The sequence below is a fragment of the Terrapene carolina genome, unplaced genomic scaffold, assembly GCF_002925995.2.
Source record: "Terrapene carolina triunguis isolate 2854851 unplaced genomic scaffold, T_m_triunguis-2.0 Scaffold378, whole genome shotgun sequence".
In the NCBI taxonomy this organism is placed as follows: domain Eukaryota; kingdom Metazoa; phylum Chordata; order Testudines; family Emydidae; genus Terrapene; species Terrapene triunguis.
The window spans coordinates 1-52471 of NW_020664729.1; the positions used below are offsets into that span (position 1 = coordinate 1).

General features: G+C 50.0%; 1 protein-coding gene across 1 annotated transcript; it reads left to right on the top strand.

The window, feature by feature from the left end:
• Positions 1-11711: 11711 nt before the first annotated feature.
• On the top strand, positions 11712-40561 carry FCRL6 (Fc receptor like 6). The gene is made up of 13 exons (XM_026658000.1): positions 11712-11742; positions 12356-12370; positions 13017-13274; positions 14685-14951; positions 20855-21133; positions 22713-23000; positions 29265-29567; positions 30516-30626; positions 31057-31084; positions 33375-33472; positions 34338-34406; positions 40290-40321; positions 40430-40561. Exons 1-13 carry the CDS (start codon positions 11712-11714, stop codon positions 40559-40561), a joined length of 1911 nt encoding a protein of 636 aa, XP_026513785.1.
• The last annotated feature ends 11910 nt before the right edge of the window (positions 40562-52471 follow it).

The following is a 52471-nucleotide window of genomic DNA, read 5'->3' on the forward strand; positions in this document are numbered from 1 at the left end:
AAAATAACACTCGCTTCTCTCTCATGGGTAAATGTATATAATGTAAGGTTATGGTAGCAGTAGTATTAGTAGCAGCAGTAATGTCAAACTGTTAATGTCATAGGACCTAAATTATTTAACTTCACTCCAACCGTTTACGTTTTTTGCTGGCCTGCTCCACAGGAATATACTCCCAGTTCAATAATGGTGATCACATTACCAATACCCCAAGTAATTTGTCCTTTTGCACTCAATTGTCTGATGGGGTAAGGTCTGGATACCTCAAATCTTTTTAATTGACTCCAAGCAATATATATTAACAATCGGGGCGCTGATGGGGCTCGGAGATTAAAGTTTATAAAACTTCCATTATTCATTTGGAAGGATTCCATTGTGCTTACTGTAACCACTTATCCTGTACGTTTTTCTGTAAAAAAGCACAAAACATGTAATATGCAGTTTAACCCGTGTATTCCTTTAATTGCATGGCCTGGTTCCACCGAGGCTGTTCCTCTATTTCAACCAAAGGGGGGCCAAAATTTATCCAAAATTGGCCAAGGACCTAACCACTCTCCTTTGGGAATTTTTTTCTTGGGAGCTGGTTCAGTTTTAACCATAACATGGCTTCCAATTTGCCATTGTTTGATATCACTGCTTTCATCAAATGCCTGATTCATTTTTTGCTGTGCTGCAGCTGCTCCTTGAACGGTGCCCAACCAATATTTAAAGCTGTTCATCCAGATGGCGGTTGCCAGTGCTGTAATCGTTTCCCAATCTGGGGGATACCACAAGTTTTCCCAGTCGGGCATAGGTCCCCCAAAGAGTATTTCATAGGCACTAAATCCTGTCATGCGGTTTGGATGGCTCTGGATCCTCATCAGAGTCCATGGAAGTACCATGTCCCAATTTGTTCCCAGCTCCTTACACACTTTAGACAGTTCAATTTTAAGAGATTTATTCATTCTTTCCACCTGTCCCCCAGCTTGAGGGTGGTAGGGGATGTGTAACGGTAGGGGAATACCAGCCAGGTACCCAAACTTCGGTATCCCTGTCCGATAAAAGCGGGACCATTGTCCGAATCAATGCTGCGTGGCAGCCCTCACCTAGGAAAAATTTCAGTTATTAACACTTTTGCAGCTGCAGCACTATTTCCTTTTCTAGTAGGGAATGCTTCTACCCATTTGCTAAAACTATCCACAATTAAAAACAAAAATCTGTTTCCCCTCGGCGTAGTAGGCAAGGGTCCTACAAAATCAACCTGTAAACGTTGGAGGGGGCCTTTTAACGCTTGATGCATTAACTCTCCACGTCTTTTTCTTCTAGCAGGGTCTTGCTTAGCACACGTTAAACAGCTATGAACATGCCGGTTTAAATCCTCTTTCATTCCAGGCCACCATCCCAGTTTTTTAAGTTTTTCTAATGCCTCTTCCTGTTTTGGGTGACCTCCCAAGATTGAACCATGTATCCATCCTAAAAGGAGGTATTGCATCTGCTGAGGGATTACCAGAACTCATTCATTTTCTGGTTTTGCCAGAATTAGGTCTCCCTCCTTTCTCAACGGGACACCCTGCCACTGGGAGGGGCATTCCACTCTCCATTGCTGGATTAAGTCATCTTCTGCCTGCAGGTCCTGTAAAAGCTGTAACTCTTTCTGGTTGTTCCCTTCACTTTCTTGTTTTTGTTTTGCCTGTGCCCGGGTGATTACTGCTACAGGCATGGGCTCCCACAGTGTTCCAGTGAGTGCTGCTTCCTTAGCCAATTTATCTGCTTGTTCATTTCCCTTTTTCAACGGACCTGTCTTCTTAGGGGCTTTTATTTTAACCATCTGGATCCTCTGATACTGCCCTGCCAATTGCTCTGTTTGCTGCCATAAGGACTTGTGTTTAATTTCAGATCCGTCAGTTCCTGTAAAACCTACACTATTTCACCATAGTAGGTAAATGATGGTTCCCTTGTAAACATAATCTGAATCAGTTCCCATTATTAGCTCCGTTTCCTTGTTCTTCATTCTAACTAAAACTTCCAAGACCGCTGACACTTCTGCAGACTGTGTTCCTCCCTTGATCAATTTGTACTGGAAGAAGTTAACGCTTTGCAGGTTTCCAGTTAAACAAATCCCTGCAAAGCCAATGACTCGTCTTCTTTCGGTGTAAAATGAGCTGCCATCCACAAACCAAATGGTTTTTCCAATCACTTGTTCAATTGGGGTTGCTTTAAAGACAGGGTGTGCTTTGGATTCCCATTGGGGTTCACAAACACGTTCTCGACCGCTTATAGTCAACCCCCATACAGATATTTCAGGTTCTCTTAGTGGGACTAATTGAACATTCTCGGAAATGAGAGTAAAGACCCATTGAATGGTCTTATCTACTCTCTCATGTCCTTTAGACAGATTTTCCTGACTGAGTAATTTTCCCAGCGCATGGTGACTCTTTACAATCCCCTTACTTGCTCTGATAATTGCCTGAGCTTTTTGTAGTGTCCAGTAGGCAGTGAAAGCAGTTTGCTCACAAATTCCCAGTTTGCTTTCTGGACCTGTTAATGCTCTGCTATAATAAGCAATGGGTGTCTCCCCAGCACCAGTATCCGGTGTAAGCACACTAACAATACAGAAATTCTTAATACTGGGGTACAATACAAAGGGGAATTCGTTGGTAGGGGCGGCCAAGGTAGGTGCCTCCATTAACCCGTTTTTCAGGCTTTCCCATGCATTAGTTGCCTCTGCTGTCCAGGTCCACTGTGGTCTTTTAAGTACCTCGTACAGGGGACCTGCCTTCTCTGCGTACCCAACCATAAATTCTCTGCAGAAGTTAGTGAGCCCCAAAAAAGATTGCAAAGATTTAGTATCTACCGGCATTGGGAGGTTAACAATACACTTCACCCTTTCCTTATCCACAGACCTTCCCCCTGTACTGAGTCGAATTCCAAGATATTGCACTTCTTTCTGTTTAATCTGGGATTTAGAGGGGTTACGTTTTAAGCCGTACGCTGGCAGCAAGTCAGTAACTGCCGCATTAACGCTTCATGTTCCTGTTCTGTTTCACTGACTATTAAAATGTCATCTACATAATGGACTATCCTTCCCGTTTGTAACAGTCCTCCCTTCTCTAGCATATTTCTCACTGCAGTATGAAATATTGTGGGTGCGTCACCGTACCCCATTGGCAGAACATTCCAGCAATATTGAATACCCTGGAATACAAAAGATGTTCTGTATTGAGACTCTGGGTTTAAAGGTAAACTCCAAAAGCCATTTGCCACATCAAGAACTGAGAACCACTTCAGGTCAGGGGTTACTACCTCCAACAATTCTGGGTAAACAGCCACTACTGGTGCTCCCTGCTTGGCAGTTCTGTTTAACCCCCAATAGTCAATAGTTAATCTCCATGTTCCATCCGTGGGGAGAGATAGCTCAGTGGTTTGAGCATTGGCCTGCTAAACCCAGGGTTGTGAGTTCAATCCTTGAGGGGGCCATTTAGGGATCTGGGGCAAAAATCTGTCTGGGGATTGGATCTGCTTTGAGCAGGAGGTTGGATTAGATGACCCCTTCCAACCTTGATATTCTATGATCTGTTTTTTTAACTGGCCAGACTGGTGCCGCGTTAGGCGTTGAACACCTTCAAATTAATTTTCATTTTTCCAATTCTTCTATAACTTGCCTTAAAGATTCTTTTGCTTCCTGAGGTATTGGGTATTGTTTTATGTCTGGGGGTATGTCTCCTTCTATTGTAACGGAGGTTTGTATTTTTCCCGTATCTACGGAGTCCACTACCCAGACGGTTTGAATCTCAGCGCACCAGCCTTCCCAGCCTTCTGGCGCAGGAGGTGGCTGTTTAGGCTTTATTGCTCTCACCGTCTGAGTAGCGAGTCCCATTGGGATCAGGTTAGCGTTGTTTCTCCCGTTACAGTGAGAGTTTGTCTGATACACATATTTGGGAAGTCCAGGATTATTCCCAACCGTTTGATAGTTTCTGCCCCAATTAGATTTTCTCTCCCTGCAATAGCACACTTCTCCGGAATGGTATGTACACCATACTGGAGAGGGAGGGTTTTAACACCATATGTTTGCTTAGTTCCTGATATGCCCTGTATTTGTTCGGAGTCCACAACTCGATATACATTAAATACATCTTTTACTATAGGAATTCCAGCCCCTGTGTCCAATAGAAAATCTGCAAGCCCATCCCCGACTTGGATGCTTAAGTGGGGGAGTCCTCAGACATCTATTGTCATGGGTTGCTGGAAAATGCATTCCAAGTTGCAGGGAGGGCTGGCCTATGCTACTGAATTACTAGCAGTCGGATCATTCAATCCAGACACCAAAACAGTCGCCTTAGCCACCTTCATCACTGCCTTTTCTTCCTCCTTTTGAGACTCCTTGCCAATCATGCATGCCTGTAGCTGCGCCCACAGCTTCTCATTCTCTCCTTTAAGATCTAGATTCTCCTGTTTCAACGTTTCAGGCAACACCCATTCACTCTCTCTATTTACTCCTCTACCTCTGTTCATTCCATGACTTCTAAACCCCAGCCACGGCTACGGGGAGAGTATCCAGGACCCTCTGTTTTCCACTGTCCTAACTGTGTCCACAACTCATTGACAGGAGTTCCTTCCTGCTGTTTAACCACAGTCTCCACTTTTTCAATCCATTCATTCCAAGGTACATCTCTGCCTCCATTCTCACACCAAGCGTTCATCCATTCTATCACCCCAGAAGACAGCACTTCCAAAACAAGTTGCTTCAGATCCTCGAGATCAGTATCCCCTGCTGTTAACCTAACATACATTCTGTCAGCCAGCTTGGCCGGAGACTCTCCTGGCATTCTTGTAGTTCCTTTAAGTGCAGCTAATCCACTGGGTAACTTAAAATGCTTTTTAGCCACACGTTTAACCATTTGCATAACATCATCATCAAAACCAAGGGTATGACAATTCAGTCGTCCCAACAGGGTTTGTACTAGAATTGGTTCCTGTTACATGTCAATTGCCACCGCTTTTAACAACTGTGAGCATTTATGTAGCCATGCCGTAAACTCATTGAAATTCTCAGAAGGCGGGGGGCCGACAGCTCCAGCTAACACAGTTAATTAATTTTTAAAGCGTTGAGCCTGGCTGTTAAGCCTCTAGATCGAGGTGGGGCGTGAGGTGAATATGTATGGCACTTGGGTGCCTCCATTTCCCTTTCTGCACAATTGCCATGGGGCCATGGCTGTTTTAAAGTGTCAGTTAATTTTTTGTTGCAGTTTCCACTGTGTTCCATAACCTCAATGGAGATAGAACACTAGTTTGTGGGGTAGCGCCAAGGGTAAAGTGGGGTATAAGCAGGGTGTCAGGGTCAGGTTCTGCGGTAAGGCTTTCTCTCCCATTTTCCCCCCATTTCTCCTGTTTTAACAGGAATTGATCTAGTTTTGGGGAGGGTTTGTCCAAAACCTGGTTCTCATCATAAGGTAGTGGTTGCGGTGGAGTAGCCCCTGCCCACAGGTCAAGAGAGGATGATCCAGCTGGGGCATTCCACATGTCCCCAGTGCAGCATCCATTACAGTTGTCCCATGTTCCATCTTTTAATTTAGCTAGGGCCACCTGTTTCCATTTCTGCCCCCATGCTTCAGGCACTGTAAGAGCACTCAAAGTCTTTTGGACAACAGAGGACGGTACCTTTTTCTTCTGCAGGTTTTCCACAGCTGTCTCCAATTTTTTGTTTTCCTGCTTTATCTATTCGATCAGATCGTGAGTCTGGACTGCCTGTTACCCTGTTAAAAGAGCTTGGGCTTCCCAGTGCTCGACTGCCTGGGTTGCTTCCAAGGCTTTAGTTATCTTTTCTACTTCCCTGGTTTTCTCCATTACTTGCCTGGCCAGTATGTCGGCGTGTTGTTTAAGCCATCTTACTGCCATAGACATTAACAGCTGGCTGCGTGTGTGTGTTTCCTCTGCGTGCTGGCCTGGCTCCGCGCCTGGCTCCGCGCAGACCCCAAGAGAAACCCCAATGACCACAGAATCCGATAAGGTACGAAGGCACCCGGCCAGGTTTATTGCCAAATGAAACATAGTCTCTAGCTCCCTGGATCAGATGTCTACAGTTCTGCTAGTACATACATGCTCCCTGACAATGGACCGGCTCAGTCAGTGGTGGGACTTACCACTGTCCCCTAGGCCAGACAAAGACAACCCCTCAGAGGTCCATTTTTATACACAGGTACAAACAAGTTACACCTCACTCCTGACGTATTGAGGTACAACCCCTCTACGTGTCAAGGTGCCGCCTATTACCTTGTACATGTTGGTTTGAGCAAAACAACTCTATCCATCATATTATCCTTTTAACCCTGTCTTTCGGATGGGTCAGTATGTTCCTGTTATCTGAGGGGGAATGTGCTTGTGCTGGAGTGTTCTGGTACCATCCTGGCACGTGTTTACATCCCTTGTGCCCAGTACCTTTTTAGGTATGTGTGTTTTTGCAGATTCAGCCCTCTTCATGCCAGATTCTGTGAGCAGGGCCTGCCTCTTGCTCACAGCTTAACTTTGTTTTATCTCAGCAAAGTCTTGACCATTACTTTAGCTCAGGCCTTAGGCCTCATACCAGGCCTCTGATACAAGGACTTATGTTTCAGAACCTCATCTTACTACTAACTTGCTGGCAAGAATACTGTAGGAGACCGTATCAAAAGCTTTGCTAAATCAAGATATATCACATCCCCCACTTTCCCCATAACCACAGAGCCAGTTATCTCATCATAGAAGGCAATCGGGTTGGTCAGGCATGACTTGCCCTTGGTGAATCCATGTTGACTGTTCCTGATTACCTTCCTCTCCTCCAAGTGCTTCAAAATGGATTCCTTGAGGACCTGCTCCATGATTTTGCCAGGGACTGAAGTGAGGCTGACCAGTCTGTAGTTCCCCGGGTTCTCTTTCTTCCCTTTTTTAAATATGGCCACTATATTTGCCTCTTTCCAATCATCCGGGACCTCTCCTGATTGCCACGAATTTTCAAAGATAATGGCCAATGGCTCTGCAATCACATCAGCCAACTCCCTCAGCACCCTTGGATGCATTAGATCTGGACCCATGGACTTGTGCATGTCCAGCTTTTCTAAATAGTCCTTAACCTGTTTTTTCACCACTGAGGGCTGCTCACCTCCTCCCCATACTGTGTTGCCCAGTGCAGCAGTCTGGGAGCTGACCTTGTCTGTGAAGACCGAGGCAAAAAAAGCATTGAGCACTTCAGCTTTTTCCACATCATCTGTCACTAGGTTGCCTCCCCCTTTCAGTAAGGGTCCCACCCTTTCCCTGACCTTCTTCCTGTTGCTAACAGACCTGTAGAAACCCTTCTTGTTACCCTTCACATCCCTTGCTAGTGGCAACTCCAATCATGCCTTGGCCTTCCTGATTACACCCCTGCATGCTCAAGCAATATTTTTATACTCCTCTCTAGTCATCTGTCCAAATTTCCACTTCTTGTAAGCTTCCTTTCTGAGTTTAAGCTCACTGAAGATTTCACTTTTAAGCCAAGCTGGTCGCCTGCCATATTTGCTATTCTTTTTGCACATCAGGATGGTTTGTTCCTGCGACCTCAATAAGGGTTCTTTAAAATACAGCCAGCTCTCCTGGACTTCTTTCCCCCTCATATTAGCCTCCCAGGGGATCCTGCCCATCAGTTCCTTGAGGGAGTCAAAGTCTGCTTTTCTGAAGTCCAGGGTCCATATTTTGCTACTCTCCTTTCTTCCTTTTGTCAGGATCCTGAACTCAACCATCTCATGGTCACTGATGCTTAGATTGCCACCCACCTCTACTTCCCCTACCAATTCTTCCCTGTTTGTAAGCATCAGGTCAAGAGGAGCACGGCCTCTAGTTGGTTCCTCCAGCACTTGTACCAGGAAGTTGTCCCCAACACTCTCCAAAAACTTCCTGAATTTACTTTGCTGAGTAATATACATTTTTAAACAACAGTTAAACCTGGTCCGGCTAGTGGTTTCTATAATGTCTCTGTAGATGACTGCATACTCAATTGTCCATATATGGTACACTGAAATTGGTTGACCAGTCTGCTACGCCTGAAGCCTGGGCGTTTCTTCATTGTATACTGATATCTTCTGGTGTCTGGTGTCTGTGGGATGCACCCTTAAACAACTTATGGTTAACATAATAAAGTTTTTGCTTGTTTGCTGTACATTTCTCTTGTTTTCAATAACCCACATTTGATATACAGATTAATTTAGCTTGTTTACACTGTAATAGGGACAAGGGACCTCTTCTATAACGCAAGCTATGCTTTTGTTCTGATTTTTCCCAATTATTAGCACAAATATAATTGTTACAGATGCTTTTGCAATTTTTGTATATTGTCAAGTATCAGGGGGTAGCCGTGTTAGTCTGTATCCACAAAAACAAGGAGTCCGGTGGCACTTTAAAGACTAACAGATTTATTTGGGCATAAGCTTTCGGTAGTAAAAAACCACTTCTTCAGATGCATGGAGTGAAAGTTACAGATGCAGGCATTATATACTGACACATGAAGAGAAGGGAGAATCTCACAAGTGGAGAACCAGTGTTGGCAGGGCCAATTCAGTCAGGGTGGATGTAGTCCACTCCCAATAATAGATGAGGAGGTGTCAATTCCAGGAGAGGAAAAGCTGCTTCTGTAATGAGCCAGCCACTCCCAGTCCCTATTCAAGCCCAAATTAATGGTGTTAAATTTGCAAATGAATTTTAGTTCTGCATAACAGATTTAAAAGTAACTATTCTTGAACAAAAAAACTTCAGAAACAGACTTCAAAGAGAAACAGCAGGCTGAATGTCCCAAAGCCCACCTTTAAAGTCATGTTAGAAAGGTATGCAAATGATAATTAGGGCCATTCAAGCTAAATAGGCTAGAACTTTGAAATGTAAACCTATATTGTTAGAAGTAATACTAATTGCATGTATCTTAGAGGCTACCCCTAAACAGACAGTTTCTGTCTGTCACTATAACTATTAATTCAGCCATCAAAAGGGAATATTAACATTTGGATGAATCTTGGGTAAAATAATGTCATTGTCTATATGTCTCTTTGACGTTTGCAATAGACTGCCTAATGGATAAATTGCCCTATATTAATTTGTGTAACTAATTACTGGTGGTGTTTAGAAAGCAAAAGGTTACATCAAAAGCCTATTGTTTAACCAAGACTGTTTGGTCAAGGGGATGCTAGGACACTGTATAAAAAGACCATTGGGTCCTGATCCTGTTCATCTCAGATCTGCTTAGGATTCATCGGGGGAAGTTTTGAGTCGCAAGACTGAGGTTCCAGTTATGCTGGTACACGCTGAATATGAGATTTGGACGTTGGACTAGAACCTATGAACTATTTCTGAAAGAAATCTTTGCAACTACAAAGCTCACCATCTCTCCTATGAATTTGAACCTCAGTGAATTGAACTCATGTCTGTATGTATATTGATCTTTTAACCAGGCTCCCTCTCTTTTGTTTTTTAATACATTTTAGTTTAGTTAATAAGAATTGGCTGTAGCATGTATTTGGGTAAGATCTGAAACATTCATTAACCTGGGAGGTGATGTGTCCGATCCTTTGGGATTGGTAGAACCTTTTCTTTTATATGATGAAATAAGATTTTCAGAAATCATCATATTTGACGTGGGTACCTGGATGGAGGCCTGAGGCTGGATCACTTTAAGGGAACTGTGTTGTTTGGAATTCTGAGTAGCCAGGAAGGTAATAAAGAAGCTATTTTATGCTGGCTTGGTAAATCTAAGTATTGGAATATCCACCAGAATATGCCCCATTCTTTGCAGTTCACCCTAATTGAGTGACCATAGCTGGCTCCCCACTAGGACCCCAGTCACAGTGGTGTAGTCATGCTTGAATGCACATTACCACAGGTTAATTGGGTTCTTGGATCAGAACTGATGTCTTGGACGAAACCTCCCTATTCAGTATTCTGTCAAACCACCTGATCTTGTACTAGGCTGTGGTGACTCTGTACTAGCTGCAATATATTTACATAAATATCTAGTGCCTAGAATACTAGCAACAACTCTGCCAAGTTCATGTACTGGATGCTGATCTGCTTTAATACATGGCCTGACTTTGGTTCACAGCCTCAGGTCTTGCACCAGGCTCTCGCTCTCTCTCTCTATTACAAGGGGAGGGGAGCTCAGCGGTAGCTTGGGTCCCCCCCCTTTGGGACTCAGACCCCCATGCTGGCTCTGCACCCCTTAGTTCTGACGGGAAGCAGGGAGGTAGTGAATTAAAACTCTCACTTTCTGCAAGTTCCTGCTAGGACCAAACAGGTGTTCACAGAGCAGTGCTCGGCTCCCACGGTGGCAGTTCTGCTTCTGCCCCCAGGAAATCCCTTGATTTGCATAGTGGAAAATCTGATTCACCCAGCTGTGTTATGGCCTGACCAGCACCCAGCCCTGATTGCACAGGGGCCAGTGACTTGTCACCCTTGGCACTTAAGGTCTGTGGTAGCTGGTGATAGAGGAGGGGTGTGCATGGAGGCAGACAGATACGTGCCTATGGAGACTGTCTGGGGGTGGGCTCCAGTCTCTTTGGGGACATGGGTTTCAACCCCACAGCTGCCTAGGTAGGGAGTGTGGCCTAGCAGTTAGGCACTAGACTGGGACTCAGGAGCGGGGAGTTCAACCCTAGCTCTGCCACTGCTCTGCTGGGTGACCCTGGGCAGGCTGCTTCCCTCTCTGTGCCTCAGTTGGCCCATCTGTAAAAGGGGGGGTAATGCTTTGGGATCTAATGAGGAGACACTCCGCCCAAGCAGGGGGTTATTGGAAAGAAATGTGGCCAAGCTGCATTTTCAATGTATCATTCTTAACACCATTTGCTGCTTTGTTTTGACCAGCCTCCCGTGTTTGCTCCTCACTTGAACTAGCATGGCCGAGTGCCGCTCGCTCCCCTGGGGGTAAATCAGGAGCGACTCCATGGCCAGTCCCGAGAGCAAACCCAGAATGAGCGAGATTGGAGTCAGGCCTGTAACGGGCTGGCTGGGAACCCAGCATTGTTACTGGCATTATAGACGGGGCAAACTTTCTGGGAAGGCTGGGAGTGTCGGGGGATTCGGGGAGCTGGGGGGGGGGGTTGCAGATCCTCTGGTGTCATGTGCAGGGTCAGCAGCTGAACGCTGGCAATGTGCAGAAAGACCAGAGGGAGATGAGCACCCTGGGCCAAATCCACAGCTGGTGCAAATCACTCCATTGACTTCATTGGAGCAGAGACAATTTACACCCACTGGGGTCTGGTCCTCTGTGTCTCGCCTGGTATATACAAGAGCCAGGATGAGGCTAAACCAAGATCCCCTGCCTGTGCCTGGGGGCGGCTCCATATGGGGGTCAAAGATCTCCTGGCCCCAGGAGAGGCGATGGGTAGCACCCCACCCCTAGGGCTGCAGCCGCATCCCAGGCTGGCTGTGAGTGAGTGCTGAGCTCCCCTCAGCTGGCTCCGGTCCCTGGGTTGGGCATAGGGTGACCGGATACCAAGTGTGAAAAATTGGGATGGGGGTGCCCATATAAGCAAAAGCCCCAAATATCAGGACTGTCCCTATAAAATCAGGACATCTGGTCACCCTAGTTGGGCGAAAGGGGCAGCCCCTGCGGCAGCAGGAGTGGAGCAGCCCTTACGCGAAAGGGAAAGCCGCTTCCTTCCTCTTTCCCCAGCAGAGACGTTATGCAAAGGGGAGAGTGTTTTGCTGCGGTGCGTCAGCAGGCCCCTTTTACAGCGCCCAGGATGCCGGGGAGAGCAGCGCTGCTTGTGCTGGGTGAGTAGGGACTGGGGGGCTGGGTGTTGGGGGGCCGTGGGGGTGGGCAGGAGGGCTGGGTGATTGTACTGCAGTCCCAGGCCGCTGACAGCCCATGCAGGCTGCAGGGGGGAGCAGCTGTCCCCGAGGAGTTTAGTGAGATTCAGAGGGGGTAGCTGGGATGTGCTGCCAGCAGGTGTCTCACGTGTGACAAACCAGGTGCAGGTTTGAATGCACATTACCACAGCAAACCCCGGCAGCACTTTGAGTCCATGGACTCACCCTGAGCCCATCCCAGCCGGGTTCTGGTCTGTGCTTAGTCCTGACGGTGCAGCTCTAGGAGTCTGGATGCCTGGGCTCTCTTCCCAGCTCTGCCCCAGACTCCACGGGAGGCCTTGGAGGAGCCCCTGGCCCATGTGGGCTCCATGTCCCCATGTGCAGGGGAGGTGAGGGCTCTGACCGCCTGGGGAGCGGGCTCCCTGCCTAGATTGTGACGCGAGAAGGGACCTCTGTGATCCCCGCATCTGAGCAGCTGCTCGACACAGGCCAGGGGGCTTCCCGTAACTGCCCCCGCGCTGGTGTCGGGGGAAACAGGCTCTGCACTCAGCCTCGCTCCTTCTCGTTTCTTTTGCAGCCCTTGGACTAGCTGGTGAGTCCTGCTCGTCTGATTATTCCTGCTAGCATAAACTCCAGGGGCCCCAACCCCTAATGTGCAGGTACCAGGGGGTACTGCCTCTGCTCTCTAATACTAGACAGTACCTGGGTACCAGGAGGTGCTGCTGGGACATTACCCCTCTGCCCCCTACCACCAGATGGTACCTGGGTACGGGGGGCTGCTGTGACATTACCCCACTGCCCCTGCCACCAGACAGTACCTGGGTACTGGGGACGCTGCTGTGACATTACCCCAATGCCCCTAGCACCAGACAGTACCTGGGTACTGGGGGTGCTGCTGTGACATTACCCCACTGCCCCCTAGTACTAGACAATACCTGGGTACCAGGGGGGCACCACTGGGACATTATCCCACGACCCCCTAATGCTAAACAGGACTTGGATGCCATGGGGCGCTACTAGAACATCGCCTCCTCCCCAATGCCAAACAATACTTGATAACCAGGGGCACTGCCCAGGCGGTCAGGTGCCTAACCCCTTTGGCAATCCCAGCCTAGAGCGTAGCCCTGCGCAGTTCCCTGGCTCCGGCCTCCCGTGCTGAGGGCATGGGGCTCATCTCCTCCTTTATGCTAAGGTCGGCTCTGTCCTGTTCTCTCCCTCCCTCTCCGCCGGCCCTTCAGCGACTGCACAAAAGCCCACGCTGACCCTTGACCCTCCGTGGAGCACAGTGTTTAGGGGGGAGAGCGTTACTCTAATGTGCAGCACATCCCACCCTCCTGGACGGGGATTCACATGGTATCACAACGACAAGTCACTCAGAAGCACAATAAAAAACAGCCTCAGAATTGAATACACAGAAATGAGTGATACAGGTAGATACCAGTGCGAGGCTCCTGGCTCCGGGCGAAGCGATCCCGTTCTGCTGACCATTTCTAATGGTGAGTAACATAAGAGCAGGTCGGAGCCATTCTGCTCTGCTCTGACCTGTGGGGCCCTGTGGCGCTGCTGCCCATTCTGCAGTGGGGCAAACCCAGCCTCCTGAAGCAGTGAGCGGAGGGAAATGCCGCCAGCTACCTGCCCACAGCTCCACTGGGGATCTGGCAGGGATCTAGCCTGCAGGTGGGGGGGGGGCACTTTTGTTGAATGGAAATTGGGGGAAACCACATGAAAAATAAGGGACAATTTAGGGAAACACCATTTCCCTTAGCAGACCATGTTGTTCTCTCACGTGTACATTTCTACTGCCCTCCGGAATACAGTGCAATTGTCGTAAGCTTCAATTTAATATTTCAAATGCTCAAGGGGTGTTCCTTAAAGTAAGGGACGGGTGATCACCTGGAGGCCCCCTGGCTGCAGTAGAAAGGCCTTGGGGCACCTGACCCCAGCTCGCTGGAGCCGGAGCAGCAGTGGGGCAGGCATGCTCCCGTCCCTGCAGTCTGGGGAGGCTGCTCCTGGGTTGAGCTGTGGTGGGGGATCAGTCAATAGAATCTGGGTTTGCTCCTAAATTCCACGGTGCAGGCCAGCGGGCACAGCCCCCTCCTTGCCCCTCTGGGAGCTGCCATCCCACCTCCTCTGATGCTGTTCCCTCCCGCTCGCTCTCTCCAGAGCCCTGACCCTGTCTCCTGCCTGCCCCTCGCTTAGCCTGGACTCACCCCTCGTGCTGTTCTCTGGCTCGCCTGCCCCGCCCTACCAGGGCAAATTAATGTCTGACCTTCTCCTGGCTAGAAAGGATTTTCTTGTGGTTCACTTTTACCTGCGGCCGGGGGAACTTTTTTGCCTGACTCTCCCTCTCCCTCCCCACAAGGGGTGAGTGCGACTTGCAGCCCACAGCCTGCAGAACCGAGTGCACTGAGTTCCCTGGTGCCGCGATCTCCTGGAGCTGCTGCTCTCGGCAGAGGCGGACTAAAGTCTCTCCTGGGGCCCTGGCTGGAGCAAGTGGGGGGAGGAGCCAGGTGCCAGAACCGTGGCCCCGCCCCTTCTACCTGCAGCCCTGCCCACGGCCCCACCCCATTCTGCCCCTTCCCACATGGCCCTGACCCCGTTCCACACCCAGCCCAGCTCTGTCCCTTCCCCCTGTGGCCCTGCCCACGGCCCCATCCCATTCCGCCCTTCCCCCATGGCCCTGCCCCCCTTCTACACCCAGCCCAGCTCTGTCCCTTCCCCCGCGGGCCTGAGACTGGAGAAGTTCTGTGCCCTGGGGCCATGGCGGGCAGCAAGAGCTCCTCCAGCCCCATGGCCATGCCAGGGGGAGATTTTTCCGGGGGCCCCAAACTGGCTGGGGCCCCTGGGCACAGGCCCTGTTGGGCCATGCGGAAACGTGCCATTGGCTCTCGGTGTCTCTCTTTCAGATTGGCTGATTCTCCAGGCCCCTTACTATGCCATGTTCGAAGGGGACCCGCTGCGCCTGAGGTGCTACGGATGGAGGGGAGCAAAGGTGTCTGGGATAAGCTATTACAGAGATGGAGCAAATGTTGAACCATCCCATGTGAACTCAGAGCTGTTCATCAAACAAGCAAAGACACGTGACAGTGGCAGATATCACTGCACAGGATCAATGAGAACTGAAGTCATAGTTACTAAAGTCAGTTCTCCTAAGGTGTCTATTTCTGTCCAAGGTGAGGAATTTTTGTGAGTGAGGGGGCAGTCCCAGCACACAGGACATACTCAGAGCTGAGCCCTGGTGCATCTTCTGTCAGTGGTGCAAGGCGTGACCTCGCACGTACGGTGTGTGCGAGGTCATGTGGTGCAGAGGACACCGTCACTATTGCTTGAGCCCATCACCTCTTTCTTCGCACAATAAGTAGCGGACATCCTGCCCCAGCTTCCTTGGAGGGGAAGGCTTTGCCTTTACCTAGATGCCATTAGGAAAGTTATAATTTGGCCAAGTGACTTTAGTCCTAAATCTGGTCTCCCTTTGCTTTGAAATTGGCGTAACTGCACTGGCTGCTACAACTGACGTCCCCAGGGGTAAGTGAGGTCAGAATCGGGCCCTTTATCTCTAGCTGTAGGAGCAGCAGCATTACAGCACAGCAGGCAGGGACGGGCGACAGTGTAAAATGGATCCATATTAGGAATGTGCCGAGGTGCTGGCTCAATTTTAAAGCTGAGATCTAACAGACTTGATTTGCCAATGTGATAAGAGCTGTAGCCAGTATTGGAATGGAATCTAAACAGGTTAACCCCTTCTACAGAGCCCCATGAGCGGTTTGCTTACTCATTTTAATGCTAGGTTCTTTTCAGGTCAGCTTTTACCTGGGACAGTGTTTCTCAGATCAGGTCACTTGGTTATTCTTAACCAATCAACAGTTTATTAATTCACTCCGGACCACTCCGGTCTATTATTAACACGGCACCAGTCAAGTGTACACACAACCAGTGTTCTAGGCATGCACTGAACACACCATTCACCAATACAGTCTTACAACTGTGATAGACTAGTATTGAGGCTCAGCAGGTGTACCGAGGAAGAGTGCAGATCACCGAAATTTCTTATTACATTTATTTACGTTCATCGGTTCTTTAGTCCCTCTGATACATTTCTCACACTTCCAGGATTTCTCCAAGGAGGAAGGATACGCTTGTCTCAAAGGCACTTTTAAGGCTCAGCGTGTGGGCCCTGCTATTTAAATAGTTTGGTGTGAAGGAGACAAGTTTAAAATACCAAAAGCAATTGTGTAAAGGTATTGTTTTAAATCTCTCTTAGGCCAGTTTGCCTGGGCTTACGTCAGAGACCCCTACGTATGGCATTAGTTAGTGAGGGCTCACTAAAGAACGCAGACTCAACCAGCTAATCTGCAGTTTGTCATATTAAAGAATAGCAGGAGAAACACAATCTTTGAAATGAAATCTCACCACTTCTCCTGACCTCGGTGACCCTGGCATAGGGGAGAGTCCTTTCCACCCAGCTGGTCCGGGCGTCGGGTCACACGTCTGGATTCAGCAGCTTATTGGTAGGTTCTGTCAACTCTGCTTCGTGCTGTGACCATGATGTGGGGGGCAGAGAGAGTCTTTCCCACATGGGGATTTAGCAAAGCTCTGAGGTCCACATGTGGTTACAGGTTATATCCCCTTATTTCTATTTGGCCCTGGTAAACGGGCACTCAGATGTCAGCTCTCTGGTTTTCAGCTGCTTCCATCACCATCCAGCAGATGGTGTTGGGACATAACAAATTTCTTGGATGCTCCTATGCAGTGTTGTAGCCTTGTTGGTCCCAGGATATTAGAGAGACAAGGAGTGTGGGGGAGAGAATTGCTTTTATTGGACCAACTTCTGTTGGTGAGAGAGACAAGCTTTTGAGCCACACAGAGCTCTTCTCCAGGACTGGGAAAGGTACTGAGCGTGTCACAGCTAAATACAAGGTGGGACCGATTGTTTAGCATCAGGAGTTAACACATTTCAAGGGACCATTCAAGGGGAAGTGGCCAGTTAACACCCCCTCCAGACTTAGGGGAGAGGAAACTGGGGGGGGGGTTTAGGGAGTTGTAGATTCTTGAAATAAGCCATAAATCCCGTGTCTCTATCGGTCCATGATTTTTAGTGTCTAGCTAAGTTCTGAATTGAAGTTTCCAGACTCATCTTTTGAAGGTGTTGTGCAGGTTTCCTTTGAGGACAAGGACCGAGAGGTCAGATAGGCAGTGATCGTTCTGTGAAAAGTGTTCGCCCACAGGTGATAGGTTTTTTTTTTTTTCTTCTGTAATGTTTCTGTGTGAGTTAATTTGAGAGTGTAGTGCAGGGATGGGGAACCTACGGTGCATGGGCTGGATCCGGCCCACTGCTTAATTTCATCTGGCCTGCAGCAAGTCTCCACAACGTGGGCCAGAAGCCCTGAGCCTCAGTGCTCCCCCCCACACACACACACAGCTCCTGGAAGCAGCCAGCATGTCCCTGTGGCTCCTAGGCGAAGGAGCGATCAGGGAAGCTCCGCGTGCTGCCCTCACCCCCAGCGCCGGTTCTACAGCTCCCATTGGCCGGGAACTGCAGGCGGGGGGCAGGGGCGGCGCCTGTGGGCAGAGCCGCCTGGCCATGCCTCTGCCTACGGGCTGGACATGCCAGCTGCTTCCAGCCGCAGTGCAGAGACAGGGCAGGCAGGGAGCCTGCCTTAGCCCCACTGCACCGCTGACCGGGAGCCACTTGAGGTAAGCACCGCACGGCCGGAGCCCGCACCCTGAACTCCCTGCCCCAGCCCTGAGCCCCCTCCCACATCCAAACTCCTTCCCAGAGCCACCACCCCGAACCTCCTCCCACACCCAACCCCCTGCCCCAGCCTGGAGCCCCCTCCCACACCCTGAACCCCTCATTTGTAGCCCCACCCCGGAGCCTAGGGGAAGCCCCAAGCCTCCGCGCTCCCCTGCGGGTCTGTGTGTGGCCCACTACTGATTTTTTCTGTGGGTCAATGGCCCCTGATAGAAAAAGGGTTCCCCACCCCTGGTGTAGTGATTGTCTCATTTCACCCACATAGTTGTTATTGGGGCATTCAGTGTGCTGGATGAGGTGCACCACATGTTGGGATAGGCACGTGTAGGACCCATGGATCTTGACAGATGTGTTGTGGGGGGTGTGGATCATTGTAGCAGTGGAGCTGTGTCTGCAGGTTTTGCACCTGTTTTTCTAGCTGAGTCTGGTGCCGCTTTGGGCTGGTGGGTCCTGGCCTGTGGGCAGCTGAAAGATTCTAGAAAGAAATCTTTCCCAAACCACCTCTTCCAGCCTTCAAATAACGCTCCAGCCTCTTCAAGCTCATCATCAGAAGCCAGCTCCCTACAGACCAGGACCCACCAACTCACCTAGTATTTAGCTGTGACACTCCGAGGGGTTGTCTACACATAAACTGCTACAGTGACACAACGGCATCGTTGCCCCTGCAAGGCTGTAGCGCCTCAGTGAAGTCGCTACCTATGCCAACAGACAGGGTTCTTCCATCGGCAGGGCCGGCTCCAGGCACCAGCCTGGCAAGCAGGTGCTTGGGGCAGCCGCTGCGGAGAGGGGCGGCATGTCCAGATATTCAGCGGCAATTCGGCGGACGGTCCCTCACTCCCGCTGGGAGCAAAGGACCTCCCGCCGAATTGCCGCCGCAGATTGCGATCGGGATTGCGGCTTTTTTTTTTTTGGCTGCTTGGGGCGGCCAAAACCCTGGAGCCGGCCCTGTCCATCGGCATAGGTAATCCATCTCCCCAAGAGACGGTAGCTAGAATTCTCCCGTTGGCCTAGCCTATTCTACACCGGGGATTAAGTTGGTTTAACTGCGTTGCTCAGCGGGATGGATTTTTCACACTCCTGAGTGACACAGTTATACCCACCTAATTTCCTAGTGTAGACTAGGCCTGAGGACCTTCCCCGGACCTGAAGAAGAGCTCTGTGTAAGCACGAAAGCTTGTCTCTCTCACCAACAGAAGTTGAGCCAATAAAAGATATTACCTCCCCCACCTTGTCTCTTCGATGCTCCTATTAGTCAGAAGGTTTAATTCATTCCATGGATTGTATTTCAGTATTAGCCTGGACTATGAACTGGGCTCCCCCCTTTTACATGCTTATATCTTTTAACATTCCTGTCTCTTGCTTGTGCTATACAATAGCTGTCACTTCTAGAGCGCAGCAACCAATTAGAAAGGAAACAAACAACCTCTTAGGCCTGGTCTACACTAACCCCCCAATTCGAACTAAGATACGCAACTTCAGCTACGTGAATAACGTAGCTGAAGTCGACGTACCTTAGTTCGAACTTACCACGGTCCAGACGCGGCAGGGCAGGCTCCCCCGTCGACTCCGCGTACTCCTCTCGCCGAGCAGGATTACCGGAGTCGACGGCGAGCACTTCTGGGTTCGATTTATCACGTCCAGACAAGATGCGATAAATCGAACCCAGAAGTTCGATTGCCTGCCGCCGAACCAGCGTGTAAGTATAGACATACCCTTATAGTCCTCTAAATCCATGGACACGGGCCAGACATTCTTTGATTGTATCTAATACGTTTCACTTCACGTCTTCCAGGGCTTATCATAGGACATGAGACATTGCATCAGAGGAACAAGACAGATTATTCACACAGAGATAAATCAGGCAAACAAATGTGCAATGGGGCTGGAGGTGAAGGCAGGGTAGTTTGGATTTCTTGGGGAAACGGGGTTTACCCTATTTGACCTTCAGTTTTCTGGGTCTCCCAGACAGTTGGCTCTAGTTGGTTTAACTCCTACAACTTCTATCCTCCTCCCTGGCCCTTGGTTCATGCATAGGAGACATAGGGCACTCTGCATGGGAAAAGGAAGTTATTCCTGTCAGTCGCCTGGCAGGGGGTTTCCTTAGCTAGACTGAAAGAGATAGGAATCTTAGCCACAAGTGAATGATGGGAGTCTTTGATTTGGTTGGAAGATTCCTTATCAAAGATCAGAGCTTCCTTTCCTGGGAACTGCGTATTTTAACTTTAGCCTAATGAATGCTCCCCAGACAAGATGTCCCACCTGTTGGGATGGGGCTACTGACTCTCATTGGCTTTAGCTCTGAGGGGAAGCTAAAGGTTTGGAATATGCATAAGGGTGAGTGTTGACAATCTTACTTGCTGCAGACAGAAGGGCAGAGAATCAGTGGCGGATTAGCCATTGGGCCAACGGGGCCCATGCCCAGGAGTCTGGGCCAATTGGGAGGCCCTGGGGAAAATGGGCGCCCCCACACCCTGGCCCGCTCCCCCAACTCGCCCAGTGCTCCTTCCGGGTAGCAGGGGAAGCCCCAGCACCCCAACCCCGCTCCCCAGCAGGAGTGCCGGGGTGTGTGAAGGGAGACTTCAGGTGGAAGGGGTGGGGAGGGGCCCCATTTGTTCTGGTCCAGGGCCCCACAAACCCCTAATCCACCTCTGCAAAGAAGGAGCAAGAGCCGTAGCTGCTAACAACGTATGTTTGAGAAATATTTTAATATCTGTACGTCTACATGGAGCAAAGCAAGTGGGGTTGGATAATACAATGAAAGACAATGATAATAATTTGTGAGACCTAATAATGGCCTCACAAATGATCATCTGGCACCTGCTACCTGCCTCCCTCAGTGGTTTGAGCATTGGCCTGCTAAACCCAGGGTTGTGAGTTCAGTCCTTGAGGGGGCCATTTAGGGATCTGGGGCAAAAATCTGTCTGAGGATTGGTCCTGCTTTGAGCAGGGGGTTGGACTAGATGACCTCCTGAGGTCCCTTCCAACCCTGATATTCTATGATTCTACAATGGGAGATAAAGCAGCAGAAGGTCCCTCGAAGGAGGCCTGTTCTGATGTGGTCAGAGGTTTTAAACACCAACAGGAAGTCAATGGCAGGCTGTTACAGGGGATCAGGACTCCAAATGAGAGTGAAATGTTCTCTCACAGGGAAACAGGTTCATTGTGATGGGAGATTTTAGGGATGGGGAGCAGAGATTGGGAATGGGGCAGGGGATAGATCCCTGTCTGTCTGGCAGTCTGAAATGCACTAGTTTCCAAAGCCCACCCTGGGCTCTGGCGCTGAACACTGCTGGTGACCAAGTCTGATCTCTGATCTCCTTCTAGAGTTGTTTTCGTCTCCAGTGCTGAGGGCAGCACACTCAGGTGACCCCATAGAAGGAAGCCCGGTGACTCTGAGTTGTGTCACACAGCTCAACCCCCAGAAATCGGACACATTGCTTCAGAGATTCTTCTACAAAGACAGCAGGGCCTTGGGAGAAGCTTGGAGCTCCCCTGACTACCACATCCCAGTGTCAGGGCTACAAGACTCAGGATCTTACCATTGTGAGGTGCAGTTTTCAAGTGTATGGAAACAGAGTCCCAAGTTAAAGATTGCTGTTAAACGTGAGTGTCTGGGGCAGGGATGCTGGGGGCAGGTTCTGAAGGTTCCCACCTACCTGGGATGGAAAGAAAACCACATGGAATCTATGCAGAGCTTCCTGTGGCTTCTGAGCCTGATAAATTCCATAGTGCAAAATAGAGTTTCGGAACGGTGGCTGGAGTTGAATCAGCTCTGCTCGCACAGGGCCAAAAGAGCACAGCACGTCAGCTCGTGGGGGAACCCGACCAGGGTGGGGGATGCTGGGGGCTGAGCTCGTGTGAGAATCTGGCCCTGGATACAATGAAATCTTGGCAGAGAACTTGATGCCAAAGCAACGGCTTGGAGGCCTCAGGGAGAGGAGCCAGTTGACATTGTCTTGGATTGTTCTGATTTGCTACTTTGACCCAGTTGAGGGGATAGGTGGGACTGACCCAGATAAAGGGCCTGGTTTTGCTCCCATTGGAGTCAATGGAAAAACTCCCCTTGCTACAGTGAGAGCAGGATCACAGCAGAGCCTAGACTGACTGATGGTGCAAAGTGAATCTGGGCATGTTTTTTGGCAGGCAGATTAACCCTCAATTGTCAGGGCTGAAGCCGATTTGACTATCAGCGACCAGGCTGGGTCCTGCGATGAGGGCAGATGATCCCCCAGCTGCAGGTTCTGACTGTGACGGGATCCCCGGGGTGCAGCCTGGGACTGTGGGACCACTGAGCCCCCTAACTCTCCAGCCTGGGCTGTCTCTCACAATGCTTTGCTAGTGACAAGCAGCAAACCCCTCCAGGTGCTGTGATCACTCAGCACAACAGCATGTGGAGCCTCCCACCCAGCTAGATTGCATGAATGCTCCCAGAGCCACTGGGGTTATTTAGTCTGCAGAAGAGAAGAGTGAGGGGGGATTTGATAGCTGCTTTCAACTACCTGAAAGGGGGTTCCAAAGAGGATGGAGCTCGGCTGTTCTCAGTGGTGGCAGATGACAGAACAAGGAGCAATGGTCTCAAGTTGCAGTGGGGGAGGTCTCGGTTGGATATTAGGAAACACTATTTCACTAGGAGGGTGGTGAAGCACTGGAATGGGTTACCTAGGGAGGTGGTGGAATCTCCATCCTTAGAGGTTTTTAAGGCCCGGCTTGACAAAGCCCTGGCTGGGATGATTTAGCTGGGATTGGTCCTGCTTTGAGCAGGGGGTTGGACTAGAACCTCCTGAGGTCCCTTCCAACCCTGATATTCTGTGAATCACACAGAGAAAGGCACCAGCCAAATCCCCCCAGCTCCCAGTCTTGTACCTCAGGAATATACCATCTCGCACTGCTCAAGATAAGCAGTGCGAATTTATTAAGTGGTTCACCACTTCAGCAATGGAAAGGGGACATACACCAGCCTTTGCCAACCTGAGCAGATTTACCACACACTTCATGTGGACCCATGATCCATGTGTTGTGAGCCTGGGCCCTGCATTCTGTCCCCTCCCCAAATCAATGCTCTACACACAGGACTCCTACCCTTACACACAGGACAGAAGTGCTGATCTGTCCAGATGGCACCGAGCCCATCCCTTGGGTCACCGCAGCACGTCCTGCCCTCCTTTGTCCCCCTCTCCCACAGGAATCCCGGTGTCCCGAGTCTCCCTGGAGGTCCAGCCCCTCAGGGGACAGGTGACGGAAGGGGAGCGGCTGGTGCTGAACTGCTCTGTGACTATGGGCACGGGGCCAATCACCTTCTCCTGGCACCGAGAGGACTCCAATCAGGCTCTGAGAACAGAGACTCGGAGCTCTCAGAGGATGGTCTATGAGATCTCCGCGGCCACGGAGACCGACACAGGGGAGTATTACTGCATGGCCTCCAACGGCAACGCCCCAGCACCGAGCCCAAGGGTGAAAGTTGCCGTGAAGGGTGAGCCAGGTCCCAGCTGAGTGATGTGGTGACAGGGGCTTTACCCCGCCCGGGTGGGCCTGAGAGACTCTCCCTAGCCATAAGGTCAGCAGGGGGATGTTGGGGGGATACTGTTGCTGGCTTGGGCCTGCTGAGAGGGACGAGGCCCATGGCTGTAGCAGCTGGAAGCCCCAGGGAGGGACGTAGCCTGCGCGCGGGGCTGTGAATGGAGTTGGTTGAAATGCATTTGTCAAACTCCCCCACAGAGCAGAGAGGCCTGTCACACGCACCCCGGGGGGGTACCTCTGCCGACTTCCAGCCTCCCCACCCTGCAGAGATGGGGCATGTTACACTGCGCCCTTGGGCGGGCTGCTGGCAACCGGGAGAACCGGGAATTGGGCTCTAAATGTACAAGCCTCTCCTGCCTGAGTCGAAAGCCCCAGCTTGGCAGCCACGGCTGTAGCAGGCTCAGCCACCACTAGAGGGGCCAGAGCACCAACCTGGTGGGTGTGGGGTATGCTTGTGCCCAGGGGGATCACAGCTGGCTGGGGAGGTGGCTGGGCCTAGCTGGGCCTCAGAGCAGCCTAGGGTTGCCAGGCGTCCGGTTTTAGACCAGAACGCGTGGTTGAAAAGGGACCCTGGCGGCTCTGGTCAGCACCTCCGACTGGGCAGTTAAAAGTCCAGTCGGAGGTGCTGCGACACGAAGGCAGGTTCCCTAACTGTCCTGGCTCTGCGTTTTGCCCCCGCCAGCAGGTCTGGCTCCTAGGCAGGAGGGGCACTAGGCTCCGCACGCTGTCCCCGCCCCGAGCACCAGCTCCGCACTCCCATTGGCCAGGAACCGCGGCCAATGGGAGCTGTGGGGGCAGTGCCTGTGGGCGAGAGCACCGCACAGAGCCACTTGCCATGCCTCCGCCTGGGAGCTGGACGTCCTGGCTGCTTCCTGGATACAGCACAGAATCAGGACAGGCAGGAAGCCTGCCTTACCCCCCCCCTCCTCCCCCCACCGCTGCACCGCTGACTGGGAGCCGCCGGAGGGAAGCCCATGCCCCAACCCCCAACCCCCTGCCCCAGTCCTGAGCCCCCCCAAACCTGGAGCCCCCTCCTGCACCCCAAACCACTCATCCCTGGCCCCACCCCAGAATCTGCACCCCCAGATGGAGCCCTCACATCCCCCTGCACCACAACCTCCTGCCTCAACCTGCACCCTGAACCCCTCTGCCCCACCCCAGAGCCCCCTCCCACACCCTGAACTCCTCTGCCCCAGCCTGGAGCCTCCTCCTGCACCCTGAACCCCTCATCCCCAGCCCCGTCCCAGAGCCCGCCCCCCCATATGGAGCCCTCACAATCTCCTGCACCCCAAACCCCTGCCCCAACCCAGAGCCCGCTCCCACACCCTGAACCCCTCTGCCTCACCCCCCAGTCTGGAGCCACCTCCTGCACCCCAAACCCCTCATAGAATCATAGATTATCAGGGTTGGAAGGGACCTCAGGAGGTCATCTAGTCCAACCCCCTGCTCAAAGCAGGACCAATCCCCAACTAAATCATCCCAGCCAGGGCTTTGTCAAGCCTGACCTTAAAAACCTCTAAGGAAGGGGATTCCACCACCTCCCTAGGTAACCCATTCCAGTGCTTCACCACCCTCCTAGTGAAAAAGTTTTCCTAATATCCAACCTAAACCTCCCCCACTTCAACTTGAGACCATTACTTCTTGTTCTATCATCTGGTACCACTGAGAACAGTCTAGATCGATCCTCTTTGGAACCCCCTTTCAGGTAGTTGAAAGCAGCTATCAAATCCCCCCTCATTCTTCTCTTCTGCAGACTAAATAATCCCAGTTCCTTCAGCCTCTCCTCATAAGTCATGTGCTCCAGCCCCCTAATCATTTTTGTTCTGCCCAGTGCAGTTGTCTGGGAGCTGACCTTGTTCATGAAGACAAAGGCAAAAAAAAGCATTTAGTACATTAACTTTCTCCACGTCCTCTGTCACTAGGTTGCCTCCCTCATTCAGTAAGGTGCCCACACTTTCCTTGACCACCTTCTTGTTGCTAACATACCTGTAGAAACCCTTCTTGTTACTCTTAACATCCCTTTGTCCAATCTTCCACTTCTTCTAAGCTTCTTTTTTGTCTTGAAGATCAGCAAGGATTTCACTGTTAATCCAAGCTGGTCACCTGCCATAGTCACTATTCTTTCTACACATCGGGATGGTTTGTTCCTGCAACCTCAATGAGGATTCTTTAAAATACAGCCAGCTCTCCTGGACTTCTTTCCCCTTCATGTTATTCTCCCAGGGGATCCTGCCCATCAGTTCCCTGAGGGAGTCAAAGTCTGCTTTTCTGAAGTCCAGGGTCCGTATTCTGCTGCTCTCCTTTCTTCCTTGGGTCAGGATCCGGAACTCGACCATCTCATGGTCACTGCCTCCCAAGTTCCCATCCACTTTTGCTTCTCCTACTAATTCTTCCCGGTTTGTGAGCAGCAGATCAAGAAGAGCTCGGCCCCTAGTTGGTTCCTCCAGCATTTGCACCAGGAAATTGTCCCCTACACTTTCCAAAAGCTTCCTGGATTGTCTGTGCACCGCTGTATTGCTCTCCCAGCAGCTATCGGGGTGATTGAAGTCCCCCATGAGAACCAGGGCCTGTGATCTAGTAACTTCTGCTAGTTGCTTGAAGAAAGCCTCGTCCACCTCATCCCCCTGGTCTGGTGGTCTATAGCAGATTCCCACCATGACATTACCCTTGTTGCTCACACTTCTAAACTTAATCCAGAGACTCTCAGGTTTTTCTGCAGTTTCATACTGGAGCTCTGAGCAGTCAATACTCCTCTCTTACATACAATGCAACTCCCCCACCTTTTCTGCCCTGCCTGTCCTTCCTGAACAGTTTATATCCATCCATCATAGTACTCCAGTCATGTGAGTTATCCCACCAAGTCTCTGTATCAGAGGGGTAGCCGTGTTAGTCTGAGTCTGTAAAAAGCAACAGAGGGTCCTGTGGCACCTTTAAGACTAACAGAAGTATTGGGAGCATAAGCTTTCGTGGGTAAGAACCTCACTTCTTCAGATGCAAGTAATGGAAATCTCCAGAGGCAGGTATAAATCAGTGTGGAGATAACGAGGTTAGTTCAATCAGCGAGGGTGAGGTGCTCTGCTAGCAGTAGAGGTGTGAACACCAAGGGAGGAGAAACTGCTTCTGTAGTTGGATAGCCATTCACAGTCTTTGTTTAATCCTGATCTGATGGTGTCAAATTTGCAAATGAACTGGAGCTCAGCAGTTTCTCTTTGGAGTCTGGTCCTGAAGTTTTTTTGCTGTAAGATGGCTACCTTAACATCTGCTATTGTGTGGCCAGGGAGGTTAAAGTGTTCTCCTACAGGTTTTTGTATATTGCCATTCCTGATATCTGACTTGTGTCCATTTATCCTCTTGCATAGTGACTGTCCAGTTTGGCCAATGTACATAGCAGAGGGGCATTGCTGGCACATGATGGCATATATAACATTGGTGGACGTGCAGGTGAATGAGCCGGTGATGTTGTAGCTGATCTGGTTAGGTCCTGTGATAGTGCTGCTGGTGTAGATATGTGGGCAGAGTTGGCATTGAGGTTTGTTGCATGGGTTGGTTCCTGGGTTAGAGTTGTTATGGTGCGGTGCGTGGTTGCTGGTGAGAATATGCTTAAGGCTGGCGGGTTGTCTGTGGGCGAGGACTGGCCTTCCTCCCAAGGTCTGTGAAAGTGAGGGATCATTGTCCAGGATGGGTTGTAGATCACTGATGATGCGTTGGAGAGGTTTAAGCTGAGGGCTGTAGGTGATGGCCAGTGGAGTTCTGTTGGTTTCTTTTTTGGGCCTGTCTTGTAGCAGGAGGCTTCTGGGTACACGTCTGGCTCTGTTGATTTGTTCCTTTATTTCCTTGTGTGGGTATCGTAGTTTAGAGAATGCTTGGTGAAGATCTTGTAGGTGTTGGTCTCTGTCTGAGGGGTTGTAGCAGATGCGGTTGTACCTCAGTGCTTGGCTGTAGACGATGGATCGTGTGGTGTGTCCGAGGTGGAAGCTGGAGGCATGAAGGTAGGCATAGCGGTCGGTGGGTTTTCAGTATAGGGTGGTGTTAACATGGCCATTGCTTATTTGTACTGTGGTGTCCAGGAAGTGGACCTCCCGTGTAGATTGGTCCAGGCTGAGGTTGATGGTGGGGTGGAAGCTGTTGAAATCATGGTGGAATTCTTCCAGGGTCTCCTTCCCATGGGTCCAGATGATGAAGATGTCATCAATGTAGCGTAGGTAGAGAAGGGGTGTGAGTGGACGAGAGCTGAGGAAGCGTTGTTCCAGGTCAGCCATAAAGATGTTGGCATATTGTGGGGCCATGCGGGTGCCCATAGCGGTGCCACTGGTCTGGAGGTATATATTGTCACCAAATTTGAAATAATTTTCAAGTCTCTGTTATTTCAATCACATCATAGTTCCTTGACTGTGCCAGGACTTCCAGTTCTCCCTGCTTGTTTCCCAGGCTTCTTGCATTTGTGTATAGGCACTTAAGCTAACTTGCTGATTGTCCTGCTTTCTCAGTATGAGGCAGGAGTCCTCCCCTCTTGCGCTCTTCTGCTCGTGCTTCCTCCTGGTATCCTACTTTCCCACTTACCTCAGGGCTTTGGTCTCCTTCCCCCGGTGAACCTAGTTTAAAACCCTCCTCACTAGGTTAGCCAGCCTGCTTGCGAAGATGCTCTTCCCTCTCTTTGTTAGGTGAAGCCCGTCTCTGCCTAGCAATCCTTCTTCTTGGAACACCATCCCACGGTCAAAGAATCCAAAGCCTTTTCTCAGACACCACCTGCGTAGCCATTCGTTGACTTCCACGATTCGACGGTCTCTACCCGGGCCTTTTCCTTCCACAGGGAGGATGGACAAGAACACCACTTGTGCCTCAAACTCCTTTATCCTTCTTCCCAGAGCCACGTAGTCTCATCCCCAGCTCCACCCCAGATCCCGCATCCCCATATGGAGGCCTCACAATCTCCTGCACCCCAACCCCCTGCCCCAACCCAGAGCCCCCTCCCACACCCTGAACCCCTCTGCCCCACCCCCCAGTCTGGAGCCCCCTCCTGCACCCCAAACCCCTCATCCCCAGCCCCATCCCAGAGCCTGCACCCCCAGATGGAGCCCTCACCCCCTCCCGCACCCCAACACCCTACCCCAGCCCAGTGAAAGGGTGTGGGAGAGTGAGCCACCGAGGGAGGAGGAATGTAGTGAGTGAGGGGCAGGGGATGTGGCCTCGGGGAAGGGGCAGGGCTAGAGTGTTCGGTTTTGTGCAATTAGAAAGTTGGCAACCCTAGAGCAGCCTGCTGCCTCAATGACACGAGGGGTAAATGGGCTGACGCGCCAGGTCCAGAACACGATGGTCCTTCCCTTCGAATGACCTGATATCTGTACAGGGCAGCGCCAAGGAGCCCAGCCAGGGACCCGGCCCACGGTGCTGGGCATTACACCGACAGAGCCAGGAGACACTCTCGCCCAGAGAGCTCCTAATCCTAGTGAATTCCCTGCCCCTCCTCTCAGCTCCCTGGGGTACAGGCTGAGCCCTGACCTGCCCCGATTTTCTGTCAGTTCCAGTGTCCCCGCCTCGCCTGACCGTCAACGCGGCCGGCGCCTGGGCCACCATCGGGGACGTGGTGGAGATCCGGTGCGAGTCGCCCCGTGGCTCAGCCCCCATCCTCTATCAGTTTCATCACGAGGGGGCTGCTCTGGGGAACAGGACGGTCAGTTCCCGAGGGCCAGGATCCCTCGCCCTGAATGTGACATCTGAGCGGGATTCTGGGACCTACTCCTGCGAGGCTGATAATGGCATGGCCAGCGGCCCCCAGCACAGCAACCCCTTCCACCTCTCTGTGCTCGGTATGCTGGCTCCACGCACTCCCTCGGGGTGGGGTGGGGTCGGACGGGGCAGGATCTCTGTGTGTAGACCGGGATGATGGTGGGACGAGCTGCGGTGGTGACTGTGAGGAGCGGGACATGGCAGCATCCTGACTCCCACATGTAGGGGCTCCTCCGTTCTCTGTCCCTGGTGCTTCTGTGTGGTGGGCAGGATGGACCCCACGCCGCTGACTGGGCTGTGGGACTCTGCCCTCGACCCTCCCATCGTGGTAAGGGAGCTCCCTTGGGTAAACAAGGTCCAGACATCGCTACCTCTGGAGCCTGTTCTCTATTGCGTGGCCCAGCCTGGGTTACCCCTTTCTGGTGTGTCTGTGATGGAGAATCTCTCCACCCCCGACCCTGCTCTCAGGCTGTCTCCCTTGTGCTTGCAGTGCCTGTGTCCGGGGCCACCATTGCCGCAGATCGCATGGGGCCAGAGGTCATGGCTGGAGAAAGCCTGAATCTCAGCTGCTCGGTGGAGTCCGGCACCGCCCCCCTGTTCAAGTGGCTTCACAACGCCCAGGAGCTGGCTGCAATCTCGGGGCTCGGCCCGCCCACGGCTGTGGGGAACACCCTGTATTTCGGGTCTGTGCAGCTGGGCCATGGAGGGAATTACCAGTGCATTGCCAGCAACCAGCTCAGCCCCCAGAGAGTCTTCCAGGCCCCCAGTGAGATCCTGACCATCGCCGTGATAGGTACCTGCAGGGCTTGGCTCAGGGACAGTGGAGGGAGAGGCCAGGCTGGGATCTAGACTCAGGTCCAGTTCACATTCAGGTTCAGAATTCAGATTCCAGACCCCATCGGGATGGGATGTCCATGGGTAACCCCCTGGCCAGCGTGTGTTACATGTCCCTTCTGGGCCTGATCCACAGAGGAGCTGGGTCCGGTAAAGCCCCTCCTAGAGAGGCTTGGCTCAAGCTGTAGCAGCTCCTGCTCTCAGCTCTGGAGGTCCCCAGACCAACCCCTGGTGTGTCGGCCAAGATGGTGGCCATCACAGTGACACCAAAACCAGGTGGGCTCGCCTTGTGCAGCTTTGGACACAGGCTGTGAAACTCTCACAAGATCAGCTGTTCCCATGAGATTCCAGCCACGCTGGAATGGAAGCTGGGTTTGGATCTGACCCAGAATCAAAGCTACAGAGTTAGAGATTAAAATGTGAGCCTCCTGCACCATAGTCCTTACCCAGAAATCAAAGGGCTCTGATGCTGGTGGTGGCCCGTTCTCTCTATTGATCCTTTCAATAGTGACCAGAACAGAGCTCCTCATTGCTAGATCCCAAAGAGCAGATCAGGGTCACTGGCCCCATGCTCTAGTTCAAATGGGAATTATTTCAAGGGCCTGTGCTGTACAGGAAGTCAGGCTCGATCACAGAGGCCCCATCTGGCTTTGAAATCTATGATTTGTATAGATGGGGAAACTGAGGCACAGAGCGGGGACAGGACCTGCCCAAGGCCACACAGTGAATCAGAGGGAGAACTCAAGTGCCCTGGCTCCCAGTCTGAGGCCTGACCCATTGGACTGGGTCCTGCGCCCTGTGGTCACTGACAGAGGTGTGGTTCAACAGGCTCAGTTGGTTTCTGGCGGGAAGTCTCCTCTCCAGGAGCAGTGTGTTTATCTGGGCATGTTCCCTTTGTCTTCTCCAGAGCACGCGAGCTCCCGGGTGGTTGTGCCTGCGACTGTCTCCTTCCTGTTCCTGATCCTGATGGGTGTCACTGCGGCTCTGGTGTTCTACTTCAAGTGCTGGAAGAAAGCAGGTGTGTGGCTCCTTCCACAGCGTGCGGCTATCACAATCCATCGGGTGCTTGGAAACTCATGGCCGTTTCCGAGTGTCTCTGGGAGCCTCAGCCATGCAACCGCTCCTGGGGAAAGGGAGCTTGAACTGGTCGGAGCCAGGGCGGATTCCAACGTCCTGCCAAATTCACACCATGAATTCTAGACCTTTGTCCCCACGCTTGCTCTACTATAATTTAGCTCTTTTGCCAAATCCATCCCACAGCTTTAGCCCTGGAGGCTCCTGAATGGGAAAAGGCTGATCCCTTCGGTCACATTTGGTGTCTCGTCTCCTGTAATGAATCACCCATGCCCCCTCCCTTGCATTCACTCCTCCTGAGAGCGACCCAGACCTGATGGCCAAGGTGACACATCTGGAGAGATTAATGCACCTTTTTCTCGCTTGCTTTGCAGAAGGAATGGTTTTCAATGCCCAGGGGAGGTGAGTCGGGCACAGACGGGGGGAGGCATGTTGGGGTGTGGGGCAGGGGAAAAGGACGAGTTCAGTGTTGCTTTGATTTAAATGGGTCGTGATTTAATCATTAAGTGACCCGTTGATTTCAGCTCTTGGCCCTCCTGGTTGCTTCCCCTCCGTTCTATGTGGGCTTTCTGGAGCTGACTCTATATAGCACGTCCACCTGAATGCTTTGGGGCCCGATTCTCCTTTGCCTTGCACCTTGTGGGTCATTGATCCCAGTGCAATGTGGGTGTAAAGTGCCATCACATCAGAGCAGCAGCGTTTTACTGCCACACTGTGCTGGTGCAGAAGGACACACAAGGGACAGGGCAGCAGAGAAAGGTAAACATGGTCCCTACCTTTAAAAGTGGGAGCAAAGAGAACCCGGGGAATTATAAACCTATCAGTCTAACTTCGATACCTGGAAAGATACTGGAACAACCAATCTGTAAGCACTTAGAAGACAAAAGGGTAATAAGTCATAGCCAATGTGGATTTGTCAAGAACAAGTCATGCCATACCAACCTAATTTCCTTCTTTGACAGAGTTACTGACCTAGTGGATACCCCCTCCACTAGGCCAGTAACTCTGTCAAAGAAGGAAATAGAACATAAGAACCGTCATACTGGGTCAGACCAATGGCCCATCTAGCCCAATATCCTGTCTTCTGACAGTGGCCAATGCCAGGTGCTTCAGAGGGAATGAATAGAACAGGGCAATTATTGAGTGATCCACCCCCTGTCATCCAGGCTAGGGACATCCAGAGCACGGGGTTGCACCCCTGACCATCTTGGCCAACATGGGCGGTACTCTGTGGTGCTCCAGGGCTGGGGAATAACTGGCTAGGCAGTAGAACTCCTGAAAAGCATCTGGGGGTTGTAGAGGATCACAGATTGGATGTGTCAACAGTGTGATGCCTTGCAAAAATGGCAAATGTCATTCCGGGAGGTATTAACAGGAGTGTTGCATGCAAGACACGGGAGATAACTGTCCTGCTCTACTCAGCACTGGCGAGGCCTCAGCTGAAGTACTGTGGCCAATTTTGAGTGCCATGCTTTAAGAAAGATGCGGACAAATTGGAGAGAGTTCCGAGGACAGCAAGAAAAATGATAAACCCTGGTTTACAAAACCTGGCCTATGAGGAAAGGTTAGAAAAAACGAGGCATGTATAGGCTTGAGAAAAGAAGACCGAAAAGATCAGTCTTCATATATGTTAAGGGCTGTTATAAAGAGGACAGTGATCAATTGTTCTCCAGGGCCACGGAAGTTAGAACAAGATGTAATGGACTTAATCTGCAGCAAGAGAGATTTAGCTTAAATACTAGGAAAACTTTTCTATCCATAAGGGGAGTTAAACTCTGGGAGGTTTAAGAACAGGTTGGACAAACACCTGCCAGGGATGGTCTAAGTTTCCATGGTCCTGCCTCAGGGTAGTGGACTGGATTTGACCTCTCAAGGTCCCTTCCAGCCTGACATTTCTGATTCTATGATATTTCTGTACCCAACTTGACTCACCTTGAGGCAAAAGGGGAGACACCAAAGTCACAGGTTGCTCCTGAATATTTGGGCCCCCACTTGTTCAGCGGTGGAAGACAGCACGCTCACCGCCTGCTCGTTATGAGATGTAAGAACCAGTTTTTCATTACTGAAGCTGGCTTCTTAGATTTACCTGGCCTCTCCACTGTTCTCAGCTTACAGCAGTAACCTTCGTCACAGGGTGGGCAGCAGCAACATGTGGTCTGGTAGATTGCCTAGGGAGGTGGTGGAGTCTCCTTCCTTGGAGGTTTTTAAGGCCCGGCTTGACAAAGCCCTGGCTGGGATGATTTAGTTGGGATTGGTCCTGCTTTGAGCAGGGGGTTGGACTAGATGACCTCCTGAGGTCCCTTCCAACCCTAATATTCTATGATTCTATGAAAGGGGTGTGGCTCAGTGGGCGGGGTTTATTCAGGGTTTTGCCTGCCAGGAAGGGGGTGGCCACAGAGGGCCAGGTGCATTTCTGACACTAGATTCACACAACAGTCACATTTAGTGAGGGGATGGGAAGGGCCCATGACCCAAAAGCAGCAGGACCCCTCTCCCCCTCCCCCCTTCCCCTGGAAATGTTCAGGGCTGAATTCTCATTACGCTTAGCCCTGTCACCCCTGGCCCTGCCCTCGGTGTGTGCGAGCTCTGGCCCTCAGCGTTTTCCTGCCTTCTCCATCTCGTGCTGGCTCTTCCTCTCTCTGGTCTATGTCTGCCCGGTTCCACTGTGCTCACTGTGTCTTCCTATCCCCAGGGACACACAGCTCCCAGCCCAGCACGAACCCCCTGGCCAGAGGCTGCCTCCACCGGGGAGCTTGGGCCTCCATGCTGAAGAGCCATCTTACGGCAATGGTAAGGGGAAATAACCTGTGCTCAGGGGATGTGACGTTGCTGGAGGCCTGCGTGTGGCCGACACCAGAGAGGGGAGGCGGTGCCCCTCCCCCGAGGCACGGGCTGGGTCCCAAGGTTGTGGAGAGCTGCCCAGGCGCTGTGGCTGTGCTGCTCTCTCGGTTGTTGTCCCATTGTGCACACACAGTCTGTGACCTCGCTGGGAGGCACGGGTCAGACATGGCTCTGTGACCCTGGCCGTTGTTCCGAGGGAGCCATGGTTAATACCAGTGTGTGGTTAATACCAGGACTTTGTTGGCCTTGTCCGCACTAGAGCAGGGTTCTCTGCCTTCCCCAGGCTGGGGTCTCCATTTCCATACCGGGACCCTTCGGAACCCCCATCCCTCCCAGCTGGGACCCTGCCCCCCCTTCCAGTGAGCAGTGAGAACCCCAGCGCTAGAGAACTGAGCCAACCCCTTGTATTGAGCCCGTTTGGGTGCAAACAGCTCAGTGTGTCCATGCTGGCTGGGCTGGGTCATGCTCTGAGTCTTTGCACATCCCCACTAGTGCCATCCTTCCAATCGTAACACCCACCGAGTACCTATCCCCCAATCCCTGGCGTGGGGCTGTGGTGGGAGGAGGGTTTGCGCCGTGTCAGGGAGCTGGCTCCACCCTGGCACTGAAAGGCTGCAGGTGGCAGTGGTCAGCGCTCAGCCCTGCTGTAGCCTGGTCGGATCCCAGTGAAACGTGGCAAGTCGGCATGCTGCTGGGACGCCCTCTGGGAATGGGCAGCAGGCACACTGCAGCAGCTGCAGGGAGAGCAGATGGTGCCTAGCGCAGGCACTTGCTCTAGGGGCACAAGGCCAAAGATGTGGCTTTGTTTTCACAGTGTGTCCCCTGGAGCCGGAGAGTGGAGACGTGGAGTATACAGTTGTCAACATCAAGAAAAGCAGTGGGGGTGAGTGGAACAAAACAGTGTCTTGCCTCAAGAGGCAACAAAGGATGTAATAGAGATGTAGGGGATGAGACAGGCAGATGCGACTGACGTTTCCTTCACTTGCTCTGCAACTCTGCAGGCCAATTAACTTGTCCCTGGTGAAAGCCCCTGCAGGCGTACCGGTGTGGTCCATTAAGTGTAAAAAGCTTGAAGTGGCTGAGAACTGAAAAATGGATGGTAACAGACTGAGAGTCGCAGTGATTTGACCCTGGTGAAATCCTAAAGAACAAAGAGCGCTCGCTCCTGCTTGTAGCTGTTTCCGTGGTCTCACTCTGACTCAACAGACACTCTAGGCTTTAGAGTGACAGAAACAATCCTGGAATCTGGTTGTATAGATTGTGCCACTGATTTCTGTCTGTGTGTGCACAGGGGCAGAATGAACACAGCAGATAACATAAGAACGGCCGTACTGGGTTAGACCAAAGGTCCATCTAGCCCAGTATCCTGTCTACCGACAATGGCCAATGAATGCCAGGTGCCCCAGAGGGAGTGAACCCAACAGGCAATGATCAAATGATCTCTCTCCTGCTATCCATCTCCATCCTCTGACAAACAGAGGCTAGGGACACCATTCCTTACCCATCCTGGCTAATATCCATTAACGGACTTAACCTCCATGAATTTATCCCAGTTCTCTTTTAAACGCTGTTATAGTCCTAGTCTTTACAACCTCCTCAGGCAAGGAGTTCCACAAGTTGACTATGTGCTGTGTGAAGAACTTCCTTTTATTTGTTTTAAATCTGCTGCCCATTAATTTCATTTGGTGGCCCCTAGTTCTTGTATTATGGGAACAAGTAAATAACTTTTCCTTATTTACTTTCTCTACATCCCTCATGATTTTATATACCTCTATCATATCCCCTCTTAGTCTCCTCTTTTCCAAGCTGAAAAGTCCTAGCCTCTTTAATCTCTCCTCATATGGGACCTGTTCCAACCCCCTAATCATTTTAGTTGGCCTTCTCTGAACCTTTTCTAATGCCAGTATATCTTTTTTGAGATGAGGAGACCACATCTGTACGCAGTATTCAAGATGTGGGCGTACCATGGATTTATATAAGGGCAATAAGATACTCTCCGTCTTATTTTTTCTCCCCTTTTTAATGATTCCTAACATCCTGTTTGTTTTTTTGACCGCCGCTGCACACTGCGTGGACGTCTTCAGAGAACTATCCACGATGACTCCAAGATCTTTTTCCTGATTTCTTGTAGCTAAATTAGCCCCCATCATATTGTATGTATAGTTGGGGTTATTTCTTCCAATGTGCATTACTTTACATTTATCCACATTAAATTTCATTTGCCATTTTGTTGCCCAATCACTTAGTTTTGTGAGATCTTTTTGAAGTTCTTCACAGTCTGCTTTGGTCTTAACCATCTTGAGCAGCTCAGTATCATCTGCAAACTTTGCCACCTCACTTTTTACCCCTTTCTCCAGATCATTTATGAATAAGTTGAATAGGATTGGTCCTAGGACTGACCCTTGGGGAACACCACTAGTTACCCCTCTCCATTCTGAGAATTTACCATTTATTCCTATCCTTTGTTCCCTGTCTTTTAACCAGTTCTCAATCCATGAAAGGACCTTCCCTCTTATCCCATGACACCTTAATTTACGTAAGAGCCTTTGGTGAGGGACCTTGTCAAAGGCTTTCTGGAAATCTAAGTACACTATGTCCACTGGATCCCCGTGTCCACATGTTTGTTGACCCCTTCAAAGAACTCTAATAGATTAGTAAGACACGATTTCCCTTTACAGAAACCATGTTGACTTTTGCCCAACAATTTATGTTCTTCTATGTGTCTGACAATTTTATTCTTTACTATTGTTTCAACTAATTTGCCCGGTACTGACTTTAGACTTACTGGTCTGTAATTGCTGGGATCACCTCCAGAGCCCTTTTTAAATATTGGCGTTACATTAGCTATCTTCCAGTCATTGGGTACAGAAGCCGATTTAAAGGACAGGTTACAAACCTTAGTTAATAGTTCCGCAACTTCACATTTGAGTTCTTGGATGAATGCCATCTGGTCCCGTGACTTGTTACTGTTAAGTTTATCAATTAATTCCAAAATCTCCTCTAGTGACACCTCAATCTGTGACAATTACTCAGATTTGTCACCTACAAAAGCTGGCTCAGGTTTGGGAATCTCCCTAACATCCTCAGCCATGAAGACTGAAGCAAAGAATCCATTTAGTTTCTCCACAATAACTTTATTGTCTTTAAGTGCTCCTTTTTTATCTCGAAAGTCCAGGGGCCCCACTGGTTGTTTAGCAGGCTTCCTGCTTCTGATGTACTTAAAAAACATTTTGTTATTACTTTTTGAGTTTTTGGCTAGCTGTTCTTCAAACTCCTCTTTGGCTTTTCTTATTACATTTTTACACTTAATTAGACAGTGTTTATGTTCCTTTCTATTTACCTCACTAGGATTTGACTTCCACTTTTTAAAAGATGCCTTTTTATCTCTCACTGCTTCTTTTACATGGTTGTTAAGCCATGGTGGCTCTTTTTTAGTTCTTTTACTGTGTTTTTTAATTTGGGGTATACATTTAAGTTGGGCCTCTATTATGACGTCTTTGAAAAGCGTCCATGCAGCTTGCAGATGATCAGCAGGGATGTGCTGCGTGAGAGAGGAATTCCCTCCACACACGGCTTGGGCACCCCAAGTCGCATTTACAACCTAACAGGCGACACAGGGTGTATTTCACCCATACAGATCACTTCTCTCCACCCACCCTAGAAACGCATCCTCTTGGGAGTAGTGCTAACTGTGTAAATGGCACAGCGACAGGGCAGGACAGTGAGAGACAGGAAGCGGGGGAATACCACAGCCGAGTCACTTAAAGGGACACTGTCAACTTGAATTTTTTTAAATTGACTAATTTCAAACAATTCTGTTTTAGGGGAGAGCCCCCTTTAAACATTGCATCCCGAGTTGAAAGGAAGAGGGGTTCTGTGCTCCCCTGTTGATGTTAAAGGGGGTCTGCTCACTTAGTCATTTTCTTCTGTGCTTGACTGATTGTTCAAGGAAATTACTGTTCAAGTAACCCCATTCATGGCTCATCAGTGTAGTTTGAACCTGAGACTTTTAGCAGTAAAAGCATGGGCCTCTACCATTTGACCTAAAAGAATAAATCCATAAGCTGGTAGCAGTAGTAGGTTCTTGTCCTCTGTGTGGAGCAGGCACTGGGGGGGCGGGCAGCCCATGTAGACAGAGTGTCACACTTTCAAATGACAAAATAAACAAAAAAAAATGGGAAAAAGTATTTTCTCTACACTAACTTCTTACAAGTTCAGTCATCTCAGGCATTACTCATAACGTCATAACTACAAAACCAGCAGATAAATGTGATTTGTAAGTAGAACATGTCCCTTTAAACCAGCAGGAAATACTGAGCTGGGTGAATCTCATGGGTTGGAATTGGGATGCTTTTCTGAATCTCTTGGGTGGAAATTTCTACTGAGGTTTCTGGCTCTTCTGGCATCCGGCTCCGGCCTGGAATACTGTGGGAATGGTGTTTCCCTTGGCATTTTGGCTCTTGTGTCTCCATTCCCCATCAGAGTCCAGAAGCACCGAGGCAAACACAAACATGAGGAATAGAATCATAGAACTGGAAGGGACCTCGAGAGGTCATCTAGTCCAGTCCTCTGCACTCATGGCAGGACTGAGTATTATAAGTAGGGGCATTGCTGTATAAGTAGGGGCATTGCCAGCAGATGGAGGGACGTGATCATTCCCCTCTATTCGACATTGGTGAGGCCTCATCTGGAGTACTGTGTCCAGTTTTGGGCCCCACACTACAAGAAGGATGTGGAAAAATTGGAAAGAGTCCAGCGTAGGGTAACAAAAATGATTAGGGGGCTGGAGCACATGAGTTATGAGGAGAGGCTGTGGGAACTGGGATTATTTAGTCTGCAGAAGAGAAGAATAAGGGGGGATTTGATAGCTACTTTCAACTACTTGAAAGGGGGTTCCAAAGAGGATGGATCTAGACTGTTCTCAGTGGTACCAGATGACAGAACAAGGAGTAATGGTCTCAAGTTGCAGTGGGGGAGGTTTAGGTTGGATATTAGGAAAAACTTTTTCACTAGGAGGGTGGTGAAGCACTGGAATGGGTTACTTAGGGAGATGGTGGAATCTCCTTCCTTAGAGGTTTTTAAGGTCAGGCTTGACAAAGCCCTGGCTGGGATGATTTAGTTGGGGATTGGTCCTGCTTTGAGCAGGGGGTTGGGCTAGATAACCTCCTGAGGTCCCTTCCAACCCTGATATACTATGATTCTTTTCTATGATTATCTAGACCAGTGTCTCTCAAACTTTTTTGTACTGGTGACCCCTTTCACATAGCAAGCCCCTGAGTGCGACTCCTCTTATAAATTAAAAACACTTTTTAATATATTTAACACCATTATAAATGCTGGAGGCAAAATGGGATTTGGGATGGAGGTTGACAGCTCACGACCCCCCCATGTAATAACCTCGCAACCCCCTGAGGGGTCCCAACCCCCAGTTTGAGAACCCCTGATCTAGACCATCCCTGACAGGGGTTTGTCTAACCTGCTCTTAAAAATCTCCAATGATGGAGATTTCACAACCTTCCTAGGCAATTTATTCCAGTGCTTAACCACCCTGACAGTTAGGAAGTTTTTCCTAATGTCCAACCTAAACCTCCTGTGCTGCAATTTAAGCCCTTAATAAAGATGGCTGACACCTCCCACTGTATTTGATTAGACTGAAGCCAGGCCCACAGGCAACCACCCTTGGTGCAATTTAAGCCCATTCCTTCTTGTCCTATCCTCAGATCTTAAGAAAAACATTTTTTCTCCCTCCTCCTTGTAATAACCTTTTACATACTTGAAAACTGTTATCATATTCCCTCTCTGTCTTCTCTTTTCCAGACTAAACAAACCCAATTTTTTCAATCTTCCCTTATAGGTCATGTTTTCTAGACCTTTAATCATTTTAGTTGCTCTTTTCAGGACTCTCCAGTTTGTCCACATCTTTCCTGAAATGTGGCGCCCAGAACTGGACACAATACTCCAATTGAGGCCTAATCAGCGTGGAGTAGAGCGGAAGAATTACTTCTCGTGTCTTGCTTACAACACTACTGCTAATACATCCCAGAATGTTGTTCACTTTTTTTGCAGCAGTGTTACACTGTTGACTCATATTTAGCTTGTGGCTCACTATGACCCCCAGATCCCTTTCCGCAGTACTCCTTCCTAGGCAGTCATTTCCCATTTTGTATGTGTGCAACTGATTGTTCCTTCCTAAGTGGAGTACTTTGCATTTGTCCTTGTTGAATTTCATGCTATTTACTTCAGTCCATTTCTCCAGTTTGTCTAGATCATTTTGAATCTTAATCCTGTCCTCCAAAGCACTTGCAACCCCTCCCAGCTTGGTATCATCCGCAAACTTTATAAGTGTACTCTCTATGCCATTATCTAAATCACTGATGAAGATATGGAACAGAACCAGACCCAGAACTGATCCCTGCGGGACTCCACTCGTTATGCCCTTCCAGCATGACTGTGAACCACTGGATGGATGGGAAGGATGGGAAAAGTGACCTCGGCTTTTAAGACCCTTCAAAGCTTGCTCAGAACTTGGTTCCAGAAGCAGGCGGTGGGCTGGCAGTGCAGGGCTCTGACATCTTGAACAGATTCACCCTGATTAGCATTTATGTTGGGGGATGTAACTCCCCAGGCTGGGATCTGAGCACCTGTTTTGTGTCTCACACCCGTCCCATAGCTGGGGCTGGTCACTGAGGAGCTGGGCTGCTGGTGATGGGGGCTCAAGGGGTGAACGTTAATGCCTAGTCCTGATCCCTTCCTGTTCCTCTTGCAGATAAACCCAAGGGAACTCTGCCAAGGGACAACGTAAGTGCAACACCTCCCCCTCCCCAGTTCTGCTGCTCCCTCCCTGCTACTCTCTCTGGCCTTTGTCTGCCTCTGTCCCCGCACTCACTGTCCATGTGCCCTCTCCAGGAGGAATACTATGTCAGCTACTCTGTGTTTCCGGACCCCAAGCCCACCTGGGAGTCAGCCGCAGGAGCGAGGGCTCCAGAAGGGAAATCCCTACCCGACAGTGACATTTATGAAAACGTTCCCCACCTGTGACCTGCGAGTGACCCCAGCCCATCCCCTGGCCCAGCCTGGGGGAGTCTGACAGCCTCATTAACACTTCACTCCCCTGCTTGGCATGTAGGGCATGGAACGCAGCACATGCAGGCTGGGGCCATGGGGGCCTTGTCCCTGGCTGGTGCCCTCTGCATTGGGACTGACAAGCCAGAGCAAAGATGGAGGCAAATGCTCTGGGTCTGCACAGCTGCTGCTGCCTAGTGAGGCGTCGTGAGCAGATGACTTGCTGAGCCCTGATCTCTGTTAATCCCTGTGATGGGTCTGTGCCTCTCAGGTATCCATCCCAGGGGGTTGCCGGCTTGGCTGTTGTACATGGAGGATCTGGCCCAGTGGGACTTGTGACAACTGGGCTAGTCCGCCCTGCCACCAATAAAGGTTGGATTTGCTACCTGGTTTGTCTTTGAAATTCTTTCATTTGCTTAAAATGGCTTTATGTACAACCCTTGTCCCCGGGGACTGACCCGCGGGAAATGCCCTCTGCCTGTCCTGCTCACCTAGCTCAGTGCTGTTCCCAGTCAGGCATGACCCTGTGCAAGGACATGCTGAATAGAAAGTCCTCCATGGCTTGATCCTGGAGAGAGCCGGGTCAATGTAACACCCAGCGAGCAAGTCTGTTCACTAGGGAACCTGCAGCTGGGAGAGAGATTTTTCCATCCTGCTTGGCTATAATGATGAAATACAGCAATAGACCAGCATCAGGACTGGGTCCCTATCCAATACGCTAGCAGGAAGCCTGCCTGGGGAATGGCTGTATCCATGATCACACAACATGGAGCAGGACCCAGCTGGTGTCTGACTGGCGCTGGAGGTGATTTGCACATTGGTTTTCTCTAGCACAAGGACACCTGGTGGCCAAAGATTGCTGGAATTTCCCAGCCTCGTCTCTCTGGCGGAAACTTTGTTCAGTTAAACTTTACAAAGGTGTTTTCAAAACTGTTTCTTTTCTTAGAACTGGAAAAGCAATAAAACACCAAAGTGCCCAGAGCAGCTGGCGAGAGCCACTGTCCCACCTTTCATAGATTCCAAGGCCAGAAGGGACCATTGTGATCATCAAATCTGACCCCCTCTGTAACATAGGGTAGAGAACTTTCCCCAAAGCTTTTAGAAAAACATCCAGTCTTGATTTAAAAATGGTCAGTGATGGAGAATCCACAATGACCCTTGGTAAATTGTTTCAATGGTTAATTACTCTCACTGTTAAAAATGTACACCTGATTTCCAGGCTGAATTTGTCTAGCTTCAACTCCCAGTCACTGGATCATATTATACCTTTCTCTGATAGATTGAACAGCCCATTATTAAATATTTGTTCCCCAGGTATATACTTATACATTGTAATCAAGTCCCCCCTTAGCCTTCTCTTTGTTAAGCTAAATAGATTGAGCTTTTTGAGTCTAGCACTATAAGGCATATTTTCTAATTCCTTATTCAGTCTCATGGCTCTTTTTTGATCCTTCTCCAATTCATTAATATCCTTAATTGTGGCCATCAAAATCTACATTGTGGACACCAGAGCTGGACACAGTATTCAAGCACAGGTCGCACCAGTGCCAAATACAGAGGTACAATAACCTCTCTGCTCCTACACGAGATTCCCCTGTTTATGCCTCCCAGGATCACATTAGCTCTTTTGTCCACAGCGTCACACTGGGAGCTCACGTTCAGCTGATTATCCACTATGACCCCAAATCTGTTTCAGAGTCACTGCTTCCCAGGGCAGTCCCCCATCCTGTAAGTATGGCTGCATTCTTTGTTTCTAGATGTATACATTTACATTTAGCCATATTAAAATACATAATGTTTGCTTCTGCCAAGCTTATCAAGTGATCCAGATTGCTCTGAATCAGTGACCTGTACTCTTCATTATAAACCACTCCCTCAATTTTTGTATCACCTGCAAACTTTATCAGTGATTTTATGTTTTCTCCGGGTCATTGATAAAAATGTTATATAGCGTAGGGCCAAGATCCAGTCCCTGCAGGACACCACAGGAAACACGCCTGTTTGATGATGATTCCCCATTTACAGTTACATTTTGAGACCTACCAGTTAGCCAGCTTGTAATCCATTAAAGTGTGTCATGTTTACCACTCAAGAAAGAGATTTTGGAGCCATTGTGGATAGTTCTCTGAAAACATCCACTTAATATGCAGCGGCAGTCAAAAAAGCTAAAAGAACATTGGGAATCATTAAGAAGGGGATAGATAATAAGACAGAAAATATCACATTGCCTCTGTATAAATCCATGGTATGCCCACATCTTGAATACTGCGTGCAGATGTGGTCGCCCCATGTCAAAAAAGCTATATTGGAATTGGAAAATGTTCAGAAAAGGGCAACAAAAATGATTAGGGGTCTGGAACAGCTTCCGTATGAGGAGAGATTAATAAGATTGGGACTTTTCAGCTTGGAAAAGAGACAACTAAGGGGGGATATGATAGAGGTCTATAAAATCATGACTGGTGTAGAGAAAGTAAATAAGGAAGTATTATTTACTTCCTCTCATGACACAAGAACTAGGGGTCACCAAATGAAATTAATAGGCAGCAGGTTTAAAACAAACAAAAAGAAGTATTTCTTCACACAACGCACAGTCAATCTGTGGAACTCTTTGCCAGAGGATGTTGTGAAGGCCAAGACTATAGCAGGGTTCAAAAAAGAACTAAATAAATTCATGGAGGCTAGGTCCTTCAATGGCTATTAGCCAGGATGGGCAGGGATGGTGTCCCTAGCCTCTGTTTGCCAGAAGCTGGGAATGGGCGACAGGGGATGGATCACTTAATGATTACCTGTTCTGCTCATTCCCTCCCACTGTCGGAAGACAGGATACTGGACTAGATGGACCTTTGGTCTGACCCAGTATGGCCATTCTTATGTTCTTATGAACGATCAGTTGCACACATACAAAATGGGAAATGATTGCCTAGGAAGGAGTACAGTACTGCAGAAAGGAATGTGGGAGTCATAGTGGATCACAAGCTAAATATGAGTCAGCAGTGTAACACTGCTGTAAAAAAAGCAGACATCATTCTGGGATGTATTAGCAGGAGTGTTGTGAGGAAGACACAAGAAGTAATTCTTTCGCTCTACTCTGTGCTGATTAGGCCTCAACTGGAGTATTGTGTCCAGTTCTGGGTACCACATTTCAGGAAAGATGTGGACAAACTGGAGAAAGTCCAGAGAAGAGTAACAACAATGATTAAAGGTCTAGAAAACATGACCTAGAAGGGAAGATTGAAAAAATTGGGTTTGTTTAGTCTGGAGAAGAGAAGACTGAGGGGGGACATGATAACAGTTTTCAAGTACATAAAAGGTTTTTACAAGGAGGAGGGAGAAAAAATGTTTTTCTTAAGATCTGAGGATAGGACAAGAAGGAATGGGCTTAAATTGCAGCAAGGGTGGTTGCCTGTGGGCCTGGCTTCAGTCTAAACAAATACAGTGGGAGGTGTCAGCCATCTTTATTAAGGGACGCGTCATGCCCCTTGCAGATAGCTGCAGGGCAGTGGCCACATCTTGCTGGCTTCAACTGCATTGCCAGTAATGGGAGATGGCGGCCATCTTGAATAAGGGAAAATTCACCAGTTGGCGCCTTTCATCATGTTTTCGTGAGGCAGGTAAAAACCCACCTGAAAGTGCTGGAGTTGCAATAAAATCGTGATAGTTGGCAATTCTGGAACTCTGCTGTCTGGAGGCAGCAGGGTCCCATGCTCCAGTTGTGCCGTGTCCGTGGGCTCTGTTGTCCCACCCATCTGTGGTTGCTAGGGTGACCATCTTTTCAAAAGGCAAAAGCGGACACATGCAGGAGCCACACCCTCTGTGTGACCACACCCTCTGCCCCACCTCTTCCCCTGAGGCCCCGCCCCCTGCTCCTCCTCTTCCTCCAAGGTCCCGCCCCCTGGCCGGGCCAGAAGCCAGAACTTGGCCATGGTAAGAGCTGCCAAGGGAGACCAGGCCACTCTAGGGAGCCCTGGACCCTCCATCTGCCTTGGGCGACATGCCCTAGGGGGCAGGGACACTGGCTTGGGGCTGCTCTCGGGCACTCTGGCCCCCCACACAAGGCAGGTGGAAAGTCCGGGGCTCCCCACAGTAGCCCAGTGTGATGGGTTCCCTTGGGTGCAACCTGGAACCACGATACCGCACAACCTCTGTCTCACCAACCTGGGCTCCCTCTCACACTGTGATGCTGTGACAAGCAGCAACCTGCTCCAGGTCCTGCACTTACACAGACATCCACAGGCAGGGACGCACCCAACTCAGTTACATGAATGCTTCTCCTATTCACTCATGAACCAACAATAGAGAGGCTCCAACCAATTCCCCCAAGCTCCCTGACCCCAGCCTAGCACTCCAGGGCTGTACCGTCCTGCCCTGGTCAGAAGCCTGACCACTGTACATTTATTACCTAGTCCACCACTTCTACAAAGCACAGTGGATGTGCACCAGCTCTTGTTCCTGAGTAGATTTCCCCAAGCACTTCCAGCAAAATACACTGTTTTAGGTAAAAAAACAAACAGATTTATTAACTACAGAAAGATCGATTTTAAGTGTTTATACGTAGTAAGCGCACAGATCAAAGTTGGTTACCTAAGAAATAAAAAGTAAAATTGGAATCTGAATCCTATAAACTAGACCCGATTTAAATCAAGCACTGTCTCACCCTGATGGTCCAGTTCCTTTAGACACACGCTGGGATTCTCCTCTCCAGCGTGGAACCACCTGCCCAGTTCAGTCTTTGTCCTCCAGACCTGTTTCCAGGTGTTGAGTTGTGGGCGGGAGTGAGGCCCCAATGATGATGTCCCTTCCCCCTTTTATAGCTTCTTCCAGCTTGCTGGAAAGATCCTTTGCTATGACATGAGTCAAACAGTCTCCATTGCTTATGTGAAAAGCAACAGAGAGGCCTGTGGCACCTTTAAGACTAACAGATGTATTGGAGCATAAGCTTTCGTGGGTGAATACCCACTTCGTCGGATGCTTATGTGCTATCTCTGAGAAGTCTCCATTGTATGCGGTACCTGGGACAGTCCTTGTGAGTGCATACTCCCCTTAATGGGCCATCATCAGTTTCTGGCTGTCTCATTATTGTACCAGAAAGGCCGGTTGTGGGTGTTCCCAACCTCACAACATATTTCAGTAACACACACATAGCAAAACTTCATAACTTCACATACAGTGATAGCACATACAATCCAACAGGATATTAATATTTGACAGATCAAGACTTTTCAAATGATACCTCACAAGGCATACTTTGTGCAAAACATATCATAATTATATGACAGTGGTGAATATGGGGGTGCCAAGGTGTTGCTTTGGGGTACAAGAGTGTCACACCAGGGCTTCCTGGGCAGCTCTTACCACAGTCCAGCTCTGGCTTCTGACCTGGTCAGGGGGAGGAACTTTGGGGGAAGAGGAGAAGCAGGGGTAGGGCCTTGTGGTAAGGGGGGGCTAAGGCCCATCTCAGCCACCGCCTCCCATAAGGAAGAGGCTGGTGCTTCCCCTGAGCCTTGGGCTGGCGTGGAGTGGTGCCACAGGAAATCTGGGACAGATGTTGTCCTGGAGTCATTCAGCCCAGGACTGGGACTTGAACTCTGCATTTCGGGTCTGTCCCGCCCGATTTGGGACAGGTGCTCACCCTAGTGGTTTCTCCTGTCTGACAACCCTCAGGTAAACATCCGATTCTGCACTCCTTGTATCCCTCTTTTCTGGGATTCCCTGAAGTACGAGTCTGCCTGGGTGATGCCCTCCCATGACCATGTGGTTACCTCCTTGGACCCACTGCTGTTTACAGCAATTGTTCCGCAGCATCACTTCCATGAATGGTGCCAGCTCCTGAAACCCAAATCATACTGAGTTTTTTGTTTGTCCGTCTCTGCCTCAGTGTATGTCTGCAAGGTCCTGGTAACTGACACCAGTTTCTATCAGAGCAGGCATTCTGGTTTTCCTTTGATCAAAACGTCAGCAGGTGACACCCCATGTTTCATCAGTGCCATTCTGTAATGTAAAAGTGCTAAATACAGATCAAAGTCTGACTCTGCAACATTTTTCAGTAGGTGCTTTATTATTTTGACACCATTTTCCACCAAACCATTGGATTGGGGATAATAGTACTCGTGGGGGAATTCTGCGCCACTGCATGCATGCATAATGTGCCACACAGTTTTTTCCCGCAGAAAATAACTTCTGCCAGAAAGTTGCTGCAGTTCCGGCTTTTGCCCACCAGAGGCCGCTGCGGTGCTAGAACAGAGCGTCCACTCCCGGGCAGGAGCAGGCCCAGCTGCCAATAGGGAAGGGAAGAGGTTGCCTGCCTGGCAGCGCCGTGCCTGTGAGGCCAGGTCAGGAGACAGGGGATGGGGGGGGGGTGTCACAGACTGGGGTTCATAAGGGCTATTGAGGAAGGAAAGATTGGGGAAGGGACTGAATGGGAGTGGAGGCGCTGGGCCACATGGGGGAAGGGAGAGGGGGTTCAGGACCTCATGGGGGAAGGGGGTGCAGGACCACATGGGGATGGTGGGAGGGGCTGGCTTAGTGGATGCAAGGTCACATGGGGGTTGGGGGGGTGCCTGAGGTGGCACAGAGACACATGGTGACCGGGGGGAAAGGAGTGCAGGGACACATGGGGATGGGCTGGCTGAGGGGGTGCACAGATACATGGGGACAGGGGGTGCAGGGCCACATGGGGAGAAGGGGTGGCTGAATGGGGACACAGGGACAGATGGGGAAGTGGGAGTCTGAGTGGGGATGGAGGGACACATGGGGATGGGGGGAGGGAGTGCAAGGACACATGGGGGTACAGGGACACTTGGGGACAAGGACAGATGTGCCTGACTGAATGGGAAAGGCTAGGGGTCAGCTAGGGTCTGCATGGGGGAGGCTCCCTACCAATCCCTCCCTGCCCCCCCCCCCAAAAAAAACCTGTTCCATATTTCTCCCACCCACACCCAACAACCCTCCAGGTTCACTCCCAGGCTCCTTCCCTCTCCCTCAGCTCCTCCATTACCCTGACTCCCCCAAGCCTTTGCACTGCTTCTGAGGGGGGTGGGAAATACGGCTCTGTATTGTAGTTTAAATGAACATAAGAACAGCTAGACTGGGTCAGACCAAAGGTCCATCTCACCCAGTATCCTGTCTTCTGACAGTGGCCAATGCCAGGTGCCCCAGAGGGAATGAACGGAACAGGGAATCATCAAGTGATGAGTTACTCAAAGTTCCGTATTTATAAGCCTGGTAAGAAATTTATTTGACAAAAAACATTTCCTGAATCTTTTTCATTATCTGTATTGTTACAGACATACTTGCTGACAGGTATTTTGAAATAAATTACCAAAATAATTGAAATTGGTGTGATTATATTGTGTTATTTTGACACATAAAAAATGCTGAATTTTACAATATTGTATGTAGAATTTTTAATGTTTTGGCGCGAAATTCCCCCAGGGGTAATAATAGGGACTAGTGGTTACAAACCTAAACCCAAACTTTACTGCAAACTGCTTAAACTCATGCCCACCAAACTGTAGCTTATTGTCATACATTACTATGTCACACATGCCATGTCTAGCAAAACCAGATTGGATATGCACTGTTTAGCTGTAGTATCCTCTCGTAAGGCTATCTCAGGGGAGTGAGAATAATAATCCAGGACAAATACATCATGTTTTGCCATCCATCACGAACACATCTATCCCTACCTTGGTCCAGGGGGACAATTTTTCTTATGCCACCAACATCAGCTCCTTCCCTTGACTTGGCCTTTATTTTCAGGATATGCAACAACCCTTAACAGCTTCCTCAAAGTTGCTGTTCATTTGAGGCCAGCATAAATTGTCTCTTAGATTTTTTTAAATTCCTAAATGACCTTCAGGCTGCTCTAATTCATCCCTGGGTCCTGCCCAGATCCAGAACGCAATTTAAAGCCCCCTTTCCCATCCTTTTGTCCCTGCCCCAAGCGCAGGAAGGGATAACTCAGACATCCATCTGCCAAATGACATGCCCAGCTATGGGGCTCTATGAATAATAAAGGACCCGGTATGGAGCTGAGATCCCTGGCCAGCTGCTGCCCTATGTGGGGGGACATGGGCAAGGGGCAGGATTTGGTGCTGGGCATTTAAATTATTTAAATTGGTGCGGAGGGGACACGTTGGGGGGACTTTCCAGAATGTCTGGTCCCGCATCTCCCCGGGTGTGGGTCGCGGCTGCTGTTAGGGCAGTCCATCAGTATCTGGGGCTATCATCCTGCTTGGTCAGGCAAAGGCGCTGGGGTGGTCTGAGCATGAGGACCTGGCTGAAGGGAGTGCTGCTGAACACACAGCCACTATAAATCACCGCAGACTCATCACACCCCTAGTCAGTGACCCAGCATGAGAATTTCTTCCTTCCTTGGCATCTGCACGGCATGGGACACAAACCTGCGGGGTCACAAATACCTTGGAGAGAAGTTGCCCTGATCGCCTGGAGGGATTTGTGCATTTCACATTCCAGCTGCTGACAATTCACAACCTGAATCAAAGGCAAAATTCAGGTGATAAATTATTTCCTCAGCTCCAGGTAACGGCCTACTTCCTCCTGTGCAAAGAGCCCTGGGCTTTTTAGTGACCACAAGTTGTGAGGGCCTTAAATCTCTCATCTGACACAGGGCACCTTCATTAGCACAGCACCCAGGACACCATACCCAGGCATTGGCTCAGCATGACTCAAAAGGAAGAGCGCCCCCTACTGAATTCCCAGCACCATTTCCTGTAGCACCTGTGATTAGATTTGGAGGTTTCCCATCTAAACATTGACCAGGCTTGACCAACCCTGCTTAGCCTTGGAAACCTGTTAAGATCACATAGGCCATGGTGAAACAGCTGAAGGCAGAATAGGAGCAGAGGGTTGAAACAGTGAAGTGGATAGAGATGGATGATAGGCCATGTAACATACAATAATATTGTGCTAGGCGTGAAAATGAAGGAGACGTAAGACTAAAACAGTTTGCACAGACAGAAGAGTTGCTTTTTCCAGATGTTATCAGATCTGGAAAAATGTGGAATGAGGGAGTAGCTGGAGTATCCGTCTATTCCATGTTCAGAAAACAGCTTTGTACTCCTGCTTCAACATCCAGATGCTGTAACTACACAGTCTGTGCAAATGATTAACTGATGCTTGGATTTTTTTTCCTGCCGTAAATTTATGTTACTGGCCCCACTCCCTCCCCCCTAAATCAGCCCCCTTCCAAACACACACACATACTTTATCCCCTTCTATTCAAATAGCTTATTGGAAATTTCCTTCCTGCATCTTGCTTGTTGGGAGCTTTTGAAAGAAAGGTTTCCTGGCTGCAAAAAGCTCCTGTTGGTTTGGGAAGACTTGGCAGGTCTGCTAGAGAATGAGGCCTGGTCTACACTACGAGTTTAGGTCGACTTTAGCAGCGTTAAATCGAATTAAGCCTGGACACGTCCACACGACAAAGCCCTTTCTTTCGACTTAAAGGGCCCTTTAAACCGGTTTCTTTACTCCACCTCCGACGAGGGGATTAGCGCTAAAATCGGCCTTTGCGGGTCGGATTTGGGGTAGTGTGGACGGAATTCGATGTTATTGGCCTCCGGGAGCTATCCCACAGTGCTTCATTGTGACCGCTCTGGACAGCACTCTCAACTCAGATGCACTGACCAGGTAGACAGGAAAAGCCCCGCGAACTTTTGAATTTCATTTCCTGTTTGCCCAGCATGGAGAGCACAGGTGACCACGCAGAGCTCATCAGCACAGGTAACCATGATGGAGTCCCAGGATCGCAAAAGAGCTCCAGCATGGACAGAACGGGAGGTAAGGGATCTGCTCGCCATATGGGGAGACGAATCAGGGCGAGCTGAACTCCGTAGCAGTAAACGAAATGGCAAAATATTAGAAAAGGTCTCAAAGGCCATGAAGGACAGAGGGCATAACAGGGACGCACAGCAGTGCCGCGTGAAAATTAAGGAGCTAAGGCAAGCCTACCACAAAGCCAGAGAGGCAAACGGAAGGTCTGGGGCAGAGCCGCAAACATGCCGCTTCTATGCGGAGCTGCATGCCATTCTAGGGGGTGCAGCCACCACTACCCCAACCGTGTGCTTTGACTCCGTCAATGGAGAAACACGCAACAGGGAAGCGGGTTCGGGGTACACGGAAGATGATGATGATGAAGACAATGAAGATAGCTCACAGCAAGGAAGCGGAGAAACCGGTTTCCCCAACAGCCAGGATATGTTTATCACCCTGGACCTGGAACCAGTAACCCCCGAACTCACCCAAGGCGTGCTCCCAGACCCTGAGGGCACACAAGGGACCTCTGGTGAGTATACCTTTGTAAATATTACACATGGTTTAAAAGCAAGCGTGTTTAATGATTAATGATTAATTAATCCTCCAGGGACATCTCCAGAAAGCTCTCCTTCATGTACTCCCAAAGCCTTTGCAAAAGGTTTCTGGGGAGGGCTGCCTTATCCCGTCCGCCATGGTAGGACACTTTACCACGCCAGGCCAGTAGCACGTAGTCTGGAATCATTGCATAACAAAGCATGGCAGCGTATGGTCCCGGTGTTTGCTGGCATGCAGACAACATCCATTCCTTATCGCTCTTTGTTATCCTCAGGAGAGTGATATCATTCACAGTCACCTGGTTGAAATGGGGTGATTTTATTAAGGGGACATTCAGAGGTGCCCGTTCCTGATTGGCTGAACAGAAATGTTCCCCGCTATTAGCCACGCGGTGGGGGGGAGGGGTGAAGTGATCATCCCAGAGAATTGGGTGTGTGTGTGTGTGGGGGGGGTAGTTGGGTTTGTGCTGCATGTTAACCCGGAAACCCCAGCCCCTCGTTTTACATTGCAAACCCATTTTAAATGGCCAACCCAATGGGTCCTTGGTATGGGAAATGAGGGCGCTGCTGTTTGAAACCATTCCCACATGTTATGAAGGTTAAAAAAGCCAAAAGACTGTGGCTTACCATGGCTGCCTGCAAGCCGAATTCTGTTGCCTGGCACTGCGTGAGTGATCTCTCACACCAAACCGGCAGGCCCTCAATATAAGAGGAAAAATGTGACCTTGTAACGAAAGCACATGTGCTGTGTAATGTGAACAGCAAAATTTAACGTGAAAGAGTGTACCCATTGTTCTCTAAAATGTGTCTTTTTTAACCACCTCTCCCTTCTCCTCCACCAGCTGCAAATGTTTCTCCTTCGCAGAGGCTAGCGAAGATTAGAAGGAGAAAACGGCGGACTCGGGATGATATGTTCACGGAGCTCCAGATGTCCTCCCACGCTGAAAGAGCACAGCAGAATGCGTGGAGGCAGTCAATGTCAGAGTGCAAAAAAGCAGAATTTGAACGAGAGGAGAGGTGGCAGGATGAATCGCGGGCTGAACAGAGCAAGTGGCGGGCTGAAGATGATATGTGGCGTCAGCTTGCAGACAGAAGTCGATGCTCCGGCTGCTGGAGCATCAAACTGATATGCTCCAGCGTATGGTTGAGCTGCAGGAAAGGCAGCAGGAGCAGAGACCGCCGCTACAGCCCCTATGTAACCAACAGCCCTCCTCCCCAAGCCCCATTGCCTCCTCACCCAGACGCCCAAGAACACGGTGGGGGGGCCTCCGGCCACCCAGTCACTCCACCCCAGATGATTGCCCAAGCATCGGAAGGCTGGCCTTCAATAAGTGTTAAAGTTTTAAAGTTTTAAACTGCAGTGTGTCCTTTTCCTTCCCTCCTCCTCCACCCATCCCGGGCTACCTTGGCAATTATCCCCCTAGTTGTGTGATGAATTAATAAAGAATGCATGAATGAGAAGTAACAATGACTTTATTGCCTCTGCAAGCGGTGCTCGAAGGGGGGAGGGGAGGGTGGGGTGGTTGGTTTACAGGGAAGTAGAGTGAACCGGGGGGGG

What these genes read in the sequence shown, in the direction of transcription:
- FCRL6 (XM_026658000.1), top strand. Translation starts at nt 11,712, where the DNA reads ATGCCGGGGAGAGCAGCGCTGCTTGTGCTGG. An exon ending in CATCAAGAAAAGCAGTGGGG is followed by an intron (nt 34,407 to 40,289) that starts GTGAGTGGAACA and finishes TTCCTCTTGCAG; the next exon opens with ATAAACCCAAGGGAACTCTG. An exon ending in GAACTCTGCCAAGGGACAAC is followed by an intron (nt 40,322 to 40,429) that starts GTAAGTGCAACA and finishes TGCCCTCTCCAG; the next exon opens with GAGGAATACTATGTCAGCTA.